This window comes from Leptonychotes weddellii, chromosome 6 (assembly GCF_054177405.1).
Source record: "Leptonychotes weddellii isolate Sample4059 chromosome 6, ASM5417740v2, whole genome shotgun sequence".
Lineage (NCBI taxonomy): Eukaryota > Metazoa > Chordata > Mammalia > Carnivora > Phocidae > Leptonychotes > Leptonychotes weddellii.
This window is the reverse complement of record NC_138374.1, coordinates 35097167-35155352: the sequence shown is the minus strand read 5'-3', so window position 1 is coordinate 35155352 and position 58186 is coordinate 35097167. Positions and strand designations below refer to the sequence as shown.

Genomic DNA, 58186 nt, shown 5'->3' with positions numbered 1-58186 from the left:
CTCCATACTGCAGGGATGCGTGGTGTTCCTCAGAACTCCTCCCATCCGACCTTTCGGGATAGAGGATATAGGGACAGTGGCAGATTTCTGTGAGGGGACAGTGAGCAAGGCACTGGGAAATTTCCTGGATCAAAATATATCACCCATCACATCACCAATTTTACCATAAGTGTCAATTTCCTTCAGGTGTCAATTTCTCCACCTCTGGGTTCTGATACGAACCAACCCAAACAGCAGTTAACATCTGTATTATTATTTTCTATGAGTCAGGCTTTAGTGTCCAAATTTGTAAGGTCACATTTAATCCTTGCCTTGTTCTCGTGCTGTGCTCATTTTACTGATTAGAAAGTTGAAGCTCAGAGAAGCCAAATAATTTACTCAAAGTCAGAGTTAGTATTGACATTTCTGGTTAGTCCGACCACCAAAAATACCCAAATACATACCAGGATGGATTGCCTACCTGGGGAGACTGATTCCATTCGTTCAACACATGTAAGTAGAAGCGTAACAGTGCAAACACACACACACATACACACACCCCCACACAGAGCAAATTTTACTCAGCAGAAATATATGTCCATCTACTCCACAGTCAAGGAAATGAACACAAAGTTGGCTACACAGCCAAGGCCACACAACCAAGGATCCACAAACATTGGGGGAAAATCTGCATCATTGGAAGGACATCAAATTACATCAAAATTACATTGAAATTACAAATTACATGAAGAAGATGGAAGTAAAGTTTAGAGCATCAGGAAATTCTTTAGGATCAGTATAATTAATGTTAACATATGAAATAATGTTGCAGAAATGGATGAGAGTATTTTAAATATAAATTAAAACAAAAATCTTAAGAAATCTGGAGAAAAAAGTAAGAACAATGAAATTAAAAATGGGTGTTAAAGAGCAGAATCAACAAAACTAAAATCTGATTTTGTAAGCTGGAGGAGAGCAACAAAGCATTCTTCCAAAATGTAGCCCCAGAAAGACAAAGAAACAGAACATATTAATGGAGCATTAAGACACAATAGGTTTACCAAAGAGTTCCAAATCCTATCTAACTGAGGTTGCAAAAGGAAAGAAAAACGAAACAGAGGCTTGAAGGGAGGAGATAAGTAACAGAAGACAATACTTTTGGAAAGGAAGACATGAGTCCTCAAATTGAAATACCCCCTGAGTGTTGCATGGGACAAATTTAACAGATATGACATATACATGCACTGTGGTGACATTTCAGAAAACCAGCGCTGACAAAAGTGTCCTAAAGGCCAACAAAACTAAATAAAAGAGAAGATAGTTTCTATATAAAGAAATGAACACCAGATTGGAATCCGATTTCTCAAAAGCAGGAGAGGATTTCTGAAAGCAATAGACCAATATTTTCAAAGTTGTTGGTGTGTGATTTTGAATTAGAATTCTATTCCAAGAAAAAAATTAAACACAAAGGTGAAAGGAGTTTTTTTCTAAAGCTCTTTAAGGACTCAGAAAGTTTATCAAACAGAAGCTCTATCAAATTTCTGGAGAATCTATTCCAGCAAAATAAATGAAAATATTGATAATTAAATGGAAGAAGACTTGGGATATGGAGAGTAGCGCCTAGCCAAAGAAATACAGGAGTATTAAATATTAATACTACATTTGTCTTGATTTTTGAAGTAACTAATGATAATAAAAATGCAAATCCATTATCCATACATGATCTCAGAATAGTTCAGATCATGGAAGAAAAGAAAAGCTTTATATGTTAGAACTTTTAGCAGCAACAGCATTTTCCCCAGCTTTTTGAACAAGGGCACTCACATTTTCATTTTGCACTTGGTGCCACCTCTGTCAGCCACACAGGGAGACTGGAGATTTCTTTTGCTGAGGAAACTGGGAAAAGGAGGCTATATATTTGGAGACATCAGACACATAAGAAAATTGGATGACAAAAGGAGAATCAAGGGAGGTGCTAACAACTGATTTAGAGCTATCCCCAGACTCCCACTGCCAAGGTGGGAGACTGTAGGATCTTTCCCTGGAATAACTGAACCACTCAGCAAAGAAGACCTACACATCCTGACACGGGAGGGTCACTGATGTCATTGTCGATGGGCCATCCCACCAACCTGAGGTGAAACTCTCCAATGTAATAAGCTCTTCCATGCCTGTTGTCGTCACCTCCAAAGGAGACCCGGTTTTCGGGGCTTAATGCCCTCGCTCCCATTTCCCCTCCTGCCTCTTGATTTGGGAATTGTGTCCATTTGCATTTAATATAATAATTAATATCTGTTGTGTCTCAGGTTCTGTTTTCTTCACAACAAACTTTACAATGTATGGCTACTTTGCTGTCGTTGGCTTAGGAACATTTTTCCACGCCTGTCTCCCTACCAGGCTGCAAGCTCCCCGAGGACAGACGGGAGCCACCCCCGACTGTTCACTGCTAGGTCTGCAGAGTCTCATACTGTGTTCTCTCCAGGTTGTCTCTCAGTAAATTGACGTGGGTGAACAATGCGAAGAGACTTTGTAAACTGTATGCTGATGTGAACAAAAGGAAAGCTTCTAATTACAGAATGGGTAGAAAGCAGATTCCAAGGAGGCCTGTGATTCCAGGGTGCTGATTCCAAGAAGGATGAGTGACAGATATGCTACCTGGGTCCCCATACCCTCACCAGTGTCCCGGGAAACCTGGGGAGTCAGGCAGGACGGGTGATGGCATGGTTTCTTACCCGGCGTGGAGCAGAAGCAAAGGCGGAAACAGCCTCGTCTTTTCTCCCCTCCCCCACCCAAGCACAAGGGGAACCCACGATGTTTGGCTTGATTTTGAGGTTCTTACTCTCCCTACATTCCTGGACCTTTCTTTTACCTCTGAGTCAGACCTGAGAACAAATGTCTTGGGACACTCTTCATCGGGTTCTCCCAGAGAAAGGACCTGGTTGCAGGAACCAGACTTCAAATGGTTTTCCAGGAGCTGAGGGAAGTGAAAGCTTTTCCCGCATTTTCTCTGGCCAAGGAATTAGGGAAAGGATGTGGGTCACAGAACTACAGCAGTGTAAGGAAGAATTCCGACTTTCCCTAAGACTCACAGGAGGCCTGTTTATCTTCACGCAGAAGACACCCCTTGCTTTCCACGTGGAGCATGGTTCACCTCATCAGAAACTCTGGGCAGAGAAACCAGCGCCATTGCTGGCTCAGTGGGTTATTCTGAGAAAAGATATACAGGAAGAAAACGAAACCCTTTATTTCTAGTATCCCTTCTTGAGAAATGGCAAGAAATGTTGCCTTTAGAGCCTTTATTTCCTCCATGAGTTTCACTTTTTCCATTGGGAAGAGATTCCCATCGCTCCAAGCAGCTATTGTTCTAAGGAACCATTCACCTCCCAACGACCTCAGTGTGAAAGGGTCCTGTGGCACCCACATACCTAGTTGCCTTGTCTCTGGTCACCGTGGACGCAGCGTTGAAGAGCACGGCAGCAGGAACACGCTCCCCACGTTACAGCATGCCTTCCGTGTTTGAGATGGCATCCTGCTGCCCACAGGGGGAAGTAGCAGAGTTCTCCAGAAGGAAGGAGAGCATGGATCGTGGTTGCACCTAGGATCAGCTACGTAAAGTTTAAAAGAGAAATTCTGTGGGGCGCCTGGGTGGCTCAGATTGTTGGGCGTCTGCCTTCGGCTCGGGTCATGATCCCGGAGTCCTGGGATCGAGTCTCGCATCGGGCTCCCCGCTCTGCGGGAAGTCTGCTTCTCCCTCTGCCTCTCTCTCTCTCTCTCTCATGAATAAGTAAGTAAAATCTTTAAAAAAAATAAAAATAAAAATAAAAGAGAAATTCTGTGTCCTGCAACAACGCAAACAACTCAAGTTTGTATTCAAGATAAAAACTTGAGAACAGAGAAAAATCACAGGAGACCTACCACTTTCTGGGTGGATGGTGCCCTCCTCACAAACTTCAGCCATCCTCCCGCCCTGCTGGAGGCTTCACGGAGACCTGCTTCTGCCAGGCAGCTGGATCTAGACAGGGATCCAGGGCCAGCTAGCGGAAATGTGACTTCCCAGTCTTCCTATGCAAATGGTATCACAGGCAGGGAGCTGAATGGGGCTACAGCCCTCTGGTTTCTCAAAGCAGTTTCTCTGGATCCTGTTCTTGCTACAGAGCTTCTCTTCTCTGTGCTCTACTGCTTTAATTAGATGACTTTTTTTTTTTTAATTCAGTTACCTGTTAGAAACTTTCACATATATTATCAATGTCCTTCACGACAGACTCCACATGAGATTTTTAAATTTATCTTGACTATGTTTAGACAAAGCTTAGCTTGTGGGAGGCAAGAAATACACATACAGAAATAAATGAGAGGCTCAGCACACCAGAATTCCGTGTCCAGCTTCATGACCATTCCAGGCTACCAAAGAGACTGCTTAAATTCCTTTTTGTGATGAGAAATGACACGCAGGCACATGTTCAGACTCTTTTGGGGATCCTCATTGGATAGAGTCTTGGTTTAAAAATACAATAATGGGGACTTTAAATGCTCCAGGAGGAAGTGGACTATAAAGCAATTCAGTTTTTCAGAAAATTACTGTATTGAGTTTCTCCTGAACAAATTAGTAAGTGAATACAAGTTCAAGAGAAAGAAATTAACATTCATCCTAAAGTTATGGAAATGAACTTTTTTTTTTTAAGAGAGAGAGAGAGAGTGCAAGGATGTGTGTGAGAGGGGGAGGGGCACAGGGAGAGGGAGAAAGAGAATCCTATGTAGGCTCAGCAGCAGAGCCCAACTCAGGGCTCTGTCTCAGGACCCTGAGATCATGACCACAGCTGAAATCAAGAGTCAGATGCTTAACTGACTGAGCCACCCAGGCACTCCCAGAAATGAACTTTTGTATACCTTGCTTGTTTTGCACTGACTTCTTTTATCCAGTCTAATGGGTTGCATTTTTTTTTAAATTTAAAATGTCTTTATTCATTTATATGGTAAATTACACTGAATAACAATGATGTTTGACTTGCAGTCCTTTGAGCTTAGCTATGAAATTTGCATCTCTTTTCTACATGTATTGAAATGTAGGAAAAGCCAATTTAATGGACATTATTAACTAATTTCACATATATTCCAATGGAATATATGGTTGAGTTATAGATGAGCAGTAAACAATGTGGGTACGTGTTGGGCAAGTGAAATTCAGGTGTTCTGCGGAGTTTTAGATAGAAGATGTATTTCCACTGATTTATGCTAACAACTTGCTCTCTGTCAATCTTTAAAGTAACCAATTTCAGATCTTCCTGCTCCTGGAGAAGAATGATATCTCTTAAAATTTCTCCGACTTAGAGTTTTTCTGTGTTTCTGTTGCTGATTGTTCTTTCAAGGTTCAACTGCTTTCAGGTCTTTGAGTCTTGAGTTTTTCATCTGTCTCAGGGTCTCCAGATGTGAACAGAGACAGTATTTCGGGGTGTGCTCTGTGGGGCAGAGTAGGTGCCAAATCTTGGTTCTTGTTATTTCTTGCTTCCTGCTTTGGAGCTTTCTTAGCCTCATATTGCCTTTGATTTTTTTTTTTTAAAGATTTTATTTATTTATTTGACAGAGAAAGACACAGCGAGACAGGGAACACAAACGGGGAGTGGGAGAGGGAGAAGCAGACTCCCTGCCGAGCAGGGAGCCCGATGCAGGACTCGATCGCGGGACTCCAGGATCATGACCTGAGCCGAAGGCAGTCGCTTAACCAACTGAGCCACCCAGGCGCCCTTGCCTTTGATTTTTAAGAGCTGCTTTTGATAATGGCTTATCATTTCCTGGTTGTGATTTCTAATTCAGCAGTGGTGTCTTCTCTGAGAGCTTGGAATTGGTGATTGGTTTATTTCTTAAGCTGAGAGTCTACCAACCACTGCAAATTTAGATTCTTCATTGGGTACTTCGCTTTTAATTGCTTAGTAAGATATGTTTTTGCTGGAAATAGCTTATCCAAAAAATGGCTGCCAGGATAGGGCTGGAATAATGCCAAAGTTTGTACCCATTATTAATGCCAAAGCTTGTACCCAACCTGGGAGCATGCATGGCAGTTAAAATGTGCTCTCCATCTGGGCACCAAGCAAAATATGTAGGATCAGAGGCTGCTGGTTTAGAAATAGGTTTGTATTTTTTAACATTCCATGGTTTCATTTGTTCGCCAGGTTTTTAAACCCAGCTAGCCTTAATATATGGCCATGAGGACTAAATAAGTTAGACATTAGAACACCAGCTCCACGGTCATATACAGGATCACATTTCAAGTTGAAAATCATTCCTTTGGCAGGCATAGAACCATAAACAGCGTAAAACTCAGTAGAACTAGAATTCTAAATGTCACCATAAATGGGGCTATGTTTTGGTAATTGAATAAATTCTAGCACTTTCTTCATTTGCTGCAAGGTAATGCAACAGTTGTTCTCTGTTGTAGGAAGTCCCTTGCTTGTCGAATCCATTCTAACTATTGCAAAACAGCAGTGCTTTTCATTCCTTCGTGTCCTAACCTTATCAACCCCAGAGGAATGGACCCTGGGGCCTTGGAACATTACCACCACTGGATCTGTACCCTCATCTGCCAGGAACGGTATGGATGCCTCCATCTTCTCCTGGAAAAGTTATATTCATTTTTCGATGCCCCTCGTGCCATAAATTATTCTACTGCTGCTGAATCTGGTATCTGAATAACATGGAAAACATCAGTATGTGGGTCCCTTCAGTGCTGCGAACACACCGTGACCTTTCCCACTTTCCACTGTTCCCTAGGCTGAAATGCTCATCCTGGCTCTTTATGTAACTACTGCCTTGTTAACCTTCAAGTTTTTTTTTTTTTTAAAGATTTTATTTATTTATTCATGAGAGACAGAGAGAGAGAGAGAGGCAGAGGGAGAAGCAGGCCCCCAAGGAGCAGGGAGCCCGATGTGGGACTTGATCCCAGGACCCTGGGATCATGACCTGAGCCGAAGGCAGACGCTTAACCATCTGAGCCACGCAGGCGCCCTTAACCTTCAAGTTTTAGTGGCAATACCATTCTTTTCAAATTGGCCTCTCCCAAATGTCTACCTCTTTGCCCTTCTTGGTCATTACTTCCTTCCTGGTCATTATCTTGCTTAGTTATGTGTTTGTTTGCCCATTGTCTGTCTTTCCCCAGCAAAAGGCAGGCTCCATAAGGTAAGGGAGCTGGCTGGTCTTACTCATCACTGATCCCCAGCCCCTGATACAGAGCAGGGCACATCGTAAGTGTTCAACATGTATTTGTGAAATGCATTCATTTTTGTCCCTTCCCTAGCCCTTAGTGCCCAACACGCTCAGTAAATAGCTATTGAATGAAGAAGAAATAAACAAATGGATGGAGAAATGCATATTTCTATTGTTCATCCTGATGCAAATGTCCTCTGAGCATGTGTTGCAGCCCCTGGGTAGGAGAACACCTTTTCCAGATCTTTCTTCTTGATTCTGTTCATGTGGCAGCATTGTTTAGAAACAGATTTCCTTTGATCACTGCCAGGACAAGAATTAATCATTTGTAGGCAGTCAAGACATCATGACTGTAGAATCCTGAAATACCTCTCAGTTTGATATATTTTTTTTTTTTACTGGAAAAGAAGATGGGGGGCCCTGAGTCCAGAGAGAAAATTCTGATTTTCCTTGTCTGTGGTTTAGACCGAAACAAAAGAATGCTCTGCTGACTTTCCAGAGCCCTTTCTCTCCACTGCTGGGCACTCGGCGCTGCCCATGGAAGGATCCATCTGGGCATACCAGGAAAGGTCAGTATTCATAATCCTGTGGCCAGGTGCTCTGTGCAATTAGTGAAACAAGCCTTCTCCACGGGAACCCTCTCTTCTCCAAGGGTCAGAGTCCTGGTTTGTGTCCAGAGACTGCTTCACACATTCATGCTTTTAGCTCCTTTGGTGTAACTCATTGCAGGTTAAAACTTGGCACATTCAATTATCTCCATCTGAGTCATTCATTTGTTTTAAATTTGAAACCATCTGAAAAATACAACACGGTGTTAAAATGTGTGTGTGTGTGTGTGTGTGCATATTTGAAAGAGCATATGGCAAAATCCCTTCTCCATGGCTATTTATAACCCTTCCCAGGCACTAAAAGCACAATGGTCATAACTCTCACCCATCTGAAAAAGTGTCGAGTACAGCACTTTCTTATTTTATGCACCTCCCTGTTCTTAAGTGCTCACTGTTTGGATTTCTGATCTGATAACTTTATTTAAAAATTGGGTCTTACTGGAATTTTGTGCTTGTCAGGGCTTTTTCTCTGGCCAGGTGCTTCCCCTCTGTGGCTACTCTTCCTGCCCCTTAAAGGCGGACCAGCGTGGCACCTGCTGCCCACGGCATGGCAAGCTCGGGTCAGGGACACTGATTGTCGTGTGACTAGGGCCACTCATAGACGGTTCTCCAGGAGACCCTAACACCACAGAAGAAATGGGCCATGCAAACTCTTGCACCTTCTGGCATCTGGTTGTCCCTCTCCCTTCGTCCCCTGCCACTTGGCGGAACCGTGGTGCCCAGAAGGCACTCTGAAAATACTTGTAAGAATGTTCCCACTTCTACCCTCTGTTCTTTCTGCTACCCCAGTCCTTATGATTCTCCAGTTATATTATGGTCTGTCATGAGTGTGAGTCTTTTTTTCTTTTTTAAAGATTTTATTTATTTATTTTGAGAGAGAGAGAGAATCTCAAGCAGATCCCACGCTGAGCTCTGACATCATGACTTGAGCCGCAATCAAGAGTCTGCCGCTCACCTGACTGAGCCACCCAGGCGCCCTGAGGGTATGAATCTTTGAATAAGCGCTTCCGTCTTCCCGTCTTGCTTTAAGGATGCATATTTTCTGGTTTCACAATGGTGACTTAGGTCCATATGTTGACCTTTGAAATGAAAAAAATTGAGAAAAGTCTGCAAATGGATTGGAGGACTGAAAATGGTGCCATGAATAGTCCCGAGATACAAAGGAAGTTTGGAGTGATAGGAAGCTGATGGCATTGGAACCAGTAATTTCCAGATTTCCAGGATTCAGCACTGGGAGGGAAGGACCACCCAGTTTAGAGTATCAGGGCTGGGAGTGCTGGGGGCCATGCAGAAAGCAGGGTTGGAAGGAAGGACCTTGGGGACCCCGCTAATGACCTGCTCAGCTTCCCTTTGCTCAGCCCGGGAGCGGAGGAGAAGGAAGGTGTGCCTGCAGGCTCTGAGCCTGAGTGACCAGGGGCACAGGGAACCTCCACTGACTCCCATCTGTACCATAAACCAGGAAATACCAACCCAATGACACAGCCATGCAGTGAACTCCTAATTATCCTAGAAGTTGAGGCAGGATGAGCTAGGTCTGTATCTTTGCAATGGGAAGGATGGTCAAAATCTACTATTAAGTGGAAAAAAATGAGTCAAAAAATTATATGTATATAGTGGGTGTGTGAGCACGTGTGTACACACACACACAGTCTTTGAGGAATAATCACCCCCACACTAATAGAGGGTTCAGGCTTGTAAGTGCACATTTTCTTGCAGGTGTTATCTCATTCCTCATTCCATGCGATCGCCCAGTTCCTGGTTACTGAGGGGCTGGCTGATTCTGATTGCCTCGTGGTCTGTGTTCCAGAAAACCAACCCCCCGTCTCCTGCCATACATTCTGTACCCCATTTCCCTTCCAGAAAGGTTCCATTTCTTCTCTGCAGATAATCTGCTTGCTAAATTCACTATAGTCTCCTCAAACAATCAGTATATTCTTTGTGAGATACTTGTACTCCATTGAACATGGTTTGATACGAAAGCGTTGGATTGACAACCGACTTTTAGGTAATGTATTGATTGTGTCAGTGAAGGTCTCTGGGGTTTTCCCACTTCTTAGGGACCTGCAGAAAGACAGTTGGATTTTCTTTTAAAGTCGAAAGGGACCCGATCTTAGCTGCCCTGTGCCTGATCCCCTTCTCTTGGCTTGTGCATAACCCCTGGACTGTACTGGTATAGGGACTGGGAAGGCCGTCCAGCCTTTCTGGTTCTGGGCCATAAGGGATACCAGGCCCTGAGGACCCAGTCAGAGGTTCTAAGAATACCCTGGGGCAACTGGCACCCAGCCAGCTGTTTGCCTGACTAGGCTGCAGTCCCAGATTGCCTTCCAAGTATTCAGAAAGTGCAGTATGAATGCCTCCGACATGGCCCACCTGTAGGAAAATAAAATGCATCATTTCTCAGGCAAAGTTCTGAGTGTCACTCAAGTAGCCTCAACAAAAAGTATACTCGTCTGTCTCTAGAGTGTCTCCCACCCTTAAGTATCTTTAGGACAACTGACAACTTCCTGGGAGCCTGAGGGAGATCAGGAAGTTTTGGCCAGAGGACACGGGGACAACCAGACAACTCTGTTCTCTTTTCTTCTACAAAGAAAGTAAACACCAGAATTCACACCATCCTAAGATAATCACAATTAATATTCTAGAACCCACATTTCATGTATGTTTTTAAGTGTATGAATACAGGTCTAGAGAAAGAAAGAAAGACAGATATAGGTCTGTCTGTCTTACTACCCATCAATCTAGCTATCCATACATGTATGTATGGATTTGTTTGTGTATGTGTGTGCACATATATGCCCTATGATTTTTTATAAATGGTTACAGTTCATTTTCATAGCCACTCTGCAAGGTGTTCTTATTCTTATCCTAATGAAAGAAAACAAAACAAATCGAAGCTAAGAGAGCTTACGTGACTTGTACAGGCCACAAAACTGCTAAGTGTTGGAGCTGGGCTTTGCAGCCAGGTAGGACTATCCAAACTCAACCTTACTCTTCCTACTGCTCTGCAGCTCCCTTGTTTGTCTACACGGGTCCTAAAGTTATTGGAGTCGAGGAAAACTGTGAACATGGATGGGGACGAAGGAGACACACTAGGCTCTATTGCTATTGCTTTCAATATGACAGTGATTGATTTCATCTGTACTTGATATTCTCTTATGATCATGTTAATATCACCCATGGCTTGATATATTCTTTATATATTTATATAATATATATTCTTTCTAAGTTTATATATTCTTTCTAATATTATATATTCTAAGTGTTTACACTTGATCTTAGCCAAAAGGCCGAGAAGCGATATATTCTAAGTTTTTGTTTAGTCTTTTATTTTTGAATTCCCAAATTAGGTGTGCAATATATTTATTAATCACTTTTTTCTTATTAGAAAAAAACCTATGGATTTTTGCATAAATAATGGGTGCAGCCGGGGTTGAACTTCAAACATTATAGATTAGCTAAAGTTTTCCTCAACTATCGGTTTCAGTCTCAGCTTCCTCCACAGACACCATTGTTAGAGTTTTGTGTGTTCCCTTCCAGATTTTGTTTATACCAATACAGAATTTCAGTTGGTTCAGTTGTTTTTAGTTAGCCTTTTAATACTATAAAAATATCCAAAGCCAAGCAGTGTCTTTGAATATGCTTTTAGATGTAGAACACAGGTATTGATATGGAAGAGTTTCCTTTTCATTGCATTATAGGTAATCTATCCTATACATAATTTCCTCTTTAAATTTTCAAATGGATATTTTTATCATCTTTTGGTAGTATTTGGTTTTACTGAATAATGATTATAAACACACTTGTGCATCCCTGCTTCTGGAAAATCACTGAGTATTTGTAATTCATTACATGGTTTGCTTTTATAAATATGAAAATATGGAATAAGAAAAAAATAATTCCCTTAGGGCTATAGCAGATACCTTTTTATATATTCACAAAGTCAAGTTCTCTGATTATATTATTAAAATCTTCTATATCTGGACTGAAAGAAATAGATTAAAAATCTTCTGCTCTGATTGAGCTGCTTTTTAAAGGCTTTAAAAGTGTTTCCATAAAGTTTAGTTTTATTTACTTATTTTACTTCTGGGTTGTTTGGTATGAAAAGGTTAATGACAGTAACACATTATGGAGCATATCTCTTATTATTGGTGCTTTATCATTAACTGTCTCAATTTAAAGTTATTGCCCTTGAATTTCACTTTATCTAGTTTCGATATAGACCAACCTTGTTTCTTTTGTGTTAAAGTCTACTTATTATTGCCCATCCCTCATTTTCATCCCATCTCTATTATGTTTTTTATTTTGTGCATTTTTTAAAAGATTTATTTATTTATTTATTTTATTAGAGAGAGAGAGAGAGAGGGACAGAGCATAAGCAGGGGGAAGCCATAGACAGAGAGAGAAGCAGGCTCCTCCCCGAGCAGGGAGCCCCATGCAGGACTTGATCCCAGGACTCCAGGATCATGACCTGAGCCGAAGGCTGATGCTTAACTGACTGAGCCACCCAGGTGTCCTTATTTTGTGCATTTTTTAAACTTTTTATTTTGAAATAATTATAAATTCACTGGAAGTTGCAAAGATAATACAGTTAGGTTCTTTGAACCCTTCATCCAGTGTCCCATAATAGTTACATCTTAACCTAATCAGGATCAGGAAATTGACTTTGGTACAACATGTGTGTAGAGTTCTATGCCATTTCATCACATGTGTAAATTCATGGAACCACCAGATCATTCAAGATACAGACCTAGTTCATCACCACCAACATCACCCTCATGCTGAACCTCTCTTGTCATCTACTCCCCTCTACCCCACCATTTCTAACCTCTAGCAACCACTATTTTTCCATTTCTATACTTTTGTTATTTCAGTAATGTTATATAAATGGAATCATGGGGCCCCTGGGTGGCTCAGTCGTTAAGCGTCTGCCTTCGGCTCAGGTCATGATCCCAGGGTTCTGTGATCGAGCCCCATATTGGGCTCCCTGCTCAGCGGGGAGCCTGCTTCTCCCTCTCCCACTCCCCCTGCTTGTGTTCCCTCTCTTGCTGTGTCTCTCTCTGTCAAATAAATAAAATCTTAAAAAAAAAATAAGTGGAATCATACAGCATATGCATTTTGGGGGCTCATTTTATTTCACAATGCCCTTGAGATCCATCTGCATTGTCTGTGTATCAATAGTTCATTTTTTTTTTTTCTGAGTAGTGTTCCATGGAATGGGTGTTCCACAGTTTGTTTGACCCTTCACTGGTTGAAGGACATTTGGATTGTTTCCAGTTTTTGACTATTCCAAATAAAGCTGCTATTGGACAATTATGTATGGTTTTTGTGTGGACATCAGTTTTCATTTCATTGGGATAAATGCCTGGGAGTAATAAAACGACTGTGTTATGTGGTAAGGGTGTGTTTAGTTTTTTAAATATCTTGTCTTTTGACCAGTTCCTAACTGGAATTTTAAAAATTATTATTACTGTTGTGTTTTCAGAATTCTTTATAAATTCTAGAAAGAAGCTTTTGCCAGATACGTGGTTTGGAAATACTGTCTCCAAATCTGTCGCTTGTCTTTTCATCCTCTTAACAGAGTCTTTCTTTCACAGAGCAAAAATATTTAGTTTTGATGAAGTCGAGTTTATTGATTTTTTTTTTCTTTTTTGGATCATGCTTTCGGTGTCAGGTCTGAGGTCTTCACCAAACTCTAGACACTGATCTTTTTCCTAGGTTACCTTCTAAATGTTTTATGGTTTTAGATTTTCATTTAAATCTATGATGTTTTTTGGGGCACCTGGGTGGCTCAGTCGTTAAGTGTCTGCCTTCCGCTCAGGTCATGGTCCCAGGGTGCTGGGATCGAGCCCCACATCAGGCTCCCAGCTCTGTTGGAAGCCTGCTTCTCCCTCTCCCTCTGCCCCTGCTGGTGTTCCCTCTCTCGCTGTGTATCTTTCTCTCTCTGTCAAATAAATAAATAAAATCTTTTTAAAAAAAAATCTATAATGCATTTTGAGTTTAATTTGTGTAAGGAGTGAGGTTAAGTTGAGGTTCATTTTTTTGCCTGTGGCTGTCCAATTACTCTAGCAGCATTTGTGATAGACTCTCCTCCCTCCATTGAACTGCTTTTCAGTTTTGTCAAAAATGTGTTACTCTATTCTGTGAGCCTGTCTTTTGGCTTTTTATCCTGTTCCACTGATCTCTGTGTCTATCCCTCTGAAAATACAGCATAGTCTTGACTAATAAAACTCTATCATATATAAATTTTCCCACTCTATTCTTTGTTTTTAAAATTATTTTAGTTATTTTAGCTCCTTTCCATTTCTTATACATTTTTAAATATGTTTGTTTGTAGCTACAAAAATTCTTGCTGGAATTTTGATAGGAATTTCATTAACCTTGCTTGGCAATTTGGCGAGAATTGATGTCTTTATTATGAGTCTCTCAATCCGTGAACACATTGTGTCTCTCCATTTATTTAGATCAACTTTTATTTCTTTCATTTGTGTCTTATAGTTTTCAGAATACAAGTCCTGCACATCAAAGTGTCTCATTTTAGGGAGGGGCTATGGTAAAGTGTTTTGTATTTGTAATTTTGGTTTCCACATGTTCATTGCCAGCATATAGAAATACAGTTGATTTTTGTGTGTTAATCTTTTTTCTTTTGACCTTGCTGAACTCACTTATTCTAGGATTGATTGATTATTGAGAGTGTGTTAGACCATTGTATTTATAATAATTATTAATATGTTAGGGCTTAGGTTTGTCATTTTATTTTTTGTTTTCTGATAGTTCTACTTTTTGTTTTTCTTTGTATTTACTTCCTGTAGGTGACGTGAACATTTAAAAAATCCCAGTTTGACCTCCATGGTGCCTTTTTGTATATCTTCTCATATATAATAGTTTTTTTTAGTGATTGCTTGGGTATTATACCCACATAACTTTTCAGTCTCAGTGTTAAAATTTTAGTAGTTTGAGTGAAGTATAGAGACTTTTCTTCTCTTTATGGCCTTTACATACATTGAGAACTGCATTAAATAGATCACTACAAATTTTGCTTTGTCAATCATAATTTAGTAAATTAAAGAGGAGAAGGAAAGTCTATTTTGCTTACTTGTATTTTTGTTCTTTCTGTTTTTTTTCTTCCTGATGTTCTTATATTCCTTCTTTTATCATTTTCTTTGTGTTTAGTGAAATTTATTGTCATTCTTTTATGAAATGTCTGCTGGCGACATATTCTCATAGTTTTCCTTTATCTGAGGATATCTTGATTTCCCCTTTTTCCTGAAGGATATTTTCACATTTCACAACTCAGAATTCATAGTTCTTTCCTTTCAGTACGTGGAAAATGTGCCACTTTCTTCTGACCTTGATAGTTTCTGATGAGAAACCCACTACTCATTTGAATTGCATTTTCTTCTACCGCTAACTGATCCTTTCTCTCTGGCTGCTCTTAGAACTTTTCCTTTGTTTTTGGTTTTCAGAAATTTCACTATGATATTGTGAATTTCTTTGGTTTTATTCTGTTTGAGGCTTGCTCAGCTTCTTGAATATGTAACTGTATATGCTTTTCTCCAAATTTGGGAAATTTTCTGCCATTTTTTGGGAAATAATTTTTCAGGCCCACCCCTTTTCTCCTCTCTTTCTGGGACCCTAGTGACATAAATATAAGCTCTTTAGTTATAATCCCACATGCCCCTGAATCCCTTTCCATATTTTTTTAATGTATTTTCTTTCTGTTGTTCACAGTGAATAATTTCACTGATTTTTCTCCTCTATATTTTGCATTTTGCTGTTTGAGACCATCTATTGCATTTTCATTTCTGTTTTTGTATTTTTTAGTAGTAAAATTTCCATTTTGTTTTTTATATCTTTGGGTTTTTTTCTGAAACTTAAATTTTTTTTTCATTTGTTTCAAATTTCTTTGTGCTTGTTATTTGGAGCATTTTTACGACGGCGTCTCTGAAATTCTTGTCAGAGTATTCCAACTTCTGTGTCATTTTGATGTTAGTGTTTATTGTCTTTTCTCACTCAAGTTGAGGTCTTCTCAGATATTGGTATATTTGAATCCTGAGCACTTTAGCTATTATGTTATGAGACTCTAGATATTTGTTAAATCTTGTGTTTTTGCAAGACTCCTCTGACACCATCCCAGCCATGAGTGGGCAAGGTACTTCAATACTGCTGTGTGGGCATTGAAGTTAAGTCTCCTGAGGGGTGTCCACTGACATTGGGAGTGGGGAGGGGCTCATACTGCTCAGTGAAGATGAAATTCCAGGCTGCTCTACTTTGCCACCATTTTGGAGAGGTTTGGGGGGAAACTTATTCTACCCCAATGAGAGAGGAAGTTAGGCTCTCCACTCAACCTTTGCTGGTGGGGATGAAGCGGGGGGGTGGGCTGCAGCATTCTCTGTGGTGTTTGGCTAGAGTAGAATGGCTATTATCACATACTTTTCTGTCTTGTGAGGCTGCCCCAATTCTGGTCCTTCGGCTACAGGAAACAGGCTATTTTTGTCTGTGCCTACTGGCATTTCCAGGTTGCTACCTTCTCTAGCACCCAGGCTGGGATATATGAGGCCAAAAGAAAACCCAAAGAACTCACCATCATATCATTCTTTGGGTTCTAGGGTCCCTAGCCAGTCTTCCTTTTTCTCTTTACTTTTTAGTCTTATGTTTGTTTTATAATGTCTAGGTTTTCAGGCTGTACTCAGCAGGAGGAATAGGTATAAATATATCTACTCCATCATTGTGAAAGTAGTTCTCTGTCATTTTGGGTTTGTTTTTTGTTTTTTGTTATTTTGTTTTTCATGTATTTCTTCTAGGCAGTTTACTACTCAATTTTAATTTTATCTCATCCCATATCTTTATATTTAGATAAAGAAAGGCAGCTCACTCACAATGATTTCAAATACTGATACAGAGCAATTAATTTCTTCCATTTTGTTTACTATTTTGTACTTTGTGGTGATTGTTTTTCTTTAGTTTGTTGATTAATTAGGTAAAATTTTGTTTCTCTTTTTTGCGCTGTAGTTCCTCTTACTTGGATATTCTATTATGCATCTCCACTGAACTTAGAATGGTTTTTTATCTTAAGTGGTCCATGGCTAATAAGTGCAGTGTTCTATTGCTCTTCTGTGATTCTTCTGAGATCCTGGGGCAGTTTCATCTTGGGACACAGAAGTTGTGGCTTCTCAGTCAGGTTTTTGGGGGAGGTCCACATGCTATGCCTCTCCGAAAGAACATCATAAAGTTAAGTTGCAGAGGCTAGCAGAGGAGGTGAACCATGTTAACTGTAGGGACATCTGAATATAGCTAGATGTCTTCTCTGGGCATGATGTCAATCCCTGTAAGTTAGAGCAATGACAGCACTCAAACCTCACACTATGGTCATCTAATTCTGTTCCATATTAAATGAACCCTCTGGTCACAGCCCAAAGGGATCCTGGAGAGTGCCCTTTGGGTAAGGAACATAATTTCAAAGAAGGCCCTTTGGCCTCAAGCTGGTTCTTCTTAAAAGGTGACATGAGGGCATGACCTAGAATCTCAAAGAATTTCAAGTGTCTGTCTTTTGAGGACAGGCTTCCCTTATCCATCAGAATGATTTGGTGGATGGAGATGGAGTGCCTGGGCCTGGAGCCACTTGGGCTGATAGGACATTGAGTTAATTGTCTCCACTTGGTACTTGTCTGTCATTCCTGCTGTTTTCCAAAGGCCCCTTATATTGAGACCATAGTTGGCGAAGAAAAACAAAGAGTTGTGGCAATTTTTATATTTATTTATTTGTTCTTTATTATTATTTTTTTAATTTTTGATTTGTGGCAATTTCTAATTTTATTTTTTCTGAAGCAGCACCACCTCTAGAAGGCTGTGCCTCATGAGTCCAAGTGTTTACTCAAGTGAGGTCAGATGCAGGAGGTTGAATTAGCTGTGTGTGTACCCCATCTGACTGAACACTTGCTGAATCTTTCTATGCCTCAGTGTCTCCCGGAGGATTTGCTGTCAGCGATCCCTGATTAACTAAGAAATCACATGGAAATGTATCCCAGCTTTGACCAGGGATCCATGAATCTGTCCTATTGGTCTGACACAGTGATCATTTTCCCGTTGGATGCTAACACACAAGAGAGTACTACCAAAGTGTGTCTTTAATGCAGTGAATCTGCTTCATCTCCATGGAGTCCTTCTTCCAAATAGAAATATCTCACTTATACATATAAAATTAAGTTGCTGAAGAATTTTAGAATCTTAATGTCTATGGTAGCAGAGCTCTAAGAAACTTGAGAGAGATAAGCCTTCCTATTTCACAGTAGGAAAATCTCCCAGGAAAATGACTGGCTCAGGGTCTCCTGGCCCCCTGCCCAGAGCACTTTCCTCCAAACCCAGGAGATCACTGGCCTTTTGGTACTAGATGGCTACTCACAGAGCTTTGATGGGAGATTCTCATATTGGAGGGATGAGAACAAGGCAGTTTCACACCAAGAAAATACCATTTTCCTTCTGCCTGGTCCTTCCCCTCTGAGCTCAGTCTCATACTGTGCTTTGTCCATGACCAGAACTTTATCCTTGGAATCATTTTATGGGTTCTAATTCAATGACTCAGCATACCATATTTGCTCATTCTTCTTTCTCCCTACCTTCCTTCCACAACTTTTTTTAAAGCTCCCGAGGGCTAGAAATGCAGCAATGAAGAACACAGACCAAACTCCTTTCCTCATGAAGACTTGCGTTCTAATTTTGGAAGACACAGTATAAAGACATAAATGAGGAAAATGTAATGTGTCAGGTGGTAGTGAATGTTAGAGAGAAGAGCAATCAGGGAAAAGAGATAAGGAGAACTGGGGAAGGGGCTCACTGCTCACTATTTGAGCAAAAAACAGAAGGAGGTGAGACAGAAAGTCTGATGGATAGCTGGGTGAAGAGTATACAGGGGAAACAGCCAGCGCCAACCCCTTGAGCTGGGAGCATTCTTGGGATGTCAGCAAGGAGACCACTGTGAGTGGAGCCAAGTGAGCAGTGAGCAGAGTGGTAGGACCGAAGGGAGAGAGGTGATGGGATGGGGTTTGGGGACTGAGTGGCAAGGGCTGGCTGGTCATGTACACCTTACAAGAAAATGTAAGGATTTCAACTTTTATCCTGCATCTAATGAGGAACCATTGAATGAGGAATGCCATGTGGGTTTTTGTTTTAACAAGTTTACTCTGGCTGCTGTGTGGAGTGTGGAGCAGGTGGCCGGAGACAGAAGCAGGGACACCAGTTAGGAAGCTACTGCAGAAATCCAGGGAAAGGTGGTGGTGTCTGGACCAGGGAGGAGGTGAAGATAGGTGATCAGGTGCTGGATGTAGTTTGGAAGTAGAAATGAGAGGTCACGCTGATCCACTATGTGGAGGGTAAAACAGAGGAGTAAAAGATGACTCAGCTGTCTGAGCAAGTGGAAACTCCTGTTAGCAAGTTGTAAAATTCAGGGTACAACTGGTCATTGATACATCTTATTTTAAAAACCTGGATTTATGGCTTTTCTAGAACAACTTGAAGACTTACATCAATGGGTCCAAATACTTGCATGGCAATAATTTGCTGAAGGTGATTGATGTTCTCTTCATGAACGGGGCAAGTGCTTTCCAAATTGCCACTGTTCCCCCCAACCCTTATTGTTATATCCACCTGCTTCACTCATTATATTTCTAAATTGCCTGCCTGATCCTTGTTGTCATTTGATTCTGTAGATTGTGTGTCCCAGGTGCTGTATTAGACACCTCCGTGTGAACTTATACATATACTTACTGTTGAGAACTCTGACTCTCACTTGTGTTTCTAGGGTCGCACAGTAGGAGTGATGTAAAGGTTCTGCCCTTCCCACTTTGCAGGAGCTCCAGTCCCCTTCATCTCTTTCCCCATGGTTCTGGGATACCTGTGCGTTTTCTGGACTGCTGTGTGGTGTCTGTCTTTTCCTGTCTCTCTTGAGCCTGCACATCTCTCCTGGGGCCTGTGATATGTTCCATCGTGTTGATAGGCTGGAATCAGTGTTGCTCACACCTCCCGCATTCAGTCGGGACATGGCCTTTTTGCCAAGTCCCTGAATCATTCTGAGTCGATTTCCATTGTCTTTGCCTTAGGATGAGGAACCAAGATGCTCCTTGATTTTTCTTAGAGACAGTCCTTGACAGTCCTTCTCTGTAGTCCTCCAGATGTGCCACGGCTGAATCATGGAACAAACACAGCCCAGGGTGGAGCTGAGACCCTGCTGTATGACTTTTTGTTCTACAAATGGAAAGAATGGAAAATTAACAATGGAAAATAAAAAATCCTTACAAGAGCTAATAGATTATAGTTATATACTTTTAACCTCAGTATCTCAGTAAATGAACATTTTTCCACAGTGTTTATCAGAGGTCTAGTTCCATGATATTCCTAGAAAAAGTGCTCCTTCACCAAGTAATTATTATTTGCTACTCGGAGACCTAGAAAGCACATCAGTGTATTTGGAGCTCAGTGAGCCCGGCAGTAAAGATGTCAGTTATCCTGACTTAATCCAGCTTGTCCCTGAATTATGGATTCCTTTCATTTTGGAACACATTTTGGAAACAATGTTTTGTATATTCAGGACAACCTTGGAGAAAACACTTAGGCTTTGAGAGGTGAAGTTTTTTCTCTCCCAGGAGCCAGAATATGTTTGAAAGTATGAAGAATAGCCCACATCTTCCAGCTCCAAACCTGGTTCTTTTGCCAGGATATCATATTATCAGTTCATTCTGAAAAAATTCTGCTCCCTTAACATAATATTCCTATCAGTAACAACTCAATTCAGCAGTGGTTCTCAGGGGGCTGGAGGAATACTTTGAAAAGTTCCCTGATCCTTGTCTAAGAATTGGCATAACTATATTTACAGGTCTACCTGCCTCAAAGTCACTTTACTATTATTACTTGTTACATGTGTTATATGTAGTATAAGTATTAATTACACTTGAATCAATAATTCTTACTTATTTTTTATTTTATTTTTCAGAATGATGTGTGCTTCTTAAAAAGAAATTAGGGAAAAGTTGAAAAAGAATGAAGAAAACAACTACTTCAACATAGAAATAACCGTGTTAACATGGCGGTGGTAAGTGTGGACACACATGTCCGGGTCCATGTATGCATGCTATTGGGATAATTCACTATCTATATTTATGTCAAGACTTCCCTTTAGTTTACCATCATGTTGTGAGAATGTTCACCTCTCATTACACGCTCTTCGAGAACATGTTTTTAATGGCTGCATGATGCTCCCTCTTCTGAAGGTGCCATGTTCTACTTAGTGATTTGTGGCAGTTGTGCGTGGGTTCTCCATGCCATTTCCTCCCCCTGGGCACTTGGGCAATCTGTGTTTCCAGATCTCCTTTGCAGTGTGATTGGACCAACAGGTTGAGTTCTGAACAATAGGATGTGGGCAGAAGTGAGGATGCCACTCCTATGCCTGGCATAGTGCTCTAGGCTTATCAGTGATGGCGGACGGCAGGTGGCAGATGGAAACAGCCTCGATCTGAGAGTCACTGCTTGGGGGAAAGCTGCCTGGAGATGCCCAACCTACACCAAACTTTCAGTGAGAAGCAAGCCTTCACTGTGTTTAGCTACTGAAATCTCGACATTTACTTGTTATTGCTATGTAGCTTAATATACATGAATGCATCATTACATTTATGGCACAGTTGAGCTTATTTTCAATTTCTTATTTAAAAAGTAAATCTTCAATGACTAAATTAAAGCATGTATTTTTGTTTATATCTCTGACTACCAGCCTTGAATATATTCTGATTTTTGGAAAATGTGTACCAATATACCCCCCTCCCCCAGTACAAACAAAGTTCTGAGTAACCATCAGAACTTGACCTTATCAAAATTGTTTATTACTTAAAAAAACTGTTGGTTTTATAGAGTGAAAATAACATCTCATTGTTTTAATGTTCACACTTCTGGTAAGTTTGAAAGCATCCTTTCCTAAGACCTCTCTGGGAAGAGGGGTGGGTGTTCCTGGATGGTTGAAGGTGCCAGGCATGAGCATCTCCTTGCCTCTCCAGCTTCCAGCGTCTTCCATCTCCATGAATTCGGACTTCTTTGGTTGAACTCCGCCTATGAAGAAAGGTGCCTTTGAATCTGTCTTATAATTAACTGCCTTGTCAGTAGCCTGGATGAGCTTTGCTGTGTCTAGATGGAAATAAAGATACCTGTTCTTCCCATTTTACATCTCTTTGAGAGAAAACAAAGCTCTCTTGGTTTTCTTGGTGATTCAGGAAAGGCATGATGGACCCCCACTGAAGATACAAGGAACTCTTGGTCTCTTGGGTGGGGTGGACAGATGCATATATCACAATGGACCCCACGATGTGCCAGAAGAGAGCCAACCAAAGTGTCGTAGAAGCACAGAGGAGGGGGCCAGTTCTGCCTGGGGGGCTAGAACATTCTAGCTGGATCATGAAAGTGATGTTCATGGTGACATCTGAGCTTGATCTCTGGTCTGGGTCCCAGGCTGGGCCTCATCTTCGCTGACTATTCCCATGGCAGCCCTTCTAATGGAGTATACAAGCCAGGTTTTCCTGTGCTGAAAGGTGATCAAATCAGACAAATCGTAAATCTACGGCTGTTGTTTTGTCAGCATGTATATTTTTATAGAAAGAAGCAAATCTCTGCTGAGCCAGCCAGATAATCATCTCTGCTTTTCCTTACGTGTTCAGAGCTATGAAAGAACGCCTTGCGCAGAGACCTGGTTTTAATCACCTTTGATTAACACAGAAGCTTTTGAAGGCGAAGGTGCTTTCTGTAAACTGTGGCAGGGTCCCAAGGCAGTAACATTTCAGACCTTTTCTCAGGATGTGAAATGTCTAGAGCAGGGCCAAGGTATCAAGCCCATGGAGACAATCTACTGCATGGGGAGTTACTTTAATGCCTCTGACTCATTCCTCCAAGAAGTTTTTTGGTCTTATTATTATTATTTTTTTTCATTCTTGAAAAATTGCAGGCCATGCAAAGCTATAGACTTCTGGGTCCAAGGAATTTGCTTTTATTTAGTACAAAAGGAAAGCTTTTAGGAGGGATTTAAGGAAGCCAGAGAAAGTGCTGGGAATGGTCCCAGAAATGATTAAGAGGCTGGAAAGATCAAGCCTAGAAAAAAAACAAAAGGGTTTGGGGGACTTCACTGGGGGCAGTGGGGAAAGTCACTCACTGCCCTCAAGAAAACTCAGAGTTAAAACACAAATCGTGGTCCCCCTGCCCAGAGGCTTTGTTAGGAGTTGCCTGGTTGGTTGGGATGTAGGAAACCTGGGGCATGCAGGCAGGATGTAAGGATGACTCTTGCAGGACTTTAAGCTGAGCTGATAATCCACACTTTGACCTGGCTTATGTATTAACCATTTTAGAGGCAATGTAGGTAAACTGATACCTGACTTCTGGAGACAAGTCTTTGAGGAGCACAGGAAGGATGAGAAGGAACTAGCATATGATTTGATATGTTGCTTCCAGAAGCTGTAACTTGGAGCATAAATCTCTGTTTGCAAAGGCCTTGAGTTAACACTGAATGAAATAGGCTCTTGGAGCCTGGACTGGCTAAGAAAGTCATGGTGAATATATTCTCTCCATTCCTTCTCAAGTTCAGGCAGTATCAGGCATACGTCCCCTGAATGAGCTTCCAATGCTTCTCTCATTTCAGAGTAAGAGGTTTCCCTTGGAAAATGCAGCCATGGCTAAGAGTTTGTCTTTGGCATGGGCTTCCCAGAGACCTCAAGCTCCTGATGCTCCTCAGGCAGGGGGTCCTGATTAGGAATTTTGGCTCTCTGATTTGCCTTCCATTGATTCACTTTGCTGAGCCCAGGGGATTCTGCAGCATCAACCCACTCAAGATTGTCCAGGAGAGCCCATTTACAACTTTTCCCACACAGCAAAGAGCTTCCCTTTAAAACAAAACGTGTCAGAGTCCTCCCCACTGGTGAGAAGTAGGAGAAAATATTCAAAGACAGGAGTCCATGAACATCATCAAGAACCTAAAACCATCTGTGTTCCATGTAGTGTATAGTCTTCTCAGGATCATTTAGTCTCAAAAGTATCACTTTCAGAAGGAGCTAAAAGGGAAAGCAGAACCTGCCCTCCCCTTCCACACACACACAATGGATGGTCTCCCTGGATGTTGTTCTGAAGGCTGGGAGAGCTCCCCCAAGTCTCTCTATGACCTTCACACTGCTTCTTATTCAGTTGTATTTATTTATCTTCCCAAGATTCTGGAAATCAAAGTCACCTGGATTGAGACGTAGCACCCCACTTTCAAATATGTGATTCAATGGCATTTGCAGGCCGGTTTCTGTGTTTGATGGACGTGTCCAGCCAGCAGATGTCCAGCCCTCAGAAGCGTTGAAGGTAGGGCAAGTGTTCTACAAGGTTATGGTCTGTGACAATAAGAGCTTCAAGCCAATAGCAGGTGTGTCAAAGTTCGCCCACAGACACTTGGAGATTCTGGCCCACTGGGCCTCCAGGTACCTGACCTGCCCGTGGGCCCGGCAGCATTGCCTAGGCATATTTGCTCACCTACATTCCTCCGGCTTCTGGCTTCTCTGCACATTCCCTGACCCTGGGCCTGCAGGCTGCCTATTTGTCCTCTCCGACCATTCAAGGTTATGCTCTCAATGGTAACATTTTAAAATCTATTTAATGTATTTTCTTTTAGAGAGAGGGGGCAGGTTCAGAGAGAGGGAGAGAGAGAATCCTAAGCATGTTCCACGCCCAGGGCGGAGTACAAAATGGGGCTGGATCTCAGGACCCTGAGATCATGACCTGAGCTGAAATCAGGAGTCGGATGCTTAATGGACCAGGCCACCCATGCGCCCTATTTTATGTGCTTTTCTATATAAAGTAATATGATCACATCATACAATGTTTTGGAAAATAGAAGCAAGATTGACATAATCACTCCAAATCTCAGTGCCATGTATAAACACCATCATCGCTTATTCCAGGAATTTTTCTTGTAATTGTTCTTACGTCAAAGAATTATTTTTATGCCCTTGATTTTATTTAATATTAGACTATGTTTTCTATGTTGCTCTATAGTTTTGTTGAGCACCACTTTTAATTACTTCATAATATTCCATAGAACTGTGTGTCATTATTTACTTAGCCTTTCCAGTGAGTTATGAGAAATACTGCTGTGATGAACAGCATATGTGTAGTTAATTTTTTCATATTTAGGTTAGGTATTAAGAGTGGTACAAATATTTGTATCCGCTTTAGTATATATTGGCAAATTGCTTCGCAAGAAGATTGTACCAATTACAACACTACCAGGAAATATACATGTACAAAGCTCATAGCCAGTTCTGGGTTTGTTTATGAATTAATTTATTTACTAAGTGAATTTAGGTAGGGAAAAATGGCACATCCAGTGTCTGTAACATTTGAAAGCCACTCCCAGCATGACATCTGGAAAGTCTGAAACAAAATTGGACAGTAGACCATTTATTAATATTGTCGTTGTGCTGAGCTGCATCTTTCATGGTGGGGAGAGTATCTGCCATTGACCAACAGCTCATTCACCTCTCTGCCTATTCAGCTGTCTGCCCTCACTCCCGCCTATCTTCCGTATCTATCATGCTTCGCAAAGGATTGAATATATAGCATAACAAAACAATGCGCATTACCCATAAGCATGCTGATGAAATGGGAAAATAAAGATGGGAAGGTCAGGAGGAGTTAGAGCTTTCATGGTCCGCAGACCTCCAGGGATGACTGCAAAGGTGGTGCCAAGTCCCTAGTGGCCAAAGAGAGGAGACAACCACAGCTAGTTACATCAGGGTCCATGAGGCAAAGTGAAGCCGTCTGCTTAGGGAAAGTACAATGATGCTGGGTACAAATCAGGAGAGACTTTCTCTGTGATGCCAGTGATGAGGCTGCCCATCAGCCCATGCAGAGCACCTCTTGGAGGCTGCTTCCTGTGAGCCCACTGTGTGCCCTAATGTCCAGCCCAATGCTCAGGTCACTAACCCGGTGCCTCACAGGGTCTTTTGCTAGAGGAGAACATACCATAAGGACGGAACCAGCTGGGGGCTCTCAGCTGGTTTGGCTCAATCTAGGAATCTTTTGGAGTATTTGGAGAAATGGATAAACAAGAGCCTCTAAATTCTCCATAAACTTTGCTTTTCCCTGCCACATTTTGATCAAGTCCAAGAGGTAGTGAAGTTATGACAGTGGGATTAGCCAAGCCCCTAATACAGTAAGTCCCTCTGGTTGGTTGGTAAAAGCTTGGGAACCAAGCAGCCTTTGTGTGGGCACATTGCGCATCTTCTTGTCAACATCCACGGCACGCATGATGGTCCTTGAAGGGAAAAAAGGTCTCTGTCTCTGCTCAAAAGTAAGTCAAGGGAGAAAGCATAGGGAGGATCAAGGTTCTCCTCAAAGGAAGTGAGAAAAAATGGGGACAAGGACTTAGGTGAAAGTGTCAGCCCACATCAGTGGTTGTCCAGGTGTGGTCCCTAGGCCCGCAGCATCAGGATCACTGATGATCATTGGTGATCCTTAGAAATGAAGACTGAGGGTCAGAAATCCTGCAGGTGAGCCCAGCACTCTGTGTTTTACTAAGACCTCCATGATTCTGAAGCTGGCTAAATTTAAGAACCACCAGCCTAGGTACTGAGGAAGGATTGATTAACTTGGAACCTGGTGAGCTGGTGGAGGGAGCACAGTGGAACAAACAGAACAGGGAACGTAGAGACCTGCCCTCCATGTTCCATGCTAGCTCTGATGGGAATTCATGGTGTAACCTTAAGTAAGTTGATGCAGCTGGCTCATGAAAAATGGGTCTACCAACCTCTGCTTTCCTACTCCATGTTGTGGCGAGAAATGAGAAAAGCCTTTGGAGACTATACAATATTATCTAGATATGATTTATGTTTAAAGTAAGTGTTTAAAACTCTTTAGAATCAAATTGACAAAACCACATTTTGTTTCTTTTAAAAGGACACTGTACTCAGAAACACTCAATAAAAATTTATGAAAAAACAGAGTGGATGAAGTGAATAGATCAATAGAAGTGTGCGAAGCTGGATGCCACATCATGGCACGAGGTTTCCCTCCAATGCTGCAGGTGGGTGACAGGTGTTGGTGACAGCTGTACCTGCAGAGGCAGCGAGGAAAGCAGGTGGTGAGTTGAGGGCTGTGGCCTGTAGAAGCAGGTGGGCCAGGCCGCCATTCCCGAGAGAGGGTGCTGGAAGGTGAACAAAGCTGGGGGGAGGGCGACGTTGCCTTCAATCTTGGAAATGCTGATTTGAGAGCTCCTTGGGGAAGCATCAAGACAGTGGTGGGATCTCCAAATCCAGAGCTGAGGGTAGGGGCCTGGATGGAAGTATACATCTATGTGTCATTTGACTGTGGAGGATACATGACACTGTGTGGCTGGATGGCGTCCCTCATGACAAGACTGTGGAGTGAGAAGAGAAAGCACAAGGAGCTCCCCTTGAGCAGTGCCCATGTCGACTCAGGGGCAGGGGAGGCCGAGCCTGTACAGCAGGAAGAAGATAGAGGACGGGGAGGAAGACGGAAGGCCAAGGACCTTGGCAGTCTTTGAAAGCGACCGTGGTTTCGATGTCATCTTTTCCAAGGTGCCCGCCCTGACCACTGTGCTGCCCGTCACCATCCACCCGTGGCCTTTGGCCTCCTGAACTATGCCTCCTGCCCGCCATGCCAGGTTCTCAGTTTTGTACCACTCTGTCGTAACTAGGCTGTAAATTCCACGAAGTTGGAGGATTTTGTCTTTTTAAATCCATGCGTTCTAGAAGGCTGGGGCACAGCAGGTGCTGGATGCGGGAAGGAAGGGCAGCATGAATGAGGCCCCAGCAAAACTGGAATGAGTCTCCCAGTGAGTAGGAGATGAGGAGACAGAGACCGAGACACAGAAAGAATAGACGCCCTGTGAGACGTTCGACTGTGGGAACAGGAAAACCGAGAGAGGTAAATGGAGGGTTTGGGAGTGCTTGAAGGAGCGGTTCTGGTTGCAGTTTGTTTAGGGCTAGATGTGAGAGTATCCCAAAGTCAATGAACTGGAAGGATTCAGTTGAGAGGAAGAAGTTTGAGTTAAGAGAGAGAAAGGATAAGTATCAAGGTATTGTTTCTGAGAAGATGTAGGGGAGAGGGCTTGAAACTGGAGGGGAGACCTGAGGAGGCAGGGTGGGTGGTGTGTGTCCACAGATGGACACAGAGGCTGGAAAGCCCATTGGTATAGATAAGGAAGATATCAGTGTTTTCTTCCAGGGGCTTCTGTGTTCTTGCTGAGCAGGGGAAGAGGGTTGCATTCTGGAGCAGGGGGAGAGAGGGCTTTCAGAGGACTGAGGCATCTGGTCTGCACAATCGCTGAGAGGAAAGTAAGCGCCTGGCTGGGGGAGGGCCAGGTGAGCTCAGCCTTCTCACAGAAGTGGCCTGTCCATAGGCACTGATGGTTCTCGGGATTTTGCAGAAGACAAAGAGGCAATAGCTCTGGGACTCGGTCTTCACATGACAGAAAAATGTTCAGAAGACTATAGTACACATGGGTCATGCATGATACACCATGATATCTCACAGCATGTTGCCGTGTCGTCTCTCTCCCATCCTGTGCTTCCTGGCTACCAGTCACATGTCTTCTGACTCAGTAGGGCCATCTTTGGACATGCCCTGCTTCTGCCAAGCTTGGTGCCCATGGCTCCTTCCAATTTCCTTCCTCCTGCTCTCTGTGTCTTCAACTTTGACCAATGGTGCTCCCTAAAGTCCTGCCCCTACCCTCCCTTCCTAGTCACATGGAGTGTGAGCACCTGGACCGGTGACCAGACCCCCCCCCCCCAGTTCTGCTTTGTCTCCGGTTGGTCTGGTAGGGAGTTACTTCAGTCCATGAAAAGTTAACCAGGTTATTTTGAAAATTAAAAATTTTGATGAGATATTTTGAAGAAATATTAGAGGGGTGGAAGCTGGGAAAGAAATAAGGATGGGGGATATTGTGTGGGGTAATGAAGTGAGAATTAGGAACAGTATAAGCCTTTACCAGTGTGAAGGATGGTATTTTAAGATTGTGTCCCCCCCAAAAGATGTGTTAGAGGCCTAACCTCAGGTACCTCAGAATGTGGCCTTATGTGGAAACAGAATTTTTACAGAAGTATTCAAGTTAAAATGAGGTCATGAGTGTGGGTCTTAATCTGAAAGGACTAGTGTCTTTATAAGAAGAGGAAACTTGTAAGTAAGTAAGTAAGCTCAAGACCATGTGAAGACACAGGAAGAGACCACCCTCTACAAGTAAAGGAGAGAGGACTGCAACAGACCTTTTCTTCACAGCCCTCAGGAGAAACCCACCCTCCCTACATCTTGATTCTAGACTCTTTGCTTCCTGAATTGTTAGACAAGAAACTTCTGTTGCTTAAGCTTCCAGTCTGTGGTATTGTTACCATGATCCTAGCAAATAGGGCTACAGAGAGGGTCCTCAAGGATATGGTGAACACTAACAAAAATGCTGACTCCCTTCCCCTCGTTTCTCAGGGAATACTTTGACAGAGTTGAATCATCTTAGCAGGATTCAAATTTGAATTGCTTCGTCCTGGGCATCACCAATAGGAGTCTCTTCTTCAGCTGCTTTGGAAATGAACCTTTCTCATCCCCAAATGAAAGAGTTCAAACTGGTAACCCTGGGCCGAGGGTGGAGGGTAAGTTGGGGCTGAACTGAATGAGACCATGTCGGTCAAGGTGCTGCGGTTTCTGGCCAGACAGGGCTGAGAAGGTCTGGCGTGGCTCATGGTGCACGTGCCTGAGATGTGAGGAAGGAAGTCTGCTCTGAAGTTAGAGAGCTGGTCCTTGGTTCTGCAGGACATGACTCTGGAAGAGGAAACACTTCCAAGGATCTGGAAGGTTCGACATTATAAGGAATTGCCTTGTTCGTGAGAAGCCAGAGCAACACCAGTCCCGATATTTAAAATGCCTTCTCTTGGGATGGAAGGTGAATGCATGGTCACAATGAACATAGGACAGGGAGAGTAGACACTTCTGCTCAATACCTCCCAAATGTCAGGTCCTGGCATGGATAATCTTGCTTAATACTTGTCAACAACCCTTTGAGTTCAGTAAATTGTCTTTGTGTTAAACAAAAATTGGGCTAGAGGACTAAGGAATTGTTCGAGGTCTTGTAGACACAACGCAGTGCAGATATGCTTGGAGCACAAGCTTCTCCGGCTCTAAACCTGCGTTTGTAGGTCAGATGGACCCTGCCATTGGTGGGGGGAACCACACCTGGGAGAACCACTGAGAGTAAGATGCCGTGGCGACGGTTTGTTTCTGATGCCAGGAAGCAAGAGAGAGAGCTTCTCTGAGCAACAGGGGTCACATTATCATACACAAAAGATGGGTCTAGAGAAGGCATGTGCGTGCGTGCATGCATGCGTGCGTGAGTGTGTGTATGCCTCTGTGTGTGTGTGTGTGTATGTCAGGGGGAGGTGTCAAGTAAGAAGGTAGAAGTAGGATCCTACACAAGAAACCTGGATGGCTGTAAGGCTGGATGCTAAGAGAAATAAGAGAATGGGCAGCTGGCTGAGAGGCATGGTAACGGCGCCAGAGTCTGGCAATTCAAGGCTGGACAAAAAAAAAAGAGCTTCTGAGACTCCCTCCCACGCGAGTCTGTGAGGTGGGTGACCCTCCAGAATGGGGTGGGCAATATTGAACCTTTTGTAATCTGAGGCTGTAATCAACGTTAAGGATGTCAAAACATGTTTTCCATTTTTGTTTTTGCCGATGGTTTAGTGACGTTTTGCCTAAGAATTCCAAGGAGAGTATAGGCCAGTTGCTGGAGGTTAAAAGGACGATTTTGCTGGATGAAGGACAGAAAGCAGAACTCCTCACCTCCTGTAATGCTCCTCCTTCTTTGTCAGGAGACATTAGACCAGAAAGAACTGGAGGAATTAAGCTGAAGCTCAAGCTGGTGGAACTTTTGTTCGGGGGCTCAGTACTGTCCTACTTGAATGCTCATCACTGGGCTCAGGGGTCCTGGGGACTTGGAGTCCACGGTCACCCTGTTCCTGCTCTCTGGACATGGAGGAGGGCAGTGTTCTCTGACATCCCATCTGGGACGCACACCCAAGCTACATTCCACGCTGGATCACGGGGCACTGTGGACATGGAGGCCTTTCAGAGTATTAGATAACCAGTAATTACCGCAAAGTACCGGCTTTTCTCTAAACAGCTCTTTCACTGTGAAAAGAACCAGATGCCCAAGGCTTTTTTGTACTGCACACGATTAGGCATTTCTAGAATTCTCTTAATTAGACTAATTCATTTTTTTCTGGAAGTATAGTGGACCTGTTCAGCCTTACTTGAATTCCCTCTTCAGCCTTGTGGGCTTCTCATCAGTTCCCCGGGGGAGGCTAATTCTTCCATTGGCTGACCTTACAATAGGATGGTTGGATGCCATCCTCTCAGTTACCCCCCGCCCCACCCCTACCCCAGCTTCCTTAGTGCTAGAGGTTCACTCATTTATTCATTGATTCAATCACAAATGTTCATGGAAGGATTCACTGTGGTCTGGTGCTCCACTATTTTCAGCTTGAAAACCCTACAACAGAAGGTGCAGTTCCTTCTTTAATCAAGGAACTTGAGTTTTTACTTTGTCCTTACCAACTTCTTACATGGGGCATCATTTATCTTCTCTGAATGATGGTATGGTGGGAAGGTTGTTACAGGGCTATCATAAGAAAAATAAGTAAGGGGATGTCTGGGTGGCTTAGTCGGTTAAGGATCTGCCTTCAGCTCAGGTCATGATCCCAGGGTCCTGGGATCGAGTCCCGCATCAGGCTCCCTGCTCGGTGGGAAGCCGGCTTCTCCCTCTGCCTGCCGCTCTCCCTGCCTGTGTTCTCTGTCTCTCTCTCTCTCTCTGACAAATACTAAATAAAATCTTTAAAAAAAAAAAGAAAAAGAAAAAGAAGTAAGACTTATATAAGAAAATTCATGGGGAATTTGCAAAGACGAAATCAACTATACAAACAGAGGTTTAAGCTACTATTGCAATTATATTTTTCAGGATAAAAAAAATAATACCATGGGAGGGAAACATGTCTGTTAAGAGCCCCAGAAAGCGGAGATGGGAGAATGACGAGCTCTTTTGCATGAACCAAGCTGAAGTTACACATTGAGTCTGGACCAGATAGAGCAAACTGCTGACATCATGACGCGTCTTTACTTTCTGGGGAACTTAAATCTGCTCCGTGAGATGAAATGATTATCCTCTACTAACTAGAATGGAAACAGAAACGGCATTTATTCATAGAAACAAACTTGTGAAAGAAATATGATGAGTCTCTCTCTCAGATAAATAAATAAATCTTAAAAAAAAAAAGAAAAGAAATATGATGAGCGGGTTATTTACATTGGCCTTCAATTATTGGCTGCAGACTCCAAAGCCACTCCCACCTAGGGAGTGAGACCCAACATCAGAAACGTCACATTTACCAACTTCGCAATTTTCCTAAGGTCCTGGCCCCTGCGTGGGCATTCTTTCTAATGCTCCCAGGAACCACATCAGGTTGGTTTCACAAGGACACTTACAAATTTCATCCATCAAGCAGAGTTAGAGGCAGGCAATTTATTGAGCCCAGTTCAAAGGTTGTGAAAGAATCTTTCAGATTTGGGTGCCTTCCATGTCTTTTAAATAAGTTGAACATATCCTTTGGTTCTAAGGAAAACAGCTTGTAAAATGTTTGGGAGCTCTGGGGACATCAAACAGCTCTTGGAGGAGTGCGTTTTAAGGGTTTACTTGTAAAAGAATCAGTAAAAGAAAAGCAAAAACACATGGTTGAAATTCCTCTCAAAAATACGAGGTATTTTTGTAGGCGTCTTTTCTTTTTCCTGAGGGTTTCAACACATCTTTGAGTGCTTATCCCAGAAATCCTCAAAATAACCCTCAGCTAGACTGACAGCCAAAGAGATGGCTGTACGGTAACGTTGTCTTTGTTTGGGCCTGGGGCCTGAGTGCTAGCAGACCCTGGGCTCATCAAGAAATGGGGTGGGGAGAAGGGACAAGAATGTCTATGAAGAAGTGAGCAATTAGGGTACGGAGGCAGCTAGTTTAGGGGTTCAAGGCTCACAAGCTTACAAACTCCAAGCAGGAGACATGAAGGCTTGAACTCAATCTTGAGAATTAAGAATGGAGGGTTGCATGGGCTGCTATAGAGCTCTTGCTCACCAGGGCTTTCAAATTCAACCAAAACAACATGCTGACTAAAGAAGGCAGGTCTGTGGGAAGTAGCTGCCACCAGCCTCACATCCTGCTTCAGACTCACTTCCTTGGCTGTGGATTAGAACAAGAGAGGGAGAGCGACTTCCCAAAAGGCAACAGGTACTTAATACAGTCCTGGGCCTCTTGCATCGTGTTCCATCTGAGTGCACAGGCTGGGAGGGGCCTACAGAACATGGGTGAGGATACACCTGGGTCAAGGTCACATGACTTTGGGCCAAAGACATCACCTTATTTGTGTGAGATTTCTCAACTGTAAGACAGGGGCAATAGGCACTACTTCGCTGACTTATGAGGATGGGCTATTAAGATGGCACGAATTGTGGCTGTAACAATTTTTCCTCTCAGACATGACTTTCACAAATGGTTATTGAGTGCCTACTGCGTGGCCTGCATTGGGGATGTGGTGGTGAGTCAACGCAGATGCTGTTTCTTCCCTCTAACAACTTGGCGGAGTCCAGGGGGAAGGACTGTTGTTTTTGAAGTGACTCCACAAGCCGGCATGGCCAGAGAGAGTGAGGCTGTGTGTGGAACATTTGGAGCCTCGGACCCATGGAGAACTGAGGAGCAAGGCAGGGCGAGGATGGGGGTGAAGTCACAGGGAACTAAGGATGTGATAGGAACTTTGCTAATTTCTGATCCCATGACTTTGACCCAGGAGCATCTGCAGGATGCTTGGAGCTGCCCTGCCTCTGTTCTTAGCTCCTTTATGCTGTGCTTCTGCCCACCCACCCGCTGCTCTGGTCACAGGGTCCCATCCTGTTTCATGACACTCCTGGGGACTCCTGCCAGATCCCTCCCCTCTGGCTCGGCCGTAAGCCCTTGTCCAGATTTCACATTTCCCTCTCTGGCTCCACCTGCCACTGCATAGTCCTAGCCTGTGCCTTGTCTGTCCCAGTCCTTGTGGCTGAGACCACATCCTAGCATCACCTGTGATTCTGTCCCTTCCCTTCTCCTCACTGGGAAATGATACCTGGAAGCCTAACACTCGTTTGGGCAAGAGCCTCGTTTGCATGCAACAGAAACAGACTTTGGCTGATCATATCAAGGAAAGGGGTCTGTTGAAAGGTCATGGAACAGTGTTTAGACAATGGTCAGGCTCAAGAGAAGCTGAGCCATAGGCAGGATGACTGTCCAAATCACAGCCAGAGCTGGTCTGGTGTGACCCCTGTGGCCACACCTCCTCCATCCAGAGGGATAGCGCAGCGCTGACCATGCTCACAGGGGCTGAACTCTCTCCTGCTGCCCCCAGGACCCCAGCCTTTTGGCACCAGGGCAAGTCAGCATGGATTCCTTGTCAAGCCCACGGGAAGGCATCAGAAGTTTCTACTCTCAGAATAGGATGCAGATGCTGCAAGACTGGCCGAGTCCTAGCTCCAAAAGCATGAAGAGACAACTCAGGCCAGATCCTGAGTTAGTCTAGAGATTGACTAGGTGATGAGGAGTGACTGGAGGGGGAAGGAGAATGATGTCCAGCTTCCAGCTTGGATCACGGAGGTGATGCTGGTAACACTTGTTGATATGGACAGAAGGGGATCAGGCTCAAGGTAGTCACGGGCAAAATAGACATGAGATACTTGTGGGATAATAAACAGGTTGTGGAATTTACACCACACTTGGCACATCACAGATGCTCGGTAAATACTTGCCAAATGAATATATTGACCTGAAGGCTATAGAAAAGATAGGGAGTATAGCTAATGAATAGCCAGGGGCTTATGCAGGAGAGAGACAAAAGAGGTTTCCTCTCTGCAGTCCCCACCAGCACAAATGGCTCTCTCTCAAGCCAGTTGTTCAACAGAGTTCGTGCTAACATGTCCTGCAATCCCCTTTGGAAGCCCTGGGCTCTTCTTAGCTCCCTGGGGTCATGGGTTGGCTTTTCACCCCAAGTGTTACAGTTCCTCTGTGGTAACAAGTTCCTGGGCCCTCTGTCCTTTCTCCTTTCCCTGTTGAACTATTCGGTCACCACTTTCCTGGTACTATTCCTACTGCTGCTTCCCGAATTTTCCATGCGGTTCCACTAACACCAGAAAAGAAGGAGCTCATGTAAGCTTTTGGGAGACGGCAGGTTGGCACGCATTAAGTTTCTTTGAAGTTTCCTGCCCTATTTAAAAAAAAATCGCGTGACTATGTTTTATATTCTACTCTGTATGATATTTGTTTTAAAGTAAAAGGCCAAGACTTTACCTTTTTTTTTTTTTTTTTTTTTACCACTGAAGAACATTGACATTCCTGAGTCATGTGTGTTCTGTAGCTCCAGCCCCGGCTGCAGCATGGGAGGAGGTGGTGGCAGCTCTCCCCTTGACCCCCCTGCGCCCCGCAGATAGGACAGCGCACCAGTCCCCTGTTTTCATCTTCCGTGATGCCTCCCACTCGGGACGCGCCAAGTACACGGATGTTTATGAGGCTGTTGTATTTAGACAGGGCCAAAGAAGCAGATCTATGTGGCACAAACATCAGAACTCGAAGGGATCTTAGTGATTTCCTAACCTCAGGAATGGAAGATGCGTGTGCCTTAGATCTTCTGTGCCCGAAGTGGATGAGCTCTGTCACTATCCCAGCCCCCTGCCCTTAGCGCCTTAGAGCCCTTCCCCACACAGCATTCTGGGGAGAGAGGGCCACGTGCACAGAATTAACCTACTTGTTAGCCTCCAGATGGTCGAGCCCTCACCATTTTACCGAGAGAGATAGGGAGGCCGAGGGAAGCTGGGATTTCCAAGGGCTTCCTGCTGCAGCGTCCGGACTGGAGCCTGGTCTCCTGATGTCCAATTTAGTCCAGTCTGAACTGTACAGCTCAAGGGAGGGGCATGCCTCGGGCCAGGGATCAGCCTTCCCTCCCTGTCAAACCCTCTTAAGTGGCTCTAACAGGGTCCTCTGTGTAGAATTCAAGGTGAAATGACTGAAGTCTCTCGCTGAAAAGCTGAACACGTGAAACAGCCATAAATTGCTTAATGAACTGAAAGAATGCTATTCTGTTCGTTAAGGGAAAGGAGATGGGACTTCATGCTACTTTATAATGACTGATAATGTTCATCGGGACCCTACCCTTCTTCATCATAAATGAAATCTAGAATAAGTTCCCATAGCTGAGACTCAGGGAGGCAACAGGGAATAGTGGAAAGAACATTGGCTCTGGAGAAAGTCATATCCGGTTGCATCCTTGCTCCAGCACCGACAAGCTGAGTGACCTTGGACAAGTTACCTAACCTCTCTGAACTCAGTGTCTGTCATCTATAAAATGGGAATAATATCTACCTCAGAGAAATAGTGTGATCATTAAACAAAATAATATGTAAAATGCCTGGGATCTAAAGGACATCTGACTAAGAGCCTGTGATTGTCTCATTCCTTTTTCAAGAGAATCTGTTTTTCTAGAACACTGGCACTTGGGTCTAAGCACACCTGTGCATTCTAGATCACTTAGCGGGCTATCCCCGGGCACTCATGAACTACAATAAAGAGTCTACACATGCTAGAGATGCTGGTATAAGACAAAACGAGCTGTGTATTTTTTAACTGAAATAGGTCAGTGAGAGGAAAATGATATGAAACAAATGTGCAAAGAATGCGGGAAACGGAGAGAAGTTCAGCTTGGAAAGGAAGGCGGAATGCAGTGTTGCCGAGGGGAGGGCCGGGCAGCCACCATGGGCTCCAGCAACTGGCTCCTACCTCTGGGAAGCACAGTAGCTGCTCCATGCCGAGCCCACCCGGGTCTCCAGCCTCTGCGAAGGTGACAAGCCATCTCTTGATCTTTTGAATGTCTACAGTGAGGGGCAACGTGAAGGGGACAGGAAAGCAGCCTCAGGGACCAGGTTATGTGGCCAAGGGCGAAACGGTGGCTCGGATGGCACTTGTGGGCTACCTGCCCAGGCCAGAGAGCCACCTGCCAGGGTGTTGGGCCTCCTCATAGGAAAGAGAACAGGAGCATCTCTTGGGAAGCATGCTATTTTATGCTGCCCATGTTTTCTTTTCTGGGTTTAATATATTCTCAGTGAAAACCCTAGTCATGTCTGTGGAATGAAGCCAACAGAGAGTCTCTGCTATCAAGAGCCCAAAAAGAAAAAAAGAAAGAGGTATCCCATATGCAGTGGACAGAAGCGATGGGCTGTAGGCAGGGTTTCAAGGAGAAGAAAGATTCAGGATGCAAATGAGCAATTCCTGATAAGTGTCTTCAGCAAGACATCCCTTTACTCTGGAGCACGTCTTCCCTGACTGTTAGGGGCACAGAGTTTGGATTTTAAAGAAGAGATGGTTCCTTTACAGTTTCTCTCCTGCATTTGCTCCTCACACCCCTCTGGCTATTTATGTATATATACACATTTAAATGTGCATGTGTTTCAGTTCATCATTTTTTCTATTATTTAATCCAGAAGTATTAACCAGAGAATACCCAAGGAGCCGTGGGCTCCTTGGTTTTGCACTGTGTTATCACAGTGAGAAAGTATCTGCAAACAAGTTACACATTTAACGATAAGAAACTTTGCATGAATAATGGCAGTCACATGAGTTTGATGAACTATTATGTATCAATTAAAATAAAAAATTGGGGTACATATACCCATATGTGTATCTGTATCTTCATCTCTACCTACATGTTCATTTACATTTATTTCTAATCCATCTAAATCCAGAACAAAATCCAGAAAATACACACCGATGTTATCTCTATATTGGCACTCTAGTGGTGATTTTTATTTTTGTATTTCTCATTTATTTTCCAAATTTTCAACAATGAGTGCATTCAAAATGAAAATAGCTTATTTTTCTAATTATAAATGTAATAAATACTCTGAGGTCTCAAATAATTGAAACACTCAAAATAAAGTGAAATCACTTGCAATTTCAGTACATATGTTAGTGGGATTTTATTTCTTTCTGGTTTGCTTTCATTGTACTCATAGGTATATGAATGAGATGTATTTATAAATGCAAACCCATACAGATACCTATAATATAAGGAGTTCAGTATTTGCAGGATTTTTCAATTGCTTTTGTTTATCTCATTTGTTGAAGAATCCCAGATATCATTCTCTGAATAAATGTTGATTGTATTCATTGTTGTTGCATCCCATGTGATGCATTCTTCACATTCATTTGCCCAAGCTTTTAGTTTCCTGGAAGTAGAATAATATGTTAAAAGAAGTGGAGATTTTAAGGCCTTTTATGGCTTTTTAAGGTTACTTTCCAGAAAGATTATACCAACTTATACTCCTTCTATCAGGGTTTAGGGCTGTCTCAATATGCCATCATTTATATTTTTGTTAATTTAACCATTGAAAATATTGTCTCTTTGGTCTTAATTGGCACTCACAGGAAACTTTCAGTCCAAAGCCAGGCATGAAGGAGCAGTGGAGCCTCTTCTGAAAAGGGGAAAAGTTATTAATTCAAATGATGAGCATTTCAAGCTTTCCTATGTGTACACGATCAACAACAAAAAGTAGAGAGCTGAAATATCATAGCTTAAGTGTATATAAGAAACAGATTTTGTACTGTCATCCAATTCCAGTGGAGAGTCATGCCTTATCTCTCATCTCTTTATTTATGGCATTTTTTTTTTTGCCAGTTGGAAATGAGCTACAAATATTCAATTAGAATAAATTTTTGGCACTATTTTTGTCTTTTCATTATGCATGCCCCAAGTATTTACTTCTGACTACAGACTTACTTTGTAAACATCTCTCTTATCTTTGCATCTACACACACATGTTGATTTTGCAATTACAACTAGAAATAGTTTGGGTTTTTTCCTTTTACAGAAATGCACTAAGAGAGTCAAATGTAGTATACGCAGAAGGGATATATAGATAAATTGTGCACCAGCGGTGTGTATGTGTGCGTCCATGTGTATACTTAGGGTGGAGACACAGGGAAGGACAAGGCCAAACAGGAAATCTGAGATGTTTACCAAACCCTCTGAAATGGCATCCCGTTGTCCGGACTTAGATTTGTAAGGTGGTCATGGTAGCCCTGGGAAGCTGACTGATGTTTACAGCATTCCCGTGGGGGTTTGCAAATGTTATTCTTCTAAAGTTAGAGCTTGGGAGAGTCAGTGACCTGCACCCAGAGCCCTAACCTGGAGGTGGGAGGGACATGGATTGCCCCATCTTCTGATTCCCAACCCCTGTTCTCCCCCTTCCAAACTGCTGCCTTGCCCTTCACTGGTCCCAATTCCTCTTCCTCCCATGCTCCATATCTGAGACACTAATGGAATTTGGAGGTACAAACCAGGAAAAGTGGGTCTGGCCCTTTCCTGTATCCCACTCTGGTGCCTTCCTATGGTTTGTGCCCCTGGGTCCGTGAAACTGTTGGACCATGGCCCTTCTGGTCATAATTCCCTTGCCTCCCTCACCTGCGAGGAGCCCACCAGAGCACAGAGATTACTATGCATGGGCGTCCTGGGCAGACAGGCTCTCTTCCCCGATGCTGAGCTTACCTGCCTATCTGCAGGATCTGGTTTTCTTCATCTCCTTGCAGCAAGACTCCCACCAGGCTCACCATAGTGGCAGATTAATGAGATCTTGGCATGGAAAGACTACCAAAGGCCCAGGAACACCAGCCCCAGACAGGCTCGCAGACCCTGCACATAATCTGCTCTTTGGAGACAGTTTTGGTGGAAGATGTCAATCACACAATAACCCTTTTTTTGTGGTCTAGCTCAGTTGAGTAGTATCTGTTCAAGGATTATCCAGCTTTGCCTATGGGCAAAAGGGTTCTTGGTTTTCATCTCAGCAGCCAGCTGGGCACCATAAGTAAGAATCGCTTGACCAAGCAGCAAAAGTTGGAATGTTCTCAGTGGCCTTGACTTCTACCCAGAAATCTTATCTCTGGTAAAATGGTTCCTCAGGTCAGCCCCAAATTCTTTTGCTGGGGGAATAGCTTGTTGAATAGCTTGTTTAACAGAAAACACTATGGGCATACTTTGTTCTGTTTGCGATGGGCATGTCAAAGTACCCTCATCTCAGAATACCTTAGAGAAAGCTGTTACTTCAGATCCTTCAGAGACTTGGACCCTGGAACAAACTTGTCCTGAAATCCACCAACATCCCTGTTTTTCACCCCCCTTTCCTGTTTCTCTGCCTCAAACCTGCTCAAGGGTTCCTTGGCCTTGCTGGCCTTTTCAGTGCACACCCCATGCAGAACATTGTATCAGCTGGCTCCTTCTAAAGTTACCCAAAGTGCTCAAGATTATCCTCAGGACCCCCTATCTTCCCTCCTTCTTGTTGTGGCCCTCACTTTACCCACTGTCCCCCAAGAGTGGCCTGTTTGGAGGTCCACCTAGGACCACCTAGGTCTAGGTCCATCTCTGCAGACAGGTCTAGATAACATACGGCCATAAGGAAATGAGTGAACCCCAACCACACAAAGGCCATTTTTTAGTTCAGGTGTAACTAAAACAATGCACTGCTGTTATTTGTTTGAGGGTGTAATTATCTCATTTTTCATTCTTATAAATTCCTTACGATATGCCACATTGGGTGATGTGGTAGACAAAATAATGCCCCCACAGATGCCCACATCCTAATCCTTGGAAACTGAAAATGTGTTATCTTCATGGCAAAAAGGACTTTGCTGATGGGATTAGGGATTGTGAGATGGGGAGATTATTTGGATTACCCAGGTGGGCCCAATGTCATCACGTGGGTTCTAAAATTGGAGAACCTCCTGGCTGTGGTTACAGAAAGAGATGTGCTGATGGGAGCAAGGTCAGGGGAACAGGGTCAAAGGTGAAATGTTACAAGCTTTGAAGATGGAGGAAGGGACCATCAGCAGAGGACATCCTCTAGAAACTGGAAACTGGATCCAAGCAAGTAAGGAGATCTTTCCCTCGAGCCTCCAGAAGGAATGCAGCACTGTTGACACCTTGATTTTAGCCCAAGGAGACGCATGTCAGGCTTCCAATCTGCAGAACTAAAAGATAACAAATTTGTGGTGTTTAAAGCCACTGACGTTGGTGATTGGTGATGGCGGGCAGCCATGGAAACCTAACACAGGTGAGATGGAACCAGGTATCATTCCTTAGGTTCAGGCTCGTCTCCCATGTGCTCTGCTTACCAACGGTTTAGTACAAACTGCCTGCTTCCTGCAGAATCTTGCTGCTTCTGATTTATTTCCTTTTTGGATTTCAACATTCATGGTACACAGTTATCTTTCAGTTTTCCTTCACCCCAAAGCAGCTTGGTGGCTTTTTTGAAATGGGGCTTATCTCCAATGAAGAGACACCCTTTCTTGCTTTTCTCAGCCAATTAGGCAACAGCAAAATGATATGGGTTCTATTAAAATTGCTTCTTAGGTTAGTCTCTCCAGGAGCTTGAAAGCTCCTTTTATTTTAAAGAAATAGAACAAGAAAGGAATATTGTTCCAGAATCATAGCCAAGGAGCTGGTTAAGCTCAAGAGATATATTCATAAGTATTGAAAAAATTCACACTGCTACTCATCATCATGCACTGTTTTCTCCTGGTACCTTAGTTTTTTGCTGCTCTGAAAGCTGACTGGGCTTCTGGAAAAGTACCCAGAACCCCTCAAGTAAATGTCAAATATACAACCTAACTTACCATATAGGCACACCATCTCACATATACCCTCTCAGCCCAGGAGAAAATCTGATTGTTCCTAAGGCACTATTTGTAATAGGTGGACAGAAAAATAGAAATTTCATGTGTACAGATTCCCTGCAGAGCCTCTCCAGAAGGGGAAGCTGCATTTCATACATGGAAATAAGTCAGCCTTCCAGAGGACACGGGTGTTAAGAAGATCTCTCATTACTAGATGTGATTTGTGCTATCTAACAGGGTTCTTATTCTAATCTCCCACCCATTTGCAGTTCACAGGGACCTGCTTTGTAGACAAATTTGGTAGATTTCACCACCGATGAAACCAACAGCCAGCAAAGCCACCATGAACCAGCTGTCTCCCCACAGGTATTTGTGTTTGCTGACAGCAGGTGCCTGAGCACTCAAACCCCCGTCCCCATGTACATGGAGCCTAGAGACGGCACAGGCAGCAAGCTCAGACCTCTGCAGCTCCATGAATGTAAAAGCCAGCGTCCCCGTCCCCATGCTGAGTGCGCGCTGGGAGCTAGCCCTTCCAGCTGTGCACTTGCCTGCTGCCGGCCTGACGCCTAGCACCCGCCTCCGCGGCAGTATACACACCCGAGGGAGGAGCGTGCAACCCCAGGAGAGTGCACCGACATTGGGGGCCCCCCACAGTTGCCGGTGGGCCTGGGGTTGGCTCCAGACCTTGTCGCCTTCCCTGGTGTCTGTCACTGGCCCCTGTCACTACATGGGTACTGCCTCCGGCCCCTGCAGCTAAGTGTGTGCACGCCACTGGCCTAGTCCCCAGCCGCCGGGCCTGGAGGCACTGTTGGGGACCCCGATAGCCCTGCAGCCCCTGGGGAGCCCCTGTCCATGCTTGCCAAGGTCCACAGTTGTCAGTCTAGAGAAATCAAGGACGCACGTTGATGATATCAATCCCTCTACCCTGGCAGGGGCAAAGCATCACCCTGACCGTGACTGACACGTGTTCTGGGTGTTGGTTTGCCTCTTCTGCCTGCAGGGTCTTGGTCATCATCACTGTCTGAGGGCTTAGAGTCTCATAGCCCCCACAGCCTTACCTCAGACAAGCAAGCTGCTTCACGGAGCAGGGAGCCCTTCACCTGCCACACACCCTGGAAGCCCCCCGCATGGCCAGCAGGGAAGGAACAGCTTACAAACATAGCTGAGACATCGTCTGGACACAATGCCTCACAAGGGGGGACATGTTCCTCTAAAATGTAATTTTGGCTGCAAATCAATGACCACGTTATGGTACTGTGCCCCCAAACGCAGAATACAACAGATGGGCGCGGACGGACTTCCTTTGAAAAAGAAAAATGAACAACTACTTTCCTTCTTGCCTATCATTATTTATTGGAAAGGCAAAGAATGTAAAACACTGTACAAGAATAGACAAATGTATCAAAGAATAGGAAGTATAGGCGTTTTCACATAGATGAGGGCAGTTAATACATGATAATAATATTTAAGATCAATGGAAAGAAATGAACTAATATGATTGTGTGGGAACTTTTAGCTATAAACTTGGAAAAAAACTAAAAGTTAGATCTCTACCTTACATGCCATTCGTAAGAATAAGTTCCAGATGGGTTACAGAGTTAAACAATAAAAAAAAAAAAACTAATAAAATTAGAAGGGAGAATGTTTATGACTCAGAAGTAGGAAAGGCCTAAAATAAGAAATAGGTTCTAAACTCATAAAGATTGACAAATACGATGACATCAACATTCAAAACTGTAAAATCAAAAACATTTTAAAAGATTAAAAAAAGTAATAGACCTTACTTTAAAAAGTTAAAAAATAGAAACAAGTCAGTATTACTAACATACGTAACAGAGGCAAGACCCATATCCTAAATATATGAAGAATTCCTTTGTTCAATAAAAGATAAATACAAACAGAAAAATGGTCAAAATATTCGAAGAGGCTGCTCACAGTCAAGGAAATACAAACCGATAGTAATTTGTATTGACTGATAGTCAATTTCTTGTCTGGAAAAGTCCATTGAAAATGGCAATGATACCATTTTAAGCCATAAGCATAGTGAAATTTTCAGAGTTTGATAAAATCGGTGATAACATAGTGATAGGTTTAGTGGGCTTGTATGTTGATACAGCTACTCCAAAGGGCAATGTCATAGTAACTGTAATAACTAAAAATGGACAAATGCTTTAATTTGGAAATTCCACTTCTTGGTAATTCTCCTAGAAAAATAATTGCACAGGTTCATGACGGGGCAGGTGCCGAGACATATGGGGATGTTAATTGGAACATTATTTATAATAGCAAATATAAAATAAAACCAAAATAAGGGACACCTGGGTGGCTCAGTCGGTTAAGTGGCCAACTCTTGGCTTTGGATCAGGTCATGGGTTCGGGGTCATAAGATCGAGCCCCATGTGGGGCTCAGTGCTCAGCAGGGAGTCTGCTTCTCTGCCTCTCTCTCCCTCTGCCCTTCCCCCACTTGGATGCACTCTCTCTCCCAAATAAATAAATAAACCTTTAAAAAAATAAAATCAAAATGAAAACAACCTAAACTCCACCAGGGCAGAAATAGCAGGCACTCGAAGGACAGTGGAGATAAGCACACAGTGGCATTAGAAGATCTGTGAGACACATTATATAGTGACAACACAATACGTGCAGTGTGGTAAATTTATGTAAAACAAAAACAGGCACATATTATCAATCACATAAGCACAGAGCCATGTACTTCTCTAGATCAGTGCTGCCCAGTAGGAATTTCTCTGATGGAAATGTCCTATAATCCTTTGTTGCGTAACATGGTAGCCACTAACCACATATGGCTCTGAGCACGGGATATGTGGCAATTGTGACTAAGGAGCTGAATCTCAAATTTTATTTAATTTAAAATAATTTAAGTTTAAAAAGCTGTATGTGGCCAGTGGCTCCCTAATGGAAGACACAGCTGAAGATTCACATATGCATGATAAATCATCTCCGGGGGACTGTATTCAGGTGTGGAGATGTATCACATAAGTGTATTCCTGTATTACTTGTGTCATTGGACAATTAATAAAGAGCAAAATATAAGAAACATTTCCTCAAAAGATGTACAAAATCTTTTTTTTTTTTTTAAAGCAATTACTGGTCAAATCCTATTTTCTTGGTAATAGTATGCCCCTGGAAATGTGGGGGAGTGACCAACTGGTCAACCCTTAGCTAGAAAAAGGCATGGCCAAAGAAGGTTGGTGCTGCCATCTGAACTGGGGTCCCATCCTGGGTGGGTAGAGCAGGAAGGGCAAGGCCATGTGAGGACTTGAGGCTGAACTAGAAAGACCTACATCAGCAGCCAAATGAAAGAGTGGGAATAAGGCTGAAACAGAAGGGGAAGAAGAGTTGGACGGGCTCAGGAGCCCAAAATAACTGGGCTTGCTTCTGTGAGCCACTGGGTGAGTATACCAGTGGCATCCTCTTGTCTCAAAAGCCCAGGAATGTCTCACTTCGAGTTGGGGTGTGCTGTCTGATGCACACGTAGTCACAATGGACATTCCCACTATTGCACTTATTTAAACAAGTAGCATCCATTCGGCTCATCCTTTCCACCAACAGACCATGTCCCCCATTAATGGCTTGTTAATGTGCTCGGTGCAGATGGATTGAGCATAGAATTGGAGCAGAAGAGCAGTTCCCCTTCAGAGCCCTTATTGTTGTGCCTGCAGACCCAGCCGGGGAATCAGGCAGTTTGATTTAATGATGGATAAATGCCTCACTGCTTCCCAAGTACTGCCGAGTAAAAGAAGGATCGCCAATGGGCTGTTTTATAGAGACCAACCATCCAGCTCTAAGTAGGAACAGACATGTGCTTGTTTTTTCATTTCCAGCTTCCTAAACATAATAAAAAGATCAGATTTAGTGGGCTAAAACCCATAGATAGCAACATCCTGAATTCATCGTTTTTCTCAAGAACAGGATCTGGCCTCAGGGAATAAGCTTAGAAGCTGAATATTCTTCATCAGAATATTTTGTACAAGGTGCTAAGCAGTTTTCACGACACCACTGTTCTATACGTGAGTATAGAACAAAACACGGTAATGAGGAAGGAACTCTGATCAGGAATGACTGGATGCTGCGTGTGATAAGCGAGAGTGTCCACCAATTCCTCAGCTCAGCTCAGCTCAGCAACTTCTCCGTGTGTCCCCAGGCCGCACGACTCCCCGCACTGTGCTCAGGAACATGGGAGAGATGAGGCCGTGGTGGAAAATCAGGGACGATGAGCAGCAGAAGCCAGGGAGTGGCCCGAGGCAAGACAGAGTCCAAGGGGGGATGTGCCCAAGTCAGGCCAGGTCAGGTAGGCAGTGGGAGTGAGGCACAGGCCATCAGGGCCAAGACAGACGGCACACAGCCTCGGGAGCATGGCACAGGGAGGAGGAGACTCAGACAATGCAAGATGGGGCTGGTGAGCAGCAGGGCCTGTCCAGGGAACAAGCTGACATGCATGAGATAGGCAAACGAGACCTGGCCAATCTGGTGGGATCTAGGATCGAGGGCCTGACTTTTGGTAGCCATCCCAGATTGCTCACACTGTGCATTTGTTCAGTAGGTACCACAAACTGAGTGGCTGAAACAAGAGAAATGTATTGTCTCTCAGACCCAGAGGCCAGGACTCTGAAAATAAAGCACTGGCAGGCTTGGTTCCTTCCGGAGGCTGTGGATAGAAATCTGTTTCAGGCTGCTGTCCTTTGCTAAAGGATGGCCATTTTCATGTTCACATGGTGTTTTCCCTATGTGTCTTTCTGTGTTCAGATTTTCTTTTCTTTTTTTTTTTTTTTAAAGATTATATTTATTTATTTGACAGAGAGAGAGAGCGAGAGAGGGAACACAAGCAGGGGGAGTGGGAGAGGGAGAAGCAGGCTTCCCGCGGAGCAGGGAGCCCGATGTGGGGCTCGATCCCAGGACCCTGGGATCATGACCTGAGCCGAAGGCAGACGCTTAACGACTGAGCCACCCAGGCGCCCTTTCTTTTCTTTTTTTAAGATTAATTTATTTATCTGAGAGACACAGAGAGAGAGAGAGAGAGCACGTGCATGAGCAGAGGGGCAGAGGGAGAGGGAGAGAGAATCTCAAGCAGATTCCCACTGAGCACAGAGCCTGACAAGGGGCTCGATCTCACAACCCTGAGATCATGACCTGAACCAAAACCAAGAGTCAGATGCTCAACTGACTGTGCCGCCAGGTTCCCCCAAATTTTCTTTTTTTATAAATATGTTAGTCATATCTGATTAGGGCCCATCTTAATGACCTCATTTTAATTGATTACTCTCAAAATATAAACACACAAAGTCTAGGAACTGTCTACGAAGTGGAAGGAGAGAGTGACTAAGAAAAGGAAAAACATTTAGAAAGACAAAATATTGAGAACTTTATTGTTATCTTAAAATAGAAAGATTTGAGATTCAACTGTACCATTTACTAGCCATCTGATCTCAACAGGCGATGACCAAAAAAAGTGCTCCTGGCCGCATGGGACAACTGTCCTAAATAGAGATGACACTAGCCAGTGACAGCCACCACTTGGGAACTTCAGCTCCCACCTCTGCAAAAGGGAATGCTTATAAAGTCTGCCTTGAGCCACGAAGTCAACCTATAAGTTGGGACAGACCAGTTGAGTTGGATCAGCTGCAAAAAGGACCTCGGGCTTTTGACTTTGAGCTGCTTTTGTAATTCAATATGAAAGTGAGGAAATCACATGTGAACCAAACACGCTGGGAATTTTTGAATCCTGACTACACACAAGCCCGTGAGAACACTTCACAACATTTTACATCAGTTCCCTGTACTAAAGAGGTCCATATGGACTCACATTGTCTTGACCTTTGTTCATCTATTCTTTCTCAAGTGGAGTTCTCGAAAAGCATGGTGCTGACCCTTCTCATGAAATGTGCCTGGCAGCTCAGATTGCTCAACAAAAATACAAAGGCACTTAGGGCTCAACCATTCTCCAAACAACTGCTTTCCTAACTTCGATGTGTGCAGTTGCTGAGTCTGTTTCCAATTATCCTGGGAAGCTGCAACCGTGGCCTCACCCTTTGCTCAGGACAGTGTCGGGCTGCCATGAAGAGAAAGATGTGGAGAACGGTCACCAAGAAAGGGCCCTTCCATTTAAGGGTCATTGACATCTTCGTACGTGTGGCCACATTTATGAAAAATGGGGCCAAAAGAACCATATTCCTTCCACATGTATTTATTGAGCACTTTGATGTTTGGGGACCTATTCAAGGCATCAGGGAAAGAGAGATGGAACAAGACAAAGTTCTGTATTTGTGAAGCTTACATTCTAGTGGAGCAACCAAATGTCTATATCTCTACTTATACCTACACCTGTGTATCTCTATCTTTGTATCTTCTCAACTGTATGCGTGTGTGCAATCTAACTACACATAACAATATGTCTTCTGAGGTCAGATAAAGCAGGACTTGTGGATGAATGTAAAGTTGGAGTGAGGTTATTTATTTTAAATAAGTGGTCCATGAATGGTCCTTTGGAGAAGGTGATGCTTGGCCAAGGATTTGAATGGAGTGAGCTAAGTACAGATTCAGAAAAACAAGTCTTCCAGATGAAGGGACTGGTGAGGGTAAAATGAGTGTCACTGACATGGTGTGAGCTAAGGGAGGTGTATGGCAGAGGGCTCGGTGGAACCATTAGCCAAGGCTCTTTTGCAAACTGCAGGATAATGCTGGATCGCCCATCCCCATCTGCATCCCAGACCTAACCTCTCCCTCCTTCACTTGGAAAAAGTATTATTCACTCAGGCGACAAGAAGACACGCCTGGTCTCATCTTGCTGTTTTCTTCTTCCTCCCATGTTTCCCATTTTCCCCATCACAGCAGCTAAATATTTAATTAATATATTTTTAAACATTTCATTGAAATATAATAAGCATGCAGAAAAGAGCACAGAGATATACAGCTGGATGGATTTTTGTGGACTGTACATGGCCAGATGGAGATACCATCAAGACAGAACCCCAGAAACCCTTGCACGCTTTGCCCTAACACCTCCCCAGGGTAACGGACAGTGTCATTAATTGGGCCCATTTCTGTGCTTTAGATAAATGGAATCATAAAAGTGTCCTTTTCTGCTTGGTTTCCTTCATTTACTTTAACGTGATATTTGTCAGATTCATCTGTATCATTGTGTGCAGCTGTACACCATTAATTCTCATTGCTTATGGTGCTCCATTATGGGAACATGCCACGATTTATAAATGTATTCTATTAGTAATGGGCATTGAACAGTTTCCAACTTTGGGGTATTATAAATAGCGCTGCTATGAATGTTTTAGGATATGAAGTTTGGTGAACACATGTATGTATTTTTGTTGAACGTATGCCTAGGAGAGGAATTGCTCATACAATAGGTGTGTGTTGATATGGAGTAGATCTTACCACAGGGTTTTTCAATATTGATTCGCTTAAAAATAACATTTATTTTTAAGGTACTAAAAGTAGCGCTTATTATTGTTGGGAATTTGGAAAACAGAATAAAATAAAATGAAATGAAACTACGTATTAGTTTTTATTTTTGCAGTTACAGAATTGGGATCATGCTATATGCCCTTCTGTTTTCATTTTACATTTGTAACATTTTCAGTATAATTAAATGTTTTTCTTTTTTTTTAAAGATTTTTATTTATTTATTGAGAGAGATAGTGATAGAGAGAGAGCATGAGAGGGGGAGAGTCAGAGGGAGAGGCAGACTCCCCGCTGAGCAAGGAGCCTGATGCGGGACTCGATCCCGGGACTCCAGGATCATGACCTGAGCCGAAGGCAGTTGCTTAAACAACTGAGCCACCCAGGCGCCCCTAATTAAATGTTTTTGAAAAGTGAAAATGTTAATGACAGCATCTGGATATGTCAAAATAAATTTAATTAGTTAAATTTAAAAAATATTTTATTATTATAAACAGTGCTTCCATGAATATTACTACATGAATTTTATGCACATTTCTGATTATTGTCCCTGAATATATTTTGAGAAACAATTTCTGAATCAAAGGACTTACTGCAATTAAAGCTCTTGCTTTATGCTGCCTAATTTTTCTCAGAAAATTGAAAACAGAACTCATTTACAGTTCTACCAGCATTTGACTGATTAATTCCATTGACAACATAAGGATATACTCTTTTATCAATTAACATTACATGATAGCAATTAAGGTTAAAAGTATGCGTTAATTGGCGCTTTGCATCTTTGGTAACTACTCTGTTCACATCTTTTGCTCATTTTCTGGGGGTATTCAAGTTTTTCCAGTGACTTGGTAGTACCTTTATATTTTCCAATTATGAACTGCATCTTTATTGTGTCCTCATCTTTTCACCTATATGCTCATGTTCTGTGAAAGAAGCCTCATGCCCCATAGGCAGAAAAGGCTTGAGAGCTACAATTCACCTTCCTTGAAAGGAAAGTGCGTCTATGTTTTGGATTCACATCTGTACCACTTACATCATTTCTATTTGTGGTGAGCTATTGATTACAGATGATTTGTAATTGGAATGGCAATTAGAAGTGTGACCCTCTGCATTGTTCTTAAGCCCGTATAAATGAAAGAACTACAAGTGACCTAGGGGACAGCCTCATCCAGTGTCCTCATTGTAAAGACAGGAAAATTGAGGCACAGATCACATCAAAGATTTGCTAAAGGTCATAACCAGAGATTGGTGTCAGAGAATTAAAACTCAGGTTTCCTTTCATTGATCACTTCATTGGCTCTTGAAAAACAATCATACCCTTCTCTCTATGAATTTCTTTTGTGTTACATGCACACAGACACACATATTGTATTTCTCATTTTCTCTGGGAATCGTGTTCATTTGGTGTAGGACACTGGCAGGTAGAGGTCCCTGAACACTAGCTCCTGAGAGACCCTGCTTAACGTCTGGCTCCTCTCTCCTTGGGTTCCAGAGCGGAGGTCTCGGCCTCGGTCTGACTTCCCGGATGACTGGGTAAACCACTATGGAGAACACACTTGTCCCTGTATATCTCCCCGAGGTCTCTTCTGTGACTGGTGCCTGAGGCTGGTTTCCTCCATGATTCCTTTCTGGTGCTCAGATCCATATGTAGAGGTAGAACCTAAATGAGCTCCTGGAACCCTTCCAGGGCCTTGTGGGAAAGCTGGAGTATGACCAGTGCCAAATGGGCCTGTGTGCAAGTTGGACAGGATCCAGAGATGGAAAGATGTCTGAATTACTCTGAGTGCATCCTTTCAGTGGACATTTCCTAAAGCAAGACTGGCCCCTGAGGATGACATCTCATTAGAGCCCAGTTTCTTGGCAGTGTTCTCTGTAAATCTACAAGGAAGTTTACTTCAAAACCCCAAATCTGGAATATATCTCGCATCATAAAATCAGACTTGCAGAAAATTTCAAAGTGGCATGAGAAATTGAGGTCCAGGGGTAGGTAATCATACTGAGCCACACTTCATGGTTGGCTGTTCATTACAGTAGGATGGATTCACCACCCTGGCCAGCTTGAAATCATCTGGCTTCAGGGTACAAATTTGGAACTGTGAGGTAATTCAAGAAGGAATCTTGCAGGAATTTCTGAATTGTAACACCTACATCATTCCAACCAAACTAGCTTTAAACACTTCATACGTTGACTGTTTTCAGATTTCAAAAGTAAACATGTGAAGATTTCATTTTGCACAAGTTTATAAACATTCTAAGGTTAGAATGCATAATACACGACTAGCATTCATTTTGCATGTCCTGCTTCAGGAAACTTAAAAAGTGTAGATAAGCCAGAGAACACTGGCTAATGTCTAGACTAAGATAATCTGTAAGTCACTAATTGTTTTTCCATTTATAATTCAGGTAAAACACAGGGTTTCTTTTTTTTCACAGTAAGTTTCTTGGTTTAGATTGTCGTATCTCTTCATAAAATAATTTCAGAGCTACTTTAGGAATTGTTCAAATCTCATGTCTTCTCTTTAATCAAAAGAACAAAGTTAAGCCAATATTTCCAAATGGAAAATATCATTAATCAAAGGAAAAGTATGATTTAAACCAACTGCCACTGGAATTGAGCAATGAAAAAGAAAACTTTCTCATGTGTTCGCTGTTCCTCCTTACGGTGAAAATAGCCCATGCTTTGTTTTCAGACTTTACCAAGGGAGATAGAGCAGAAAATAAATCACAGCTAGTGGATCTCTTCCTTCCAGCTGTCTGCATAGTCTGTATTGATCGCTGCTGAAATAGCTGTGGTTTATGCTGATTTATCCATGTAACACCCCATGAACAGGGGCAGCTCCCTGGGTTCCCAGAGCTTCTGCATGGGAACTTGGGAAAGGGTCTTAACACTGAACATACTGTGCTTTGTCCCCTACACAGCGCTTACTAGCAGGAGACTGCTTATCACAGCAGCCTGGATACCAGACTCATTAAAATGGGGGACGCTGAGATCTCTGATTCTGTAAAAATATCTGAACGTGTTTTGGAACAATAAGCAAGCAGCAGCTAGACTGAGGATTGTTTGGTGACTTCCGTGTTCACAGTTGACGGTGGGATATTGTCTTTTCTGAAATCTTGAGTTATTATTGTTTCCCTAGCTTTATTGAGGTATGACTGGCAAAGAAAATTGTATATGTTTAGGTTATACAACAGGATTTTTAAAGCATGAAGAGTTAATCTTCACATACATTGCAAAGCGATTATCACTCTCAAGTTAATTAACACATCTATCAACTCACATATTTACCCTCTTTTGTGGTGAGAAGACTTAAGATCTACTCTCTTAATAAATTTAAGTATACAATGCAGTATAGTCACCATGCTGTACTTAGATCCCCGGTACTTGTTCATCTTACTACCGGAAATTTGTATCCTTTGACTAACCTCTCCCCATCCCCACCACCTCCCTGAATCCCTGGCCACCACTGTTCTACTCTCTGGTTCTATGAGTTTGAGTGTTTTAGAGCCCACATATAAGTGAGATCATATAGCAGGAGAGTGGGCATCCTAGTCTTGTTCCTGATCTTAGAAGAAAAGCTTTCAGCTTTTCACCATTGAGTATGATGTTAGCTGTGGATTTGTCATATATGGCCTTTATTATGTTGAGGTACATTCTTTCTATACCTAATTTGTTGAGATTTTTTTTTTCTCTTGAAAGAATGTTGAATTTTATCAAACTTTTTTTTTCTGCCACTATTGAGATAATCATATGATTTTTATCCATTATTTCATTAATGTGGTGTATCACATTCATTGATTTGCATTATGGTGAACCATCCTTGCATCCCATGGGTAGAGCCCACTTGATCATGGTGTATGATCCTTTTAATGTGCTGTTGATTTCAGTTTGCTAGTATTTGCTGACAATTTGGCATCTATGTACATCAGGGATATAGGTCTATAATTTTCTTTTCTTGTAGTGTCCTTGTCTGGTTTTGGTATCAGGGTAATGCTGGCCTTGTAAAATGAGTTTGCAAGTGTTGTCTCATTATTAAAGGAAGGATTTAGTGAAATTTCAGAGGACAGTAGGCACTTACAGGCTGCAGAATGAGCATGGGATAAGCATGAGAACAAAATATCCCTTCTTTACTGGTCATACGGCCGATGGCACATCACTGAAACCCTTTGAGCCTCAGCAACCGTCAGTGAAACTGGAACCATGCCACCTTACCTTGATATGAGAAACTAATGGAGATAATCAATGAGGACACACTCAATGAAGTAGAGCAATGGAACAGAACAAAGAAACCAGAAAGAGACCCATACTTATACGCCCAACTGATTCCTGACTGAGGTGAAAAGGCATTTCAGTGGAGGAAGAATAGCCTTTTCAATAAATGAATAAGTGGTATACAGCAACTGAGAATCTATAGGCCAAAATATAAAATAAAATTTACCTTGACTGACACCTCATATGTTATGCAAAAATTAACTCAAAATGTATCACATGTTTATATATAAAGTGATTTAATAGAGTTTCATTAATAGCCCCAAACTGAAAACAATCAAAATGCTCATTGGTTGAATGGACATAGGTTGAATGGACATAGGAGTAGGTGAAGAATTCTTAGACTTGGCAATAAAAGCATGATCCATAAAAGGAAAAATTGATAACCTAGACCTCATCAAAACTGAAATCTTTTGCTCTTTGACTCTGTTAAGAGGCTGAAAAGACAAGCTTCAAATTGGGAGAAAGTATTTGCAAACCACACATCCAACAAAGACTTAATCTAGAATGTATAAAGAACTCAAATCTTCAACAAAACAAGAAAGAATATCTAATGGAAAAAAGACGGTCTCTTCAACAAATGGTGTTGGGAAAACTGGACAGCAACATGCAAAAGAATGAAACTGAACCACTTTCTTACACCATACCCAAAAATAAATTCAAAATGGATGAGAGACCTAAATGTGAGACAGGAAACCATTAAAATCCTAGAGGAAAAACTCAGGCAGTAAGCTTTTTGACATCAGCCATAACATCTTCTTACTAGATAGGTCTCTTGAGACAGGGATAAAAAAACAAAAATAAACTACTGAGACTTCATCAAAATGAAAAGCTTCTGCACAGTGAAAGAAACAATCAACAGAACTAAAAGACAACCTATGGAATGAGAGAAGATATTTGCAAATGACATATCTGATAAAGGGTTAGTATCCAAAGTATATAAGGAACTTACCAAACTCAACACCCAAAAAACAAATAATCCAGTTAAAAAATGGGCAGAAGACATGAACAGGTATTTCTCCAAAGAAGATATACGATGGCCAACAGACACATGAAAAGATGCTCAGCAGCACTCACCATCAGGGAAATACAAATCAAAACCACAGTGAGATACCACCTCACACCAGTCAAAATGGTTAAAATGAACAACTCAAGAAACAACAGATGTTGGCGAGGATGCAGAGAAAGGGGAACCCTCTTATACTGTTGGTGGGAGTGCAAGCTGGTACAGCCACTCTGGGAAAGAGTATGGAGGTTCCTCAATAGTTAAAAATAGAACTACCCTATGATCCAGCAATTGCACTACCAGGTATTTACTCAAAGGATACAAAAATACTACTTCGAAGGGATATATGTGCCCCTGATGTTTATAGTAGCATTATCAACAATAGCCAAATTATGGAAAGAGCCCAAATGTCCATTGACTGATGAATGGAAAAAGAAGATATGGTGTATATATGTATATGTGTGTGTGTGTGTGTGTGTGTGTGTATATATAATGGAATATTATTCTGCCATAACAAAGAATGAAATCTTGCCATTTGCAATGACATGGATGGAGTTAGAGGGTATAATGCTAAGCGAAATAAGTCAGTCAGAGAAAGACAAATACCATATGATTTCACTCATACGTGGAATTTAAGAAACAAAACAAATGAACAAGGGGAGGGGGGAGAAAAAGAGAGGCAAACCAAGAAACAGACTCTTAACTATAAAGAACAAACTGAGGGTTACTGGAGAGGAGGTAGATGGGGGAAGGGGTTAAATGAGTAACGGGGATTAAAGAGCGCACTGTGGTGATGAACACCGGGTGTTGTATGTAAGTGATGAATCACTAAATTCTATACATGAAACTAATACGGTACTCCATATAAACTAGCTGGAATTTAAATAAAAACTTGGAAAGAAAAGGAAACAAAACAAAACAAAAAGAACTCTAAAGCTCATGGTAACAATTAAAAAAAGATCAAATTAGAAAATGAGCAAAAGACATAGACTGACATTTTACTGCAAAGAATATGCAGATGGCAAATAAGCACATGAAATGATGCTTAACATCATTAGCCACGAGGGAAATGTATATTGAAATCACAGTGAGATATCACTACACATCTACTGGAATGGCTAAAATAGAAAGTGACAACGCCGAATGCTGTCAAGAATGTAGAGAAACCGGATCACTCATACATTACTAGTGGGAATATAAAATGATCTAGTCACCCTAGAGAAGAATATGAACAAAAGTAAAAAAATGCTTTTACTACATGACCTATCAATTTCCTTTTTGGCATTTATCCCAAAGAAATGGAAACATACAAAACCTTGTCCATGGATATTCTGAGAAACTTTGTTAATAATAGCCCAACCTGGAAATGATCCAAATATCCTTCAATAGACGACTAGATAAACAAACTGTGGTACATCCATACTATGAAATAAAAAGCAGTAAAAAGGAATGAACTATTGCTACACATGACCTGGATGGGTCTAAAGTGAAAAAAGGCAATCATAGGTTATATACTATATGGTTTTATTTATATGGCATTTTTGAAATACTCCATTGTGTCTTGAAATGCCGTATTAAAAATTATAGTGATTGGGGAGCCTGGGTGGCTCAGTCGGTTAAGTGTCTGCCTTCAGCTCAGGTCATGATCTTTGGGTCCAGGGATTGAACCCCACATCAGGCTCCCTGCTCAGCGGGGAGTCTGCTTGTCCCTCTCCCTCTGCCCCTCACCCCTGCTTGTGCTCTCTCTCTCTCTCACTCTGCTCTCTCTCTCTCTCAAATAAATGAATAAAATCTTTTAAAAAATTATAGTGATGGAGAACAGATTCGTGGGTGTCAGGTGCTGAGTGGGAAAGGGGAAGAGGTATCTGTGTCTAAGGATAGTAAGTACCAAGGATCTTTGTGATGGAGCTGTTCTTTATCTTGACGGTGGTGGTCACATAAATCAACACATGCAGTAAAATTGCATAAAACTAGTACACACACACACACACAAATGAATACCCATCAAACTGGTGACGTCTACATAAGGTTGATAGATTCTATCAATGTCAATTTCCTGATTATGATATTGTACTATAATATACAATAAATTACTAATGGCAGAAATAGGGGAAAGTGTGCACAGAATCTCTTTGTATTGTTTCTTACAACTGCGTGTGAATCTACAAGTATCTCAAAATAAAACGTTTTTAAAAATGCAAAAAATAATAGAAGATAAATAAAATTCAATATGTACAGCAAAAGAGACTAAAAGGTAATGTGAGATAGATGGATGAGTCCGAGAAACTGTCTGAGCAATAGTCACATACAGAGAGAGCTGAGAAAATGCTTGGTGGCTGATGTTGCTTAAGGATGTAATCCAGCAAAATAAATTGTTAGGTAAACAAACAATCACAAAAAAAGAAATGGGATCCTGAAAACAGGGGCTGGAGGCCCAGAGGTGCGGTAAATGAAAGAGTGTCTTGGGATGCGACTCTGCAGCTTTCCAAGAGAACAACCCTAGGGATTAGAGCAACGAACCAGAAAACTCCAGGAAAAGATCGCTCTGGGAGGAAAATAGAGTGTTTCATGCTCTAGACATTTTAACCGTGGATTTGGATGAACTTGAAGATATGTAGAAGACACATCATTATTCTTACAAAAGAAACAAGAAAGAAATGAGAAACTCCAAGGAAAACAGAAAACTCTGAAAACTGGGGCCCAAATGTGAACAAGTCAAATGTGCCATATTTTAAGCAACTGATGCAGAATAAGGAAACCAAATATATTTTATCTCAATGCTATGAAAATTTGCAGCCCGGGGATCATACCATGAGACCACACAGAGATATAATTCTTGCAGACCACTTTACCATGAAATGGATAATATTTTCAGTAATAACAATGTTAATATCATTACTTAACTTTTAAACTTTTGAATTCAACCATAGACAAAGTATGGAAGACATAATTATGGTTACAAAACACTGAGACTGCTAAAAGTTGGACAGTTTGAAAATAAAACTGGCAGAAGGTAGAAAGTAGGCATGAGAGAATGGGGGGAGGGAGGGAAGTGTGAGAGAGAGACTGAGAGAGAGAGACTAATACTTTCATCTTTCATTAGGAAACACAGAACAAGGAATAGAAATACACGTCTATCATTTAAATTAACAAACCAAGGAAAAGAGGCAAATATAGGTGAGTAGTCTTAAACCATATTCTGGTGCCAACTAAGCCTGGGTTCCAATCCCAGCTCTGACCTGAGTTATTCCATTACATTGAACAAGTTAGTTAAACCCTTTGTACCTTTTTCCCCCATCTGTAAAACATAATTGGCAATAGAGTCTGCCTCAAGGTTGTTACAAAGATGGAATGAGTTAATATTTGTAAAGTACTCAGTGCCTGGCAATAGCAGGTACTATGTAAGTATTTGATAAATAAACCATGACGTTTTGGGAAAGGCTCATGGGAGTAGAGGTCAGGAATGGTGTATGAAGTCATCACATTCATTGTGAACACTAGCCTAGCACTGAAAATAAGGAATGGAAATATTTTCATGTTTTTGAATCTATGAAGAGATGAATGAAAACCAGAAAAGCTGAAAGAGAATAGCTTTAGAACAAGGACTAGGCATGGAGAAGGATGAGGTGTGACACGGTCTCTTTTTTATTTAAAAAATACACACACACACACACATACACACACACACTCACACAAAGTCAAGCACAAGGCAAAGGCAAGGGCTAAGGCTTGACAGATTGAACTGGTGAAGGAATAATGAATCCTTTTTAGATAAAGACAGTTTATTGTTTATGTAAACAGTCGAAGCAAGAGTGGCCGAATGTGCCAGCTCCCTGTGGCTCTTACCCAGTGTGATGCCCAAACCAAAGTGGACAGATGACTGCGGCATGAGTGATGGGACACCCTCTGCC

General features: G+C 42.5%; 1 pseudogene; it reads right to left on the bottom strand.

Annotated features, from left to right (window-relative positions):
- Positions 1 to 5057: 5057 nt before the first annotated feature.
- Positions 5058 to 39513, bottom strand: LOC102730085 (eukaryotic translation initiation factor 2A pseudogene; annotated as a pseudogene).
- Between the last annotated feature and the right edge of the window lie 18673 nt (positions 39514 to 58186).